The sequence below is a fragment of the Anguilla rostrata genome, chromosome 15 (genome assembly GCF_018555375.3).
Source record: "Anguilla rostrata isolate EN2019 chromosome 15, ASM1855537v3, whole genome shotgun sequence".
In the NCBI taxonomy this organism is placed as follows: domain Eukaryota; kingdom Metazoa; phylum Chordata; class Actinopteri; order Anguilliformes; family Anguillidae; genus Anguilla; species Anguilla rostrata.
In genome coordinates this window covers 16,591,724-16,663,812 of record NC_057947.1, presented here as the reverse complement: position 1 = coordinate 16,663,812, position 72,089 = coordinate 16,591,724, and positions in this window count along the sequence as shown.

Genomic DNA, 72,089 nt, shown 5'->3' with positions numbered 1-72,089 from the left:
TGAATTATTGCTTTATGCAGTGTATGGTAACAAGGTGAACCTGTCACAGGTACAGGTCAGTCCTCTGTAAAACACTGAAATGCACTATGTATCATATAATGGTGTGAGAGAGAGAGATGGGGGGGGGGGGGAGCGAGAGAAAGAGAAAGAAAGAGAGAGAGAGAAACAGGGTAATGGTGGTTCCCTGCTGGCCTTTGACACATGCTCCCAGCTGGAGTACAATAAAAACCTGCTTTGGCTGCTGTTCAAAGGTGCCTGCAATGTCTGTTTAACCGAAAGTTTAACTCAAATTTTATTTACTCATCAGACATCCTTATCCAGTTGAATTTCTTAATCTGCATACTGCTCTATTTTCCAGCTACCTGTTTATTGTTTGCAATTCAGAAAACTGCTAACTCTGCACATTCTAACCAAACATCTCTGCACCAGTGCCCATGCCAGACAGCATACAGATGACCGGAATCTGGAACATGTGACTCAACCTCCAGTCCAACCAGCAACAACATTAATGTAATTAACACAAGGACTGTGATGACTACAATTATAATTCAGTGGATTCATTTCCTATCCACTTTTTATATCAATAGAAGTCATTTATATTCATGTTATAAATGCACAAAAATATTTTGTCAAAGAAATAAGATGAACTATAATTCAGCATGTCAATATTTTCCGTTAAAACTTACTTTCTGTGAAGTCTAATGATAGCTAAAGGTACAGCCAGCAGCTCAACTTTAAGGTATTTTATTTAAATGCATTTTCAACCTTCCTCCTCTCAACAGCAGTACGTTTGTCTGTCTAAAAGGACGTGTCAGATTGTCTGATGGTGAAAAGGATGGCAGGACGGAGTTGCACTCAGATTGGCAGAAACCTGTGAGAAAACTGACTTTGGGGGAAAGGGGCGGATGATTAGATTCTGGCAAGCTGAGGCACCTGCTAAGTGAGCCTAGAGGAAGGAAGAGCTGCTGGATGTAAATACACTGTCTGCCGTGTGCTAGTTTGGGACATTTAAGGTCACATACTGTATACTATATATATATATACTACTGTGATTACATTTTATAAGAGAGCCATAAAGAAACAAAAATGATAATAAAAATAATTAAATAAAATAAAATAAAAAAGTATAAAATACTGTATTCATAGTAATTGCATTGATTGTAACATTCCATTGATTACAAATGCAATGTGTGTATATTACTCATTTACCACAAAGGAATTTAGTCTTAGCACTGAACACTGCTGTCGCTTCTCAGCGCGTTTGCATAATTTACAGAAAAGACTGCAGTGTCGTACTCTAGAGGGCTTTCGTTCCTGTTTCCATGCGACTTCATCTCAATATGAATAGTATGGTGTCAGGCACAATTTCTTTTAGAATTTATTCTACTAATTCTAATCAAATAATTAGCAGAGCTAACTAGTTACAAATTCCCTAGTTCAGCTTGTTCCAATAATGGACATGAGCTGCATTTCTGAATGCATAACTGCAACACTAACTAACAGTTTAATATCCTATTAAAGCAGAGGGTGCAAACACAAGCATAAGATCAGTGACAGCCAGAAATTTAGTTTGGAGAGGGGGAGCGGAAGTGGGTGGGGTGGGGTGGGGTGGTCGGCTCAGCATGCTTAATCCCCCCATAGCAAAACACACACAAAATGTCCCAACTCCTGTCTATCACAATATCAAATCAAATTTACTACAGAACGAGAACAGTAATACCTCACAAAACCGAGCCCAGCTATCTCGTCTTTGCACAGAAGACATCCACTTCCTCAGCTGTCACCTCAATGTCTCTGTGCTCTGATAGCAAAGTCACTGCACCCAGCCTGTACTCTGTCATTCCAGAGAGCAGCTTTCCCTTTAATTCTCTTCAGCCTTGAAAAACCTCTTCCTACGTGGGCTGGTGTGGCAGGAAGCATAAAAAATGCGAAGTTTTAGAACACTCGGGAAGAATTCTTTATTGCAGGCATAATGCATCGATTGGAATACTGCGGGGTTTCAAATGTTTTCAAATATTTCACGCACAGCAGGCTTCTAAGAAAGGGAACTGTTAGACACCCTTGTCCTAAACGGACATAATTCAGTCCTCCATAGAATATGGTGCAATTGTCTCATCTTTCTCCCTTTAAAAAAAACGTGTGTATTTCAGGAGTTTGGCACGCAGTGACGGTCACCTTTTCCCAAAATCCCCCGCGTACCGTTTGTCCATTTAATTTAGGAAAATATGTGGGCTTTAAATGTGACAGATGGCCATTTCTCCATTGTGTGTGTGTTGCTGGCATTTGGCTCTTATTTCAAAAGCAGGCCCGATGACAGGGCCCACTCCCCCTGATTACCACAGCAGCCGTCCCGGGCCCACACTAATGGACTAATTGACCTTATGACGAGAGGGAAGGAGAGAGGAAGGATGTTCGCCGTCTGAAAAAAAAAAAAAAAAAAGACAAACAAAAAAACAATCTGTCAATTAGATGCAATCCCACAAATCAAGGGCTGTGTGAGCAGGCTGCACCATTTAGGAAAACTTTCCAGAGTGCCTCCTCTTGCGGCAGAACTGGAGCGGTTTAGGATACTGGGAAAATACCCCCAGTGTTTAAATGGCAGGCTCCATGTCATGCGGCTTCACTGTGCCACATAACATGGGCTAGGCACCAGTGCTGATGGAGGCTTGGCTGGACCAGTTTCCTTTCGAGCACTTAATGGCATAATGGGATCCAGTATTACCTCTATTTCAATGAGGTTGATAATTTGTGCAGCATATGAAGCACCTTCCAAACAGCTGCCATCCTGTTCTGTAGCCTCCTCAAGCTGAACTGGGTGGAGGGGTGCGTGGGCTTGGAGCATAAATGGAGTCTGTGGAAAAAAAAAACGGTTTTATGTGCTGCAGGTAAGAAGGAGGCTGTCTGAGCCTTTGTACACCAATGGCACTGTGGGGTGACGGGGACACTGTACTGCAGGAGATGCCATTTTTCATATACAATATTAAACCATAACCACATTTTGTCATGTTTGTTGTGCTCAGCATGTGTTTCTGCAGGGTGTGGGGGTTAGGCTAAAAGAGAACATTTTGTGAAATATGTTTTGTAAATAAATTTAAATTGATTTCATCTGATTGATTTAAACCACAGTCATGACTCACTGTAGCTATTATTGATTGTGTGGCTCTTGTCCAAGGAGAAGGAGTTTTCCCCTGTGTGCTAGGCAAATTCCCAGTCTGATACATCTAATCCTCCCGCAGTAATTGGCTTCATAATCCATCCCCGTCGCTTAGGTGATGGGTGGTGCCAGGAGAAGCTGCATAGTACTGTAGTTGAGGCGTTTCCCCCGACACAATGGTTTGCTTTGAGATGAATTGTTATGATCATTACTTTTATTGTAATTTATTATTAACCCCCTCTTTCTCTTGAGTTTTGAATGCCCAATCATACGCATGCTGTGACGCTCGTCGCAACCCGTGTTGTCAATTTGGGGGAGTGCAGACAAGCATTTGCTCTCCACTGATCTATTATTGTACCATGCTGTTACAGCTACATGAAACCAGTAAGGGACATGGAATTCTTAATTACAAATACTGTGCAGCAATGGCACACTTGTTTTCTAAATAAAGGAAAACACAGAAGAACAGTGCGAAAAAATAGTACATCATAATACAAATAAGGACATAATTAGATAAATAAATAAATGTGTTGCATATTCCATTTAAATTTAATTTACGGTCATTTTTACATCGCTTCTGATTGAAAAAAAGAACAAAAAAAAAAAAAACAAGCTACAATCTTTAGCTGCTCATAAAATGCAGATGTATTGAAACATCCAATAATTCCAAACATATATGCATATCTGCATGCAATGTGAAAATACACATATGGGATGAAGTGATTATGTTATAATATTCAGCTTTAACACCAAAAGTTATATCGTTAAGGTTTTGCTGCAGTCTGAACGGATGCCATTTTTCTTTCTGTGTAGGTTTATAGGTTGGAAGGGTTGTATACAGAGCCACTGGAGTTTGCTGCAGACATTTTAGCCTATAGGGCTTTCTCTCTTCCAGGTCACAGAATGGACCCGATTTTGACAAAGTCAGGCATCCCCTGTGATTTCCCTCCAATTAGACCTGACCTTTCTTTGTTTTCTCTGAGCCTGTGCTGCTTTGTGACCACTGAGAAGAAAATATACAGATATACGCTTTATCATGTTAGTCTTCTTTCTCTCAGTCTCTGTGTGTGTGTGTGTTTGTATGTGTGTGTGTGTGTTGGCACGTGTGCATACGTGCACCCGTGTGTGTGTCTGTGTGTGTGTGGATACTGATTTTAAAAAAGAACATTTATTTTGAAATGTGATATGGTACATGCTTTATTTCTAAGAAGAGTGTTTATCAGACCCACCGGAAGTAATACTGTGAAAGCAAGCTTTTGTTACTGCTGAGTCCTGAAGTGCTCGGTTGGAAAATTAATCAAGCCATAATTGTCTAATTGAACTGTTTTAATTATTGATGCCTGTGGAACTGCAGCTTGTTTAGGAAAGAATTTGATTAACACAACTGGAACAAAAACAAAGAGGTGCAGAGCTACCCAAGGATAGGCTATCCACCGACCAATCACATTACAAACGGCCATGATTGAATTGACTGATTACGATGTTGACAGTTAATATCTGCAAACTGCCTGACAGCCGGTGTAAGAATCATGTATGACCCACTTTTTAAACGAGGTTTTACATGACCTAAGCATGGGTCATGACACAGCAGTAAAAAATAAAAATAAATCATTTTATGTTATCAAGGGGACACATTATTTTTGGTACGGTGTTTATTTTGTGAAATTTCTTTCCAGACACATTCTCCATTCACGCTTTAATGTTGGGATATATCAGAATGAAATTCCAACATGGCTGACATCCCACATATTTTACTGGTAGACCGATGAGTTTGACCTCTTGGCTTTGTTTCCCTCTTGCTTTTGTTTTGTGCCCTGATTAGGAATCTCAGATTTTGTTCCCGCTATGCACACCCGCCCCGGTACTCCAGGAGCCCTGCGGCTGCAGCCTGCACACTGCTCTGACGCACCCTCCTGCAAGCCTGTGGGGTTACAGCTGACCCATCTGGATAAAAAGGTCAAATAAAATGAAGGAATGCATTAATGAATGAACAAATCAACGAATAAATAAATAAATAAAGTTTACCCACAATGCTACCGGAGAGAGAGAGTTATCACCAATCAGAGCAGAGGTGCATCTGGTGGCCTGTGGGTGCCCAGTGTGTCCTCGGTGTCATTGGTGTGACCAAACCTGTTGTGTCCTGACTCTGTGAATCCTAAATGAGAGTCGGCCGATGGCCCAGCCATCGCCCAGGCTCAAATCCAAAGCTGCTCTTCACGGCCTGCACTTGTGCTGAGTAGCCACTCTCTGGCTACAACGCAAGCGTAGTTGCCAAGTGGAAATTAAAAAAAAGATGTGAATTACTACTTATCAATTCAAATGAAAAGAAACTGCAGTCTGAAATATATTAAATGCCATGGAATTCACCTTACACTTACAGTAATAGAGCACTGCACAATGGCCAGGCAATGAAACTGTCACTTTCAGTGTGTTGCCGTTTGCCCAAAGTAGCCATAAACCTTAACATAAAAATACCATTTATGTTATTCACTTCCAAATTACAGTCTGTAATTAGTCCATTACTTTCTGTCCACTGGACTGGTAATTTGTTTTGGCTAACCAGACTGGTTATGAACATGTGGGAAAATGACCATACTTAAGGGTAAACCAGTAATGCCCTGCCGAGTAACACAACCTGCCGCAGTAAGTTGTGTGTGGCTTCCAAGCAGCCCTAAAAAAATAACTAAAAACGAAAAAATTTGGTGGATATTTCAGCATGCAATTCATAATAAGTCACACGAGTATAGTCTAACAAGGATACAACTGCAGCCCCTTGGCAGGATCCCAAATCTTTTTTTATTCCCACACCAAAATGCACTGAAAATACTGAAGAAGGGAAGAGAGAAAAGCAAGGTTATTATGACATATTTCACTACCCATTTATATATTATAAGGAGGATGAGCACGGAAACTATTATGACAATCAGAACGAGGATAAGGACAAGACAGAGGATGAAGACACAAATAAGAACATTAAAATAAGAATATCTATTGGAACATGAGGACAGTACATCATGGTCTTGAGTGTGTGTCTAAATTAGGGGCCACTGCGTGTTTGCAGATGGTGACAGTGTTGATTATTGTGCGAAGGGCATGTTGAGAGGAGTAAACTGCATATTATTCAGAGTAGGGAAATTTGCTGTAGCATAAAAAACAGATTGTAAACTCAAGGGGAACAGGTGGAACATCTAATATGGTTTGCAAATGAGTCAAAGAGCCCTGTTCAAAGTGAGCATCGCGGACACATGACATCTTCCCCCGAGGACAGAGCGTACAGTGACAGGAAAGGTTATTTTAAGGTTATTTCCTCATTTGCATGATAAAGTTTCGGATTTTTACCAATAATTACGCGCTGATACAAGGTCAGATTTATTCTTGCCTGTTGTAAAACACCAGGCCTCTTGGTACTCCACAGATGCTTTGAAGCCAGTTGATAAAATATTGTCCATATTGTCATCATGACAACAATCCAAGCCTGCTTAGTGAATTCTAAAATGAACTGTCCATCTGTGGAAGAGAATAGATATTCCCCTTAGCCATGTTTCTCACAGCCTAGGGGGGGAAAGGATAGATGACTGGACCATGCTGAGTGAGAGTCCTGATTTGATACCTGACATTGATTCTCACCTTCATATGTATGATGTCATCACACTTATCACATTTTCCAAGTTGGTTTTTCATTTATTTGAAATGTAAATGTGATTGGATTATCGGAGGGACCTTGGCTTTGTTCTGTCACCTTGGCAATTGACATATTTGATTGTTGTCATTTGATTGTTGTCATAGTAACAGGTCTGTAATTATGAGTACGAGTCAAACATTTTGAGTTGAGCCCCTTATAAATGGACTGGGTGCATTTTGTTCTGGGGAGCAGTTGAGGCAAAAACACAATATTCCCCCAACTCTCCCATTCAAAACAGTGGCCCTAGTCAGGTGACTGAGGACATACAGTATGGTGGAAATGGGCCATGTAGTGTCATCATGGCCATACTCAGGGTTTCACTAAACTAGAAGGGGCCCCTATCGCAGACCAAAGCATTCAGATACTTTAGAGCAACACAAGCTAAATAAACAAATAAATGAATAAATAAATAAAAATGCAGGCTGGTGTGTGTGGGGTGTTGGGTTATGTTTGTTCTGTGACCACTCACACTTACCCTCCTCCAGAAAGTTAGGAAAGCACAGGATAAAACAAAAACCTGTTTTACTGTGAAAAAATAGAGAGAGACAACGGCAGTTTTCCCTTTTTTAAAGAAATACAAAAAAAATAAAAATCATCCACACCATTTACAGCAAGGCTGGGCCCTGTGCAATCCACATTCATTTTCGAAGGTCAGGAATCATAACGAATTTTCGAGCCTTTCATTCTAACACAATGTTGTAAAATTGGTAAGTAATGCACGGTGGCTTGCATTGGGAAAGTAATATCCTCAGTGATTAGCTAGTCCTGTTTCTTGCTGAGACAAAAGGGTAACTTCATCATCATCTAAATGTCAGCATGCAGAGTTCCCCATGAAATGCACAGACATTAAGAATGGGTCACCATATAACTTATGCTCTCGTATTTACTGTTGGAGCAAAAACATTCTTATGCTGTGGATGTCCTCCAAAGTGCAATGGCTCTGAGAACAAACGCTCCTTTTTACGATGAAACACAAAATCTTATTTTTTTTATGTAAAGGAAGAACAAACTGTCATAACAGAAAAGCGACAAGTTTTTTTTTTTCCCCCAAAGCGGGTGAATTGGATTTTTTTAACGACCACTAGCTACAACAGCAGTGTGCCATCTGTCAGTATCGTAATCTTTTGGAGAGGATTCTCCCTTCGACTATGATCAGCTGTGAATCTTATTAAAGCATCTTTCTGTGCTTCTTCACACACGTCAACTCATCATTATAATTTCTTAATTTTGAGTTTTCAGTACCTTTTCAGCAAATTATGCCTCTGTGGTCCAATCTGCAGTGAATTCAGGCATGATACGCATGTTGAAGCTCAAAATGAAAAAAAATAAAAAAACTGAAAAACCGAACTTTGACAGATAAATATTTTCCATCACAAAGTAGAAATGTTTTCCTAATATGACTGCACAGTTAGCTTCAAAATCAACATCATTTGGGAACCTCTTAAAATGCCCACACATCTTAGATATGCACACGCATGCACATGCATGCACACACACATATCCCAAAAGCAATCAAAACAGCATAGATAATTTGCAGGATTAGCATGTCTTCAATAAGTGTATTTATTTATTTAATTATTTATTTATTTATGACATGTATTTAATTGGCAGAGGTCCTTTCCTTAGGGCAGTTACACAGACGTCTCTGTAAATACAGCACAGAGCACAAATAGCACATAAGCAAGCATTTCTCAAGCCTGCGCTCGAGGCCTCCGGAAAGGCAATACAAAGCAATCTCAGCCAATTAAAACTCAATTCCCCAAGTGCAACAACTGCAATATAAATCTTAATCATAATTACTTGCAGGAAGCAGGAGAACTGAGCAGTCAGGTGTGTCTGGGGTCTCAGTCCAAGCTGAAGATTAAAGGAAAGGACGAATCAGACATATACCGACAATAATGTTATGATGGATAACAATGCTTCAGCAATGGTTTACAATGCTTTCCAGCTGTGTCAGTGGTGGGCAAAGATGGCTGAATCTGAACCCAGTCATGATATTTTAGCTGCATTTATTGATAAGCTCGAGAAGGACAGCTGATGCCTGCTTTGTGAATGGATATAAAATGCTTTACTGTAATCTAATCTAATACTGAAATGGCATTGGTGTATGGCGCTAATTGTCTAGCTGAGCCAGGGTAACCGGTGGAAACCAAAAGCAGCATACGCACTAGCACTTCAGGAATGTAAATGCTACTGCTGAGCTAAGATCCATACCACATGTGTTTGCTACCTGATGTAATAGCAACAACAGCAACGGCAACAACGACAACATAATAATAATAATAATAATAATAATAATAATAATAATAATAATAATAATAATAATAATAATGTTTAATTTATTAGTGTTTTCACCACAATCTTTCAGCAGCATTGTGAACAGCTAGGCTGTCTGTTCATATTTGACCACAGAGAGGAACATTGGAGGACAGGCTTGTGATCCCCTTGGTAAGAATACAAAGGCAGCGATGCAGTATTACGGTTAGGGATTGCACATCCGTCCCGGAGTTTGCCAGCTAAAATCCTAAGTGATGCTCTGCGGTTGTACCCAAGGGCGAGACACTTAACTGAATCATTTCAGTAAGTACACAGCTGTATGAATGCACAGAAAGCTTCAACTAATGTAAGCTGTATACGTTTCCCTGGATAGTGATGTCTCCAAGGCCATTAAATAATGCAAATGTAACACACAAGAGAAGCCCATTTCTAGAGCCCTTTTTCTTTTTCTTATGCACCCACATCCCCCCAGTGTTGAACAGCTTATCAAGCAATAAACATAGCCACTGGTAATAAACAGGAGTGATCACAGACTTCAAATGAATGAATGAATAAATAAATAAATGTGTGCAACATGCTGAGCCAGGATGAGTGGAAGACAAATGGCTGCTCTTCCAGTGTCAGTAACGAGGGCCCAGATCTGAGTGAGACTGCCCTTTAGCTTTCATTAACCTCGGAGTTCGCCTGCCGCACGCCGGAATAACTCCCTGAAGACGTCTCTGGTGCAGGAGAGGCTGCAATTTAAACTGCGGGCGTGCAAGAGGATCTAACACGTCAGCCAATTAACCGCTTACATTTCAAAGGGCTGTCCGGGTTTTTTTTTTTTTTTTTCCTCCTTGTGCTCCTATGATGAAGTTATGTTTACCGAGTGCAGCCCCTCCCCTCGAGTTATTAGTAGAATGTCATAATATCAACGGTCGTTTTTTTAGGAGGTTTTTTTCTCTGTTCTTTTATCATGTGACCTTTTTGTACAATGCATAATGTAATATGCTGTGTGTGTGTGTCACATCTTAGCAGTGAATCTCCAAAATAAAATAAAAAAGGTTTACATATTTTGAATGTGTGTGTGCTTTCATGAAGGGTTGAATTTGGATTGTGTAATGTTTAATTTTATGCTGAGAACATGAGTAAGATTCTGGTATCTGGTTTTGTAATTACTGACTAGCTGATGGTCCTTTTGAGGGCCAAAAGCTGGGTTCAGATCCTGTTCTCTGAGCCTGAAACCACAGAAGAAGAAAATCTAGCAGAAATTCCTGTAATGGTTCCTTTAGTATCAACCGAATATACATTCTCACTCCAATTTTTGTGGAATATGAAAAACAAGCTTAAAAGAAACCTATTTTGAGATTAGAAAAAGTTGGATCAGACCATTGCAAATTTCTGAATTTCTTCATGTCGATGAGACCTGATAATCCAGTGCTTTGGCCCCGTCCCTACAGCCTCTGCGATTTACAGCCAAACTGCCTTTGGGCTCCTCTGACTCATATGTGGCTGTTTCGTGATGACATTCTGGGTATCCATCTCCCTGTGGCTGTCTGTATTCTTTCAGCAACACTGCAACCATTTTGTCTCTATCTTTTTTCTTTCTTTTGAACCAAACATACGTTCCTTTAGTTACTGTGATGTATTCCTCTCAACTCTCTGAGCTAGCCTGATTAAAAATAATGAAATAAAAAATATATAAAAGGTCACAGTTATTTATAAATTTTGCAGTGTTTTTTTTTCTTACAGTGTGTGAGTAATGACAATTTCTATGTGACTCCAAGTTTAGTATAGTAGTATAGTCGTATTCCTTCAGTTGCAAAATAAACAAGTAAATAAATAAATAAACAAAATACGTCAAACACTGATATCACTGCCAACAAAGCCTGAATGCGATTATTGTTTTGGGACCATTGCCATGGGAACATAGTGCTACCTTTATTTAAGTGACAACTGATGTGCAGGCAGTCTACTGTGGCCCGAGGTGAAAGTGCACAGTCATCACCTTCCTGGGAGCTGTGACTGTTCATCAACACTGTTTGAACACCAGATGAAAAACTGAATCTGGCTGAAAAACTGAAAAAAAAGCAATGCAAATGATGCTACACTTGTCATCATTCAGGCGGGCAAATATTTTCTTTTTTTTTGTACTTTAGCTTTCCTTTTTATTTTTTTGCGCTGCAGGTGTTAAAGAGCGTGTGCTGACATGTAAGGGTCGTTTAAGTTCAAAGCTTAAACCCAGACACCTGGCTCTCCGAGATAAATAAATAAATAAAGATAAAAATCGCTGTTTTAATACCGACAAAAAAGAGAGAAAAGCCTGGCCATGGTGAGGTCAGCCAGGACACCAAAGCAGAAACCAGGCTCAGTGCTTCACTCATATCGCAGACATTAAAAAAGCTCTGGAGAAATAAAAAAATAATAATACAAAAAATAAATAAATAAGTTTTTGAAAAGTGAGTGACTCCTTTTCAGTCTGTCAGGGGATTTAACAGATAACAGAATTTGGCCAGATTTGTTGGCCCCCCTGTAGGGGTCAGGGAGCATGTGATTGTCAGAGTTCAGAAATATCCAGAAGTGTACTTTTGGAACTATGTGAAAAATTACTAAAAGGTTCACTTCATGAATGACCCTTCAAAAGGGTATATACAACTCCAATAACCACAAATAGCTCTATGATGTGTGTCAGCTGATTTGTCATAGTAATTTCTGCATCATTGGTGACATGACACACCCTGTGCCTATTTGTGGATATTAAGATAAGCACAACATAAACTTTACTAAACACTTATGAATTGCTGCTATACGTCTGTTATGAAGGATGGGTCTTTGGGTCTCTAATGCTATGAGGTGGCAGCTTTTACGTTGCCTCAGTTCTCAGGCTAGTAACCTTACAGTGAGTCTGGCCAGGTTGATTGAGAAGAGAATGTGCTTTGCTAATATATCAATGGTCATTTTCTTCTTCTGATGCATCACACTCTTGTAGATGGAGTTCCAATTGGAGGCAGGGATTCACTCCAGCATTGAAATGTAGTATAAAATAAGATGCTGATCAGAACAACTCAGTTAACTGAAAGCCAATCTCACTAATTCTTGAACTCACCCTTTCCATATGCTCTCGAAGCAGTGAAGCATCAAGAATAACTTCCATGAAAAATAGCTCAAATTCTGTCACTCCAGTTGACATGGAACAGAGTTGGCTCGGGGCACAGGCAAAGTTGTGGTGACAGAGACTTCTGAAAAACCTTTCCCCTTTCTGCTCACTTAATAAAATAGATAACCCCTAACCCCTAACCCCTAACTGCTCTGGCGAATGAGAGGCATCAATTGTAAAGCGCTTTGGACAAAAGCGCTATATAAATGCAGTCCATTTACCATTTAGATAATGTATTGGTTTTGAATGAAATATTCACAAATTTCCCTTGTTGTACAGGGCCATACAAATTGTGCGACACTGACCAAGTTGAAAGGTCAGTGTCGCATCTTTCATTCAAGGATCACTATACATTCTAGCAACAGAACACAAACTGCTCATGGCCATATGTTGTCAAAAACCTTGATACCAAGGAAGCAAAAACACTTTGGTGCCCTTCTATATGTATACCATTTTTCTTTCTTTAATTTGATATTCACACAGTATGTTCCTAAATGTCACAGTCCTAGTTCATTGTTAGTACTTTTCTTCGACCCTGTCATACTGCAGTGAATATTGCCTGTCTTTTCCCAAGCCCAGTATCATGGCCAAGTGTGAAATAGACCCATTAGTGTTAAACAGAAAAGTTTCTTGTATGTATTACACTTGACACAGGGCTTCAGAAGGTCTGAACGGAATTTTTAACAACCAGTATCATCTTTCCCTAAAATTATTATCACCATTCCCCAATCTTTCCTATGTGTTAAAGTACAGAAAAATGCACCACAAACAGTTATCAGCGACATAAAGCAAGGGCATCTTGGTATTACTGGGTGAAACATAACACATAAAACTAAAAGAAAGTCTGTACATGTCACAAAGAAACACAGTATATTGCGAAACTGACACACTTTTCTGTTTGGACCCAAATGGGTCAATGTCACACTTGAGCAAGTTACTGGATTGGTTTTGCCCTCGTTGTTTCTACTTTCATATTCTTCTTGTAAAATGTCAGGTCCATGGAAGGCAGACTAATGCACTTTTAAATTATCTTTCAGTAATCCACCTTAATTTAGCATACAAAATGTCCTCAATTTGAAGACAGAACTGCTTTTCTGTGAATCTTTATGTCAAAGGTCAGAACGGTAATATCATTTATGCATTGCAGGGGTGAATCTTAAAGGGTTCAAACCTTATTTCAGTTACATTTTCAGGTTTTAAAAAAAATTGAAACTAAACTTTCTTTACACAATTTTGTGTAAATTTCTGTGAGTTAATTAATTTGATTGAAATTTCACAGTTGAGTTCCATCCAAATTTTATTTAAAGCAAATTGGCAGCGTCCCACTAACCAAAATAAATCATGTGATCTCCTGTGGCATCTTCAGCATTCCAAAGGTTAGCCTTATTGACATGCATGTCTTTAGAATATGTGACCAAACACATACCTTGGATACATGTTTCAAAATTAGACTAAGGCTTTATAACTCCAGCTGTGAGCATCACAGGGACTTGGTTTAAATGAAGTAAGACACATGTACCATTTACAATACGGAGTTTCTATTGACAATTTAGGTATAAATAGGCAGCTAGGGTACAATCCAAACAAAATCTGATGGGTGCCAGGGAAAAGCGAGCGGGAGCGCTAATGAGACGTTCTTGAAGCGACTCTCGTTCTGAGGGTGCTGAGGACACAATCTAGATTGCCACGGTCTCATGCAGAGTCACAGGATCCAATCACAAGCCTGTAATGGAGGTGAGGAGGCTGGCACAGAGGGGCCCCGCTGCTAATCACTGTCATGTTTAATCCCTCGCATCGGACGATCCGAGTTTCACTTTTGCACACGGAGATATCACGCATCGGCTGAACAGCTGTGTGGAGGTTCCTCGGTGCAACCGGGTCAAAGATGAGTATGTTTCTTTTCTTTTTTTTTTATATACTTAAGATTATTTTCTCCCCTAAAAGCAGTAAAAAGAAAAAAGGAGAAATGAAAAAAAAAAAACTAAATAAAAACACACACCATCATGAATGCACCTTTGTTGTTTGGCAGTTACCATAAAACCATTCAGTATTCCCTGGAGCCCTCCACGCAAGTGCAATAAATGTCCGCAGTGTAATAAATTGACACAGTTTACCAGAAGCTCTTTGTAAAAAAAAAAAAAAGAAAAAAAAAATGTTGGCTGAAAGGCCACTGGCAAGTAATGGAGGGAAACATAAATACGTTTTCACCATATTAGGGCAGCCAGTTCAAATGAGCTTTCAGTACAGCACCTTTATGTTTTTTTTTTTTTTTCCTCTGAGCTCAAGTACAAGGGGGACAAATGAGATATTCTCCATTTTTGTGCAGTGTTTCGATTCAGTGTTCCATTTTTTAATACCGCAGTTGTATTTATACATCCGCTCTACCTGCTCAGCAGTATATTTTGCCTTAAACGGTGTGAGAACATTATAGCTACCTTCAGACTGCACAGCTTGTTATTGCTCAGAATAAATGTTTTTTTTTTTTGACTGCCTGTACATATTCATTTTTGAAAGCAACCCAGAAGTACTGCATATGCAGAATAATGACAAGATGAACCTGCCGCATGGAGAATGATATAAAAATCACTTTGCTGTACCATTTCTTTGGTGTACCATTTTGCCAGTTGACGGAGAAAACAATCTGTACAAATGCTTAATTGAGACAGCAAATGCTGTCTTTCATTGAGGGCCTGTCCTAACACAACTGGTGTAGACTGGTAACACATGCATCAACTAAACAAATCTGATTTCAGCATCCACACATAAGCCACATGGCTATGTATCTGATTTCTGATTTATTGTTAATCATATAGATCAAAAATATATACAACTTGATTTTCAGACAAGCCAGAACTGCAGGCACTGAGACTTTACATATTAGCAAGACAGAAGGACATTTACATAAAAATTGTTTGGAAACGTTATGGCATCATACTACTCAAGCCAAGTTGCAAATATATCTCAGATCCCACAGCTGATTTTAAATAGGCCTGCAATTAGACACACCTGGAAACATTCCAATCAATCAGTTACCTGCGCAACACCATGCACACTAATCCAACAGTCAATTTATGACAGATTTTTTATGCAGACATTTTTAAAAGAAAATTGCTGGAGAAAAAACAAACTCACATCCTGAAGGCTACTTATCCACAATATAGGTTAGGAATAATCTACAATGAGCTGCGCCTTCCTTACAAGCACACATACTGTACAGCCTTATAGGGAATATTACTGTGATGTCACAATGGCAACCAAACAACACACAGGGGTGTCCTAGAGGGCTGCAGTCTCTGCTGGTTTTTGATGTGGTTCAGCATTTAAGTGATTAATTAAGCCACTGACTGGCTAAAGAGTCTGCACGCCTTGCTTACTCTGAAAGGAAACCACAAAAATATTGCGCTCCAGAATCTCAGTTCAGGTCCAGGTCATGTAGTAGTGGCAGAAAGTCTGGGGGTTTTCAAGACCAGGCTTGATACGGTGTTAGAAAAACACACTGAAAGGGAGTTTGTGTTCAATATGCCCTCTGCTAAATCGGTGCTAAGTGATCATATAAAAGGAGAAAATAACAACATACACTGATTTTTTTCATTTTTTTACTGAAAGATAAAACAAATACAGCTATTCAATCAACTGAATACATTTAATTAGATACAATTAGTAAGCATATTTGCACAAAATTACATGCATCTCAATCGACATACACTTGCCAAGTGGACATACACTGTAATACATTGCTGACCTATTTTGAATAAAAAGACTGCATTGACTGAATTCTGTCATTGTTTTTCACTTTGTCTGAATTTTCCATTGTGATTCAGTCGGCAAGATAATTTGTTGTCCTATAACGATTGGTCTCTCTTTATCCAATTCATCACCCTGTTAATGACAGCCAATTACCTTGCTGTGTTTCTTACTGTGGTAGCCACAGAGAATGCATAGTGAATTTCAGCTGAACTGAATTGCTGAGTGTAAAATGAGGTTCCTGAAAACACTGGCTGATCAGAGCTATTGTCCAGGGTTAGGTTCTGCAGTAAATGGTGGATAGAACTGGTAATAAAAGCCAAAGGAGAAAAGGCTAGGGAGGCTTCTTAGAGGTATTAAAGGTCACAATGCAGCATCGTTCACAAATCCTTTTAACAATGATTTTGATTTAAGGCGACTTCTCTGTCAACATATTAGCAATGCTCAGCAAAGAGCCAACCCCATGCCATATTACATTCTACTCAGTGAACACAAAATTCCTTTCAATATGCAATATTATTAAAAAATGAATAAGCCGAAAATAAATATAAATAGTAATCCTGCATTAACAGGAGATGTAGCGTTGAACAGGCCATAGATTTACACTGAATAAAAATATGTATGCAACACTTTTATTTTTGCAGCCATTTGTAATGCGTTTAAATTAGGGCTGTCAAATTAACACATTAATTTTGATTAATTAATTATAAAATAATGTGTAAAAAAATAACACAAATTAAAGCATATAATATTATTTAATGTTTATGTTAATGAATTGCTGTACCAATGTTACTGTAAGTTGCTGCGTGTTGAATAACACTACCTATATTGCCAAATAACCCAACCGTCGCATTTTGCCACACTGTCAGCCATTATGGGGTTCAGACACTCAGACAAACCGGGCCTTCAGCTGGAGCGGTCGGTGTGGCTCTGAGCCTCTGAGAGCAGCACTAATTTCTAAACGACGACAGCCCTATTTTAAATAATACCTCAAAGATTTGTTCTATGTGCACAAAAATATTTTTTCTCTCAAATCTTTCCCACAAATTTGTTTATATCACTGTTAGCTAGCATTTCTCCTTTGTCAAGATAATCCATCTCCTGCCCAGGTGGCATATCAAGATGCTGATTAAAAGCCATGGTCACTAAACAGGTGTTCCTTATGATGGGGTCAATAAAAGGCCACCCTAAAATGTTGAGTTTTTTTGTTGTTCAACACCATGTCACAGATGCCTCAAGAGTTAAGAGAGCATGCAATTGGCATACTGACTGTAGGAATGTCCTGTAGAGCTGTTGCCATAGCAATGGGTGTTCATTTCTCCACCATAAGCCGCCTCCAACGTTGTGTCAGAGATTTTGGAAGTTTGTCCAACCATGCCAGCCCAGGACTGCCACATCCGACTTTTTCACCTGCGGGATCGTCTGAGGCCAGCCACACGGACAGCTGATGAAACAGTTGGTTTACACAACCGTAGAATTTCTGCACAAACTGACAGAAATCGCCCCAGGGAAGCTCATCTGCGTGCTCGACATCCTCACCGGGGTCTTGATTTGTCTGCAGTTCAGCATCACAATCGAAGTGAGTGGACAAGAGCTCACCTTCGATGGCCAATTGCATGTTCTCCCAGTTCTCCCATGGCCTGCATACTCACCAGACATGTCACCCATTGAGCATGCTTGAGATGCTCTGGACCTGCGCATATGACAGTTTGATTGGTATTCTGTTCATTTCATGGTATCATCTTTTTTGGGGAATCTGTGACTAACAAATGCATATCTGTATCCCCGATTACACAATCAATAGATAGGTGCTTAATGAATCTATTTCAGTTGACTGATTTACGTTTATTACCTTTGAACTCAATAAAATCTTTGAAATTGATAAGTGTTGCATTTATATTTTTGTTCAGTACATATTTTTTTCAGTAGCTGTGAAAGTCCTACATGCAACGAAATGAAACAAAGTATAATGAATATCCTTTTCCAGGTGTTCATTATATTCAGACTATTTATCCTAGAGTAAATAAAGAATAGAAGTTCTCGACTGCATTTTTTCGTGAATTGTCTGCTCAGAATATAAACAGCAATATAGATGTTGTCTATCAAAATAGACTAGCACAGTGGTACACAGAAATACTTCTGAAAACTCTACAATTCCCAATTAGTCTTGTTTTCCCCCTTATTGTTTCATACTTGAGAAATGTCAAGCTGGAGGCTTGACTTTAAATTGAAAACTTTGTGCCTTTTGTGCGATTTCATCAAGAGCGGTTGATTTTGATGTATACTCATGCTTCTGCAGTGCCAAAAAGAGAATAGATCTGAAATAATATTTACAGTCCACTCAAATAAACCTTTTGGTTTGACCTGGCATTGAACGGTATCAATGCCATTTACCTTTCAAATCCACTGTAAATGCTCAGGCTCACTCATTTGGAGGAGATACAGAAGAAATATGCGGGCGGACAACTCACTTCTGTTGTGCCAACGGAATCAGTAAATTTTGATTGGTTAAGCTGGCAATTTGTCCAATTTCCAATGACTCTCCCTATCATACAGTGATGAAGGGTATAACAGCAATGGCAAACTGTGTGCTTTGGTGATTGACCTGTAGCGATCAATCATTAGAACTTTGAACTTTTGTTGCTGCTCTACTGTATCTATTTTTTTAAGCATTTAAAAAAAAAATTACTCAATTACTTTCTGAAAATTTGGAACAGAACTTCAAATGCATTCCCCTTTATGGTTTTTGGAAAACATTGTCAGCAAAACAGTAAAATGCCATCAAAGCTAAATTGCATCTGAGTGCATTAAAAAAATGTTTACAATTCACTCTCAGTCCAATCTTTCATTCCTTCCTCCCACACAAATACAGATGTGATTGGGAGGAGGGGAGACTGTTCCAACTACCATGCAGAGTCTAAAAATGAAATGAAAGACAAAACGAATTTGTCATTTGTGTCTGTCTACGTTTTTTTCATTAATCTAAAAATATGATCGCTACCAGGCCTTTCATACGCAACAAAACAAATATTGTTAAATCAACAACAGCGTATTCATCATTCCAACAGAGACTATATGTACACTGTCAGAGTAAAAATTTTTTATTTTAATTGTACGAAACTGATTGGTGATGGGGGTTTCAACATCCGATGCCATTTCCTATCAAATATTATCATAGGTTGTGCTGCCCTGTCATCAGTGCAATACCTTTACATGATTTCCTGGCACTGTCAAATGAGTGCCAAACACTGAAGTGCCATACCTGTTAGAAATACATGTATCTCTCTCCCAATTATCTTTTGAATTCAAAGGAATCTGCTATGCTCTCTCACCTCCTTGCTACAGAACAGTAATGCTGTGAGTTCACGCTATGTGCCCACACCTGTAGTTTCAAGACACTGCAGTCTTTATCTTGGTCAACATCTGCACCCTTTGCTCACAATGAGGGCTAATTGCCTCAGCTGTTGCTGAAAGGTAACTGGGTGTACAATCTCAGTATTTCTGAATGCAAAAGCCTTTCTTTAAAACTAAATATTTGTAAAGCGTTTTCACCTGTTCTTCAGAGGTAATGAAGTAGCAGGATGTAAACGGTATGGCATGTCACTGTGAAGCCTGGCTAAATTTTTCGATGGGAACCTTTTTCCCCTCATATCATTTTTTTATTTTATTTTGTCCACACTGAGTCTTCCTCAGTGTGACATATAATATAGTCTGAAATTGAAGCTGCAGGCTCAGAAGACTCCCCATTTGCGCGGAGGATTCACCTGCCTTTTCCACCAGGCTGGAAGGTCTGCATGAATAGCTTTTTTCCTGGAGCAACAATGGCTAGCCTTAGCTAGCCCAGGTGGTGCGCTGCCTTTTTGGATGCAATCCTAAATTTTAAATTTCATTGCTGCCATTTCCCTCTGGCCATCAGTTCATATCAGGAATACTCCTCCTTTCCATCCACAACTTCGGCTTAGCGTACGGGAGTTCGCTAGCATACAGAATCATGAGTGAGCCTGTGAACATCTGCGAAATATTGTGCCATCGCCCCTGGAGAAGCCAGAGGAGTCTGATTAGTTCCCTGTGTGGGAATTTTCCTTGGTCTGCAAATCAATTTCAGGAGAGGGCTAATACTGGAGGGAAGCCAAATGGTTGGGTTGGGGTGTGTGAGGGTCGGTTTTATTTCCACCCCCTACCCCACCATCACGGTAGTCACTGCCATTGTGAGTAATGAGAAAAATTCACCAGATTCAAAGAAAATAAAGGTGAACAAAGTCCATTACAACACACTTAGATGGTGCCAGAAAGCAATTCGCCTGAAACTGTCAAGGAAATAAAAAATTAAATAAATAAATATTCCAGTGATTAAATGTGTTTACACTATGACACAACGTGTGTGTGTGTGTGTGTGTGTGTATGTGTGTTTGGATTTGAAATGCCTTTCTAGGCTCACTGAAAAGCATGATTTAAAACTGTTTTTTGGGAGATTTTGTGCTGAAAAACACAGACTCTCAGTCGATCATTAAAGGATTCACCATTTTGACAAGTCTGCCTCCATCGCTCTAATTAGCAAATTTTATTTTTCAGGGCAAACAGTGTTGCACTACTGAGATGGAGGGGAAAAACACCATTTTGTTTTTTGAAAGACCCCCCTCTCTCCATCAGGGTAAGGAATTAACACCCGCCACTTGCCTTATCTGAGTTTGCTTTGGTGGGTACATTTAGCAAGGCATCAACCACAGTGGCGGCTAGCTTTTAATAGGGTTCTATAACTAAAATATCCCCATCGCTAAATAGTGAAAACAATGGCACTGACAGCTTAGCTACATACATAGTACAAAATCACTCTCCATAAGCTCTCCGCTTCAGCGCAGCATAGAAGTACAACTCAAATTAACGTCCAAAGATGGGCTTAGTAAGAACGATGCCTCCCCGTGGCTTTGAACGAACACACTCCGAGATAAAATGTCCCAAAGAGGAGCCAAGTTTAGCGCTCTGTAGTAAAGTTACTGAGAAAAGATGTGGCAGCATATTTTTGGTGTTAAAAGGCTCATGCCAGTGAATTACTGTAAGTAGGTGAAAACAATTCAAGGGCTTACTAAATTTTCATTGAGCCTGAACCTTGACCCTTGTAACCTCTCAGGGTCAGATTTACTAAAGCATTGCAACTGCTTTTCCGACACAAAAGCACTCGCTACGAGGTATATACGTAGGATTCACACTGGGTCAAAACGCTATTAAGTTGTCATTTGCAAGGGTCACGTCACTCAGCGCTTTTGATGCATACTTAAATGTGTTCATACACATGTACACCTGGGGTGAACGTGCTTATGTAGATTAAGTAAATAAGGCCATTTAAGTATTCTGGCTAATTAACTAAAAGATGCATTAATTGCAGCTTCCCTCTTTGCATGAGAACTTTTAGCACTCTGGGCGGTAATTTGTCTGCGTGGATATAACCTATAGGATGCTGGAGGAGGGTATCGGGCTGAATATGCACATCTTCTGCAGTCAAATCACTGTCCATTCTGGGCTAAATGGGGTGAAGATGAACGAATGCATCCTATGATGCATAACATTCTGGAATGGAGACAGGATTTAAAATTTGTTTCATGCATGTTTCTACTTATCACTTCAAATTATTCCTCTACAAACCGCTCGGTCTTTGCCCACCTTCCGCCGTGGTCTGAAGACGCATCTCTTCAGCCTGGACTAACTATCACTACTTCGCAGGGCACTCCCAATCTAAGATCACTCTTATCGCTTGAATCCTTCGGTCTTGTTCCTCTAGAACTTTCACATGACACGTGTATCTCCTTGTGTATTGCCCTTGATGTTGTAGCGCATTGTTATGCCTCCTAGTTTGACTTACCATAACTTTCTGACCGAGCCTTACTGTGTGAACTGGGCTTAATGTGTTCATGGCTATGGATAACTATTACATAATGAATATTGTACCTTATCGGACCTTTGTTTTGTAGTTGTTCCAATGACTTTCGGTATGCACATGTCGCTTTGGATGAAAGCATCTGCCAAATAAATGGAATTTATTTTCAGATATAATATGAAATTATATTTGTAAGGATGCAATACTTATAGTGAAGTCATCAGCTAGTAGTTAGAAGCCTATAAAAACACAGTTCTGAATTTAAACTATTTGAATGCCTGCCTCTTTCACCCTCATTGCAATTTTATTTGTATAATTCCTAACATCATGGCATCTTTTCTTTCCTTCCTATACTGTTTGTTTTATTATAATACATTTTTCCATGAGATGTCACTCCAAAACTTTTGTCCTCCTCATCCTTTCTGGTGTTGTATTCCTATGCTGTAATACGGCATGTAGTTGTAGCTACTGTATTTTGTTGACCATTACCCATATTTCCTGATCTGTAAATTTAAGCATCTTTTTCGTGTGGTTCCCAAGCTGCTTGTTTCTGGTTGTTCTGTCCTCATTTCTTAGTGCCTTGTAACCTGGATGTGTAAGCATGCCAATATTGTTTATGACCATCTTTATGGGTGTCTCCTACCGCAGAATTGCAAATGAGGGCGTTTAACTGTGTACATAGAAACAGTCTTTGTAAATCGGTCGTTAACGTGTTGGTATCTATGACTGCAACAATGCAATTTTTGCTGCTGATCAAACATTGACAGTTTATGATGGTTAGCTTGCACTCATTTATAACGTAAATACAGCTAGATGGACTGGCTCACAACAGAAAAGTTACAAAAAAGTTGAAATACGACTTTTAACACCGTACATTTTCTATAGCTTTGCAAAGACGAAAATGAAATAAAAGAACCAGAAAGACCAGATGCACTCAGTATATTAAATTGATCAAGTCCGCCACATTGTGATGGCCTACCACTTTTTTCCCCAGGGTTACCGGAGCATCCTCTTTTGTTTCCAAACATGAAGTGTGTCTATTATCCAGCTGGGCCAGTGATAACTACTGCTTCCGTGGCGATTTCACTGGATGTCTGCAAGACCTGCCTAGAATAACAGTGAACAATGTGCACAGGATAATCCATTCTATGACTAGTGCCCCCACTAGTAAAAAGGAGAAGGTGTAACCTCTGACAAACTCTGCTGACAGCAATGAATCAAATTATTTGTCTTTTTTGGTAAAACTAATAAATAAGTGACTAAGTAAAACGGGGGGGGATGGTAATTCTGGGGCAGCAGTGGAACCCCCTGGAGCCTATGGCTACATGCCCGAGTATTTGTGGTACAACTACAAAAAGGCAGCAGTTCTGCAGTTTTGGGAACAGGCCATCATGGATATATAAAATAAATTAGATTCCCTTGGAGTTTGAGTGGGAGAGGGGGAGCTTTCATTCCAACTGCCTCAAATGTTTTTTGCTTAAGTTGGAGAAATGAATCACACACCATGAGAATTTTTGAATTGTCTTGAAATCAGAATATAACAAAACGTATATACATAATTATTAGAAAAGTAAAGTATCTCATCATGGTCATTTAAAATAAAATCACAAACTGATATGTTGAGTCCTTTCATGAGTTAAATACAAGTTTAACATCTAGGAGTGTAGCCCATTGCTGCTTATGAATCTCTGTGTTACGTCTTCTGAATTTTTATCATGGTTAAAGTGATGGTGTGCAACCACTGTGAAGTATCGCAGTAAATGAAGTATTATGAGAAAGGAAAAAAAGACATGATTCTGATTGCTTGAAAAGCAGGCTTTATTCCAGTAATGGTATTGGCAGAGTACATGATTATTTAGAGTGACAAAAATCAAGATTACACGACATGAAGACATGATTGGCCGATTATTTCTGATTATGCTCAAGTCTGGCACTGCTGACAAATGGGCTGCAAGCAGCAAAATCTCAGTAAAAGACAATAGGAGAAATTCAGGTATTGGTTGTTTGCACAGAAACTAAATAAAATATCTAAAATAAAACCTAATCAACCCTAAATAATCCCAGTGCAAAACCAACCAAAAAAAAAGGATTCATGTAATTGCTCAAGTGTTAAATGGTTTTGTTCCGGAAGTTGATTTTATGACATTATTTTGAAAATTCTAATAGAGAGAATATAACTGTATGGCAATACATAAATTGAAGCCTCGCAAAATTGCTAAACTGGAAGCCTTGCTAAATTATTATCCTTCCAATTAAGTTTGAAGTGTTTCAACTGACAATGAAAAGAATAGCAAAACATATCCCTTGGTTCAAATCTCATTCATGCTTTGTGCTCAGATGGCCTTAGAGCTCATATTAATTTTGTTTTGTAATGAAAAATCAAGTAACATGTCAAATTTTCTTTCCCACATTAAACATCTCACTGTTGTGTAAATTAAACATTGCATTCTGTAGCCTGACCTGGAAAAATGTGATGTTTCAGCGTTACATCTAATGTAGTGAAAAATATCAAATTGGACACCAACATTAAAGTATTAATATCAGTGGTTAGCTTTAATTGGCTTTGACCAGCATGGTCAGCATGTTTGTGGAGAGAGCGCGGATTAATACATTAGCAGAAGAAAAAATATATATTTAAAAAACTCTGATGTTTCTGTCATGTTGAAGCTTTTTAAAGAATTCAGAACATCAAAAAAATGATGGAGCAGTGCTATTACTCCCCGTCATCCTCTGGCTTGTTTCAACCAATGAGAGAAATTTGCTGTCCACAGCAACACAGAATGATTGGTCCACGTCACTAAGCATATGATAGCTCAACCAATGTTATACTCTTGTTGCATCATTAGATTCACGTCTCGAGCCCATTTCAGGGCACAGCTGCTGGGCTGTACCAATGAGTAAGGTTTGTGAATCTGATGCAAGTATTACAGTACATATCCAAACAAAAACTATGCAGGTCACATGGATCTACTAAGTCTGCTAAGAATATTAATTATGCCATTCACTTTAGAAATAGAAAGCATGTCCTTAGAATTTTATATTGATAGAGATTTATATTTAAAAAATATATAATCATGTATCTTGGCCAAATTCAGGTCTGAAGTTTTATTACTGATGTTTTTATTTCCAAATGAGTTACACTCCCGTAGCTGAAAATACATTTACCTGGGTAAGACGTGAGCAGTACATGTACAGTATATTACTGCATATCACACCCACAACCACACACACACACCATCAGGACAAATATTGTAGAATATAACCAATTTTAATAAAACAGGAATAAGAGATGAAGAGATGTCGTGCATATTTCGCTTTGCGAATAATGTAAAATATTCACAACTTATATGCATGAATTCTTATATTAGATTCAGAGATTAATATTTCAAATACACAAGTATTTAATATTTAATCAATGAATCACTCTGTTCTTAAAAAAAAAAAAACCTTTAAGTTTTAGAACTTAAAAATCCTTTTAGTTTTTAGCACCCAGTGCATAAAATGCAATAGTTGAACCACTGAACATGAAAATTCATTTTTCCATGGTTCTACCATGCGTATAACCCTTGTGTAGGGATGGCTAAGTGTGCATGTACACTTTTTTTGGACTGTACACATTGGGCTTCATTCACAAAACATGCGTACAATCACATTTGATCGTAAACTGTATGTAACACAATTCCAAGGACATTCATCATTTTTTGTTCTTATCTGTATTTGTTCATGGCTGTTTCCTTATGCTAATCACATGAACAGGATTGCACGTAAAATTAACAGTCAGCATTCATGATCTCATACACCTGGGATACGCACAAAAACAAAGGTGTGCACATCCGTCATGAATCCCATATTGTTTTTTTGTTGGAACATTTTTAAGAACAAAAATTAAAAAAAAGAAAAGTTTTGTGAATGAGGCCCATTATGTACAGTCTCACATTCACATCACTTAAATACAATTTCAAGAATTCTGCTGAACGCACATGCTGGGATAAGCTCCAGCACCCCCCGCGACCCTGACCAGGATAAGTGGGTATAGATAATGGATGGATGGATGGATGGATGCTGAATGCACTCATCCCATGTCATGTGATTACCATCCAACTTTCAAATTTTACCATTTGACAGTAGTAATAATGCCATAGCTCTACTGGGCATTGGATGGAAGTCAATGTAAACCAAAATAATCTATAGTGAACCACATTACCGGATTACACAGCAATAAGGTGAAAATCAAATCCCAAGTTTATTTCACACACCAACTTCCAATCTAATTACCAGTCACTTCAAATAAGATTGTGGTAAACCATTGAAGATATTTACATTTAAGATATGCTTATATAAATAATTCAACGTAATGGTAAAAAAATTTAATTTAAGCACACTGAATGAGCATCGACAAGAAAATTCAGATTTATAATGATGTTGTTAATAATGATAATTATGATTTTTTGGGGAAGAATTTCTCACGTAAGTACTCAACACAGATTCAATACATAAGTTCTCAATACAGATTCATGTGCTTATTGTGTGTGTGTGTGTGTGTGTGTGTGTGTGCTTGCATGCAGTGCATGCACTCTTGTTTGTAAATGTAGGTGTGTGCGTATAAAGAAAATCCAAGCAATATCCACAGAATCTCACATCAAAAAATGACACGTAAAGCCCAGACCTTCAAGTCTTACAGGTTCTGACAAAAAGCACAGCCATAAAGAATAAGAAAATGACCTGATACAGGAGATAAAAGTATTTTATGGGGTATTTTCCACAGGAGATATAATATGTTACCCAGAACTGCCTTGTTTGTGCAGTTCGAAACAAAGTATGATCCTTAAAGTTTTATTAAACCCCTCGCAGGAAAAATAATAAATAAATAAACAAAAAGGATGTGACAGTACATACTGAAGAAAAAATTTCTTGATTTGACATTTTTAAGGAACTGATAAGTACATTCATTAGCTTTCATTGTCTTTTATGGAACTTTTTTGCTCCTTAAATATTATCCTCTTACTGTCTCAGCAACCATTTCCTAGGTTCTTCTCAAATCCACAAAAATAAAAAATCTGGATTTTTCTGTTCATTAAAAAAAGGCTTCTGGAATAATGTGTCCCCACAATACTGTGAGAATTTGTCAGAATATAATTGCAAACTGTGACAACGTACTCTGACAAATACAATTGTATAGATAGATTGATTGATTTAATGATTGATGGTGAAGAGGTGTACGTGCAGTGTTAAGACACATGCTGGCTTCGCAGAGCCTGACATACTGTGCCTCCCCCCAACCCCCCGGTCTTCTCCCTTCCCCCCAGGTTTACATAATCTCACGTGGGTGGATTTGTCCCTGTTTGCTGCACAGAGCAACTATACGTTCTTCAAATACCGAGAGGCAGAATCTCAGCAATCTGACAACCAGATGAGTCACTAGCACTTCACATCGGATAATGGCTCTCTATTAATTTTGACATTAATGGGTTTAGACATTCGAGAACAACCTACTGTCCGGCGCTCTTAATTTTAGAGTAGATTAGAGACTGCAGAAGGAGCTGGATAGTGGCTCATCATTCAAGACATTACGTTCATGTCGAAGCAGACTGGGACGGTCGACTTTCAACCCAGTAAAGGACACTGTGGGGGAAAAACACGCTTCCACTAACGATGTTAGCTGAAACCATGAAAATCTTCTCAAGCCTCTAAACAGAACAAAACTTGCGTTGGATAAAATCTCCATAGAGAGGATGGTGGCCAGAACACAGTAGCTGTACACTGCTAAAGAAAAAAAAAAAGAAATAAAATCAAGAAATAAAGAAATAAATAATGATGGTACCAAAAAAAAAAAAAAAAAAAAAAATATATATATATATATATATATATACCTTATGAGAGCAATCGTTTTGCCATGTGATTATAACAGCCTGGTAGAAGCCACCATAGCATTTTGACTAATGGGTGATTTCTAACTGTTTATTGATGATAGTGCCAGAGGAAATAATGAATGAATGAACAAATGAAGGACTGATAGTGGCTTCAAATCATTTTCATAAGGTATATTCCCTTATTTTGTGTTACATTTTAAATTTTGGTTTAACTTCTGGAAAGAAATATGTGTTATATTCATGTATAAATGTGCCATTTAAATATGCCTATTATTATTGGTTCCAAAGACAAACTGTGGATTATGGAGTAGGGTAGGGCTATATGTGGCTGTTGAACATGGGCAGGGGGATTTTATGAAAGGTTCTGGAAGGCATTGTGACTCATCACTGCAAATCAGAAGGTTTGAAGCAACGCAGTACACATCAACGGATGATATTGATGCTTTAGCACCTTCTTCCCACAACCTCAGAACTGGTTTATTTTAATTTTATTGTACTGCAATTACTTTTCTCTTTGTACAGGAATAATTTTTTTTAAAAATGTCAATATAACCCGCACTGTATCGGCAGTGGTGATACTGGAAACATTTTTTCAGTTTATAAATTGCAGTGATATTAACCAAATTTTGTACATTGAACAAACTGGATAAACAGCTTTGCGGTCAGGAACCTATATTTACAGTCTTAACACAATCAGTTTTCAAAGCATATGTGTTGTGAAGATATAAAAAGAAACCATTTAAGCAGCTAGAAGCTTATTGAAATATGCCACATGCCCTCCAGCTCTCAGATAATTGCATGTTTCCATGGATACCTGCAGCAGGAAAACCCAATGCGGGAGAGAAGAAAAGGGGGTCATTAGCATGCATTTCTTTCCAAACGTTGATGCAAATTCAAGCCTTGTTCAAGTGCAGTTACAGCAGAGCTAAGCCTCATTTCCTAAATCCAAGCTAGAAAGTTACCCTGGTTACTAAAGAGGAAAGGAAAGAAAGGAAACAATTAAAGTAGCTTTGTACCATATTAACTACATGATGGATATGTGGTATAACACTGGAAATAATTTGAGGAATCTTTATAGTGAAATAGTATGTGTATAAAAAGTACACATGAGTATGTGGCAATAGTTCACATACAGAATTAGGATGTGTGTTAAGCTTTGTGGTTTTTCAAACACACAATGGTTGTTTCCTTTCAACCATGAAGACATGATAATCAGAAATAATAATAATAAATGTAGCTGCAAGCAGTGATGCTGGGGACCAAGCACCATAAGCATGAGTTATGCCACAGTGGGAGATACTTTGTCATGGACTGCAAACCTAATCCAAATACCTTGCATGATAATTTTTGTGTATATTCGATGTAAGGGTACAACATCTGTAATAATTATTTTCATTGAAATTTTTAAGTGGTGATGTTGCGCCACCTAGAGTAGTAGTGGCTTGAAATTTGATATAAGTTCCCTATATGGGTCCATGTTCAGAATTTTGAATAGAGACTGGATTTAAATGTGTGGTCAAATATCTTTTGCACATTTTTTACATATTTGCTTATCTTTAAGAATCTCAGCTTGAAAAGGACACACTGGTCAGGAGAGATGGTTTCTGATGGTTCCTGTCAAATGTCATACAATTTGGCCTCATGGAGCCTATGAAAATGAGTATTTAACAAAATGCAACTCCTACGGGCCATTTTGCACTATAGCACTGCATGCCCAGGCATGCCGATCCACACTCAGGCATACACTGAAGTAGCATTACAATCTGTAAATGTGTTGCCATATGCATATTTTAGGCATGGACAGCCATTTTTGCTGAACTGAAAATGCAGCCCTGCAGCCAACTTCAGACAAATCTAAATTGTCTGCACAATTTAACACAGGGACATGCTATAGATCGTGCATGACCAATTTGGTGAAAACTGGGGAAACATTGCAGGAGAAGTATGAGAAAGTTTGTTTTGCAAAAAAAAGGGCAAAAAATCCAATATGGTAGACTGAGTTTGTATGAGCAAATTTGCTCGGGATGAGCAGGTATACATGCGGAAGAAATCTGGTGCATGTAAGTAAAAGGGATTGGTGTAATATTTTTTCATTGTTGCAATTATGTAGGTGGTGCTGTAGCGCCACCTAGAGTTTTGGTTGCATGCGTGTCATGCATAATGCATTTGCAGTCAGACTGGAATTGCTTGCCAAATGTCTTGAGTTTTTGAGCATGAGAAAGGGGTGAAAATGTAACAAAAGGCATAAAAAACCAATAAGAATAAATAATAATCCTAGAAAAAACAATAGTAGTCCTATGCACCGTTGGTGCTTGGCCCCCAAATATGAATTCATTGCAAGTGTGCTGCAAGTGTGGGCAAGTGTGGAATCCAATTTGAAGTGGAACCAAAAAGACCTGAAAAAAAGCCAAGCACTGAAAGGAACTGCAATAACTGATGCATTTTTGGAGTGGCACAACCTTCATGACGATTCGAACATCAGTCATTGCCACAGTTGCATTTTCATTTAGTAATTTAGATGATGCTCTTATCAGACACATAAAGTGCACACTAAAAGGTTAGGCACACAGCACTGATGATGCTGAGCTATTAGTGTCACCATCGATTAAACTGATGTGCAACATGATGCTAAGTGCCATAGTTGGAGCAAAGGGTAATTTTAGCAGATCTGGAAGTAAAATAATGGATCTGAAGGCATTGTTTAAAATTTAGTACACACATGCGCACAGCCACCTGCAGCATTAAAACCATAAAAGAGAAACTGATAAATTGAATTAATGAAAGACGAATACAAACACCCACCTTCTTCTTCTCTCAATTTTTTCTCTTTATTTTTTAACCAATATTGCCACAATATTTAAGGTCCCGCAATCATTAAACACAGCTAATCTGTTGAAGATGTTTTGTTCTACTTCATGCCAACTGTAACTGAACACTGAACAGACTCTCTCAGACTCATAAACCCATCATAAAGCCATTCAGCTTGAAACTCTCATACCTGTAATGCTAATAGATTTAATGTAATCATGAAAGAGCCATTAATTTGATTCAGTGAATCAAATGTATTATTAATGTTGTTATTATTATTATTATTATTATTATTATTATTATGCCTTTATTTAACTAGGTAAGTATTGAGATTCAAGAGAGACTTTGCTGACTGACAATTAGGCTATGATTAACAGACATGTTCCAGCTGACAAAATGGTTTTCTCTCTTTGTATAAAGTTGCATGATGTGGGCACAGCATATTCATCAGTTTATTACTCATCTCAAACCCATATAAACATTTGAGATGGTATATAACATGATCTTGGGAATGCAGACTATATCTGTTATTTCTATGTTTGGTCAGGAAGGCAGAAGTGAGATTTTTCTAAATTGCCTTGTAAATAAAAATGGACCAATTACTTGCCTGGGAGATCTTGGGCCTTATTTCTCATATAGCTAATGGACATTGACGGGTTCTAAAGTTTGCGTGGTTGGTTAATCAAAGAACACAGACATAGTTTGAAGAATATTCGCCCTTGACAGCATTTGTAGAGCAAACAAGCAACTGTTTTTCAACTTTTCAAAACTTTTGTTTTCTCAGAGTCATTTATCAATGGTCAGAATTCTGTACAGAATCAGTAATGAAATCACATCACAACCACTCAAAATATTCTGAAGAACAGGAACCCTCAGAGACTGCACTTTGCCTGAAGAATCACATTTCACAATATTATGCCTATTTTATTCAGCTGTGATTTGTTTTCATTCTGAAATATTCTAAAATAACTACTGCCTGTTATAAGAGTCACAGTCGGTCTTTTGGATATAGGGCCCTATTTTTGTGACAACGTAAGTGTCTCCCATAAATGTAATATTTGTTGCCTGCACCTGTTTTGTGATGTGCAGGACACCTGTTTGCATCACAAAAGGATGAATGCCAAAAAAGGGAGCATATTAATAGAAACATTCGGGGCTGTTCAGGTTTGGTGGTCAATAATGCATCAAAACGTGTAAGATACATGTTTGTTAAATGCATGTAGGGGCACTGGTTGTTATGTTATTGTGTTGTTAGAGGAGCACATTTTCAGTTGCTGTTAGGGGACATTGGCTATCCATTATCCAATCATGGCTACTTAGCTCCATACATTGAGCTCACATTGAACACAATGACAGCTTTCTTTTATCTGTGCATTTGGCAGGGCTAGGTCAGTTATTGAGTGAAGCCTTTGGAATGTTAAAAATGCGCTGCAGATGCCAGATGTGCTACGTTACATTATAGCCCTCAGAGAGTCAGTACGTTGTTTGTGGCATGCTGTATTCTGCTAAATATACAGTAGCAGCAGACATGTATGGTTAGAGGAGTGGGCTGGTAATCCAAGCTCAACTCCCAGGTAGGATGCTGCTGTTGAACCCCTGATCAAGGTACTTAAAAATTGCTTTAGTATATATATCATATATATATATATATATATATATATATATATATATATAAATGGATGTAAGAATATAAAAGCTATGATTAAATGGATGCAAAAATGCATGAGACAGGAGGGACTGGTTGGCTGTGGGGTTTCAATAGTTTGCATATAGGAGTGTACAGTCATCTTATCAAGTGCAGTTTGAAATGAATAAAACTGATCTTTTTTCGTTTATTCTAAATAGTGGTATTAAACAAAAAATTGACAGCAAAGAAACAGGCACTGACACATAAATGGAAAATATATTTAGCTTGAGGAGAAAAAAAAAAGTATGAAAATTAAAACTATTCAGTCTCACTGTGGCTTTGATATCATGAATAAAGGTTTGTGGAGAGGCTGGTAATGAAGGCTGTCATAATGGGCTTGCTGTTTGGCCATGGCGCAGTTAGCAGTTGGCTGTGGCCCTAATGCAATGTTTTTAAAGTAAAATAAATGGGGTGATGTGACTGGTAATAATGAAACCAAACCCCTACCACACTCACAGTTAATTTATTCCTATTGAACGAGCCTCTTCTACAACTGCGACATAGTTGCGCTAAAGCCCGGTCTCTCAAAATAACTTAAATTGAGTTGGAAATGCCCCAATTCACCAGTAACTTCAGTTAACACTAGCGTTTGACAGTTGTACCTCGACTGTTAAAATAGGGCCATGGTATTGCTTATTTAAGTAGCATGGAAATTTACATTTCCATTTAAGACAATCCATGGTGCACCTGATTAGTGAGTCGACAATCAGAAGTAAACTTGCTGTGGAAGAATGTGTTTAGCAATTATATGCTTAAACTCAAAAGTAAACTTATTTTCTCAGGGTCGTTAATATAGTTAAGGACACAACAGCCCATATCAGGCTAATCACAGCCAGGAAGGAAAAACAATAAGCAAACAAAAAATTGCAATTCTCTCTAACTGATGGCATTGGAACATTAGCTGAAATAGGATGAGCATGCTACCTTTTGAAAACAAGGATAGCCAACTGGAAAGCTGTTTTAGACAAATGGGGTAGCTAAACAAATGTCTAATACCATTAGCTAGGAGACTCAATCCTAACCACCTATAGATAGTTCGCTAGCTTTCTTTAATGTAACACATTGCTGGATCAGCTAGATATCTCATCTGCAAAAAACTGAGGATGAACGTGAGATAATTTTCCAGCAGGCTGTGTTTTCAGTTGATGTTGCCAGATATCAGTCTTCCTCCATGATTTGACAGGTGTGGGAAGGAGGTCTAAAGTTCTAATAATTTTAGTTACCCCATACAGAGAATTGATAAATGGAAATATGAGACCTATACATATTTCTTATGGATTTATTACACATTTAATGTTTTAAGCAGGTACTAGTGCTGCTGATGAAACAGGCAAAGTTTTATGAACGCTGCATAACAAAAAAAGAAAATTATCCTGCATTCAGGAATAAGAGAGTTATTTGACAGAGATTAAAGGAAGTGCTTTATGACACCAATTAGCGTCATCCGGTTTCAAGAGTTAAATATAGTACTTCTCTGTATGAAACCTTACTGGGAAGCTTTACAGTATAAGAGGGTATGTGGCACTTTCTGAACTTTCTGCCATTTGGTAGACTAAACTGGAATGTTGCCTTGCATTTTGCAATGACCTGTGGGATTATAATGCCAGCTGCCATTTTTGGCTTTCTCATTATTTTTCCTTCAAAACTTAAAAATGTGCATGTTTTTGTTTAAATGGTATGGAATTTTCCTGAGCAGATGTACTGTATTTACTTCTCCCTGGTGTCTAGTTTCTCTAAGTAGTCATTTGGTAGTTAGTATTTTAGTAATTTAGCATTGTCTCCTAAAATAAGGATTGTTGAGAGCACAAGCTTTTGTTTTGGTTGTGTAATGCCATATATTTGGTGTCTTTGGCAGGCAGACTCACATTGGCTTGAAATTTTGAAATAAGCCTTCTTTATTGATACATTCAAATAAATTATATGCTTGTCAAATGAAGCTTGTTGATGCATAAAATTTTATTTGTTAGACTTAAAATGAATGTGGAGAACCTGCCAGCTCTATTGTGACGAAGGGGTAAATACTGGAAGTATTTCGATCCAACATCCAAGTGGAAAAGTGGGCCTTAAACAACCCTTTACACTGGAGTTGTGCCATTACCCTGAAAACCAAAGAGAACAAAAGTCCTGATCTAATCCTCTCACTGGATTAGAGGTACAGTATGTGCTTGGATGCCCCTCCAATACCACGGGCCAGTCAGGATCCAAAAGGATTTGCAATCAAATGCTGCTTTGTGCACACTATTTGAAACACAATATGTGTCACTCTCATTGACCTTTAACACTACGGGACCCTCATTTTCAGGACAATATCAGCACAAATATGCCTGTGCACAAGTGGAACTTGGTTGAAGTAGTGATATAGTGGTATTAGTGGTATTAAACACTGACAGCAGAATCACAGAAATAATTAAAAAAAGATTTTGCTAGATGGGAATATAAATATGAAAATTAAAACAATTCAGTCTTTCCTTTATTTTGATATCACAAGTAATGTTTCATAGAGAAGATTTTACTGGAACCTCTGCTTTTCGGCCATGACAAAATTAGCAGTTGACCGTAGTGGTATCACCCTGTTTTGAAGGGGAAATAAATAGGACAATCTGATTGCCACTAGTGAAACCAAATCTCCATCATGCCTACAGTTAATAATTTATTCCTATCGAACCAGTCTCTTGTACAGCTGTGCAGTAGTTACACTGGTGTCACAAAATGACTAAAATTGAGTTGTACACGCCCTAATTTGCTAGAGCCTTGAGTTACCACTAGCATTTGTATCTTGACTGTTGAAATAGGGCCCTGTGGCTTTAAGGTCATTTGTCACCTTCGACTACGTGCAGATCTAAATATTATACAATATTTATCTTATATGTCTGGTGTGAGAAGTCCTTATCTCATCTTTACGGTTTTAATTTGGGGATTATCGCTCTGCCTTACAGCCTGTGTATTACCAGAGTACACATGTCAAAAACACTTTTGGGGGAAGAACTAAACCAAAAAAAAGTGGCAGTGAAAATCCCATTCCTCTTGATTAGTTACAGTATCTGCTCCTCTAGCCTAATTACTTTACCTCGGCCTCAAAATCAAAAGATTTCTCCCTAATCAGATTCCTCGAGTTGCACTGATGTTCAGCATGCAAAAGAGCACACTGCTTTATTGGAATGAGCGGAACTTAAAATGACATTCTACCCTCGCTGCTTTAAATTAATATCAAAGTTTCATTCAGGGATCAGCACAGGCTTACTTGTCCGTGTGTGTACAGTAGATATTATGAATTTATCTATTTCATCAATAAATAGCAATTCGGAAGCTGAAGTTCATGTTAATTATCATGTCAGTGACGTTAAACCCTTACCGGGGTACAATATCTAGCAATTCAATCAGTAAAGACTTTATATTTAATGTAAATCATCTTGCCATTCAAAACCATTTGAAATATAGGTGAAATGGAGTTGGAATTGTTCTACTGCAAAAACACTTCAAAACACACTGCGGAGGACTGGTGTGCAACAGGCTGTCCAACACTTCAGCATCACAGTAATAGCAAGGCTCTCTGGTGTGATTCCCCATTGGATACCTGAGCAGCAGGATGCACATGTAACCTACATGTACAAGGATAAAAAGGCTTCCAATGTGCAGTGCTCCAAATGCAGAGGCTTTAGAGAAATAAAAAAGAAGAAAACTGGTGAGATTGAAGGTGGTCCTTGTTTTGTTTTTTCGACACAGTGGCATGATTGGACTGGATTCTCCCTGATGAAAACATTTTGAGGGATATTTTACATGTGTTAGCATTTTGATTGAACCGGTGGGTTAGAGTACAATTCTAAGACAAAGAAGTAAAAAGGAGAAGGAGGGACTGTGATATTTACAGCAATAGAATTCTGAGCCAATATTGTTTCTAACATATTATCCCATTATCATAGCAGGAACAGTAGCGATGCCTGTGCATTGGAGACAAAGAAATGCATGCTTTATGTTAAGCTTATAGTATTTAAAAGTTTCCCAAAACAAAATACATTTACACAATCCCCTTTGCATTATTGCCAACCTATTGTATATATGAAGCCCAAATTTGCTAACAAATTTGAATATGCCTTATTTCAGGTGACAAAAGCCAATCCTAAATTTGATCTTTTTTAACAGTGCTCTTAAGGAAACAGGAAGCAGTAATCATAAATATAAAATATAGCTACAAGCAGCAACTATGGGTGCCAAGCACAACAGCCAGGGGCCAAGTTCTGCTGGTGCCAGACCTTGCATGAGGCGGCAGTGATGCATTAGCGAAGGTTTCACGGCCGTAGAGGTAAAAGGTATGAGCGGTTCCATGTCTTTAAATGTGGCTAGACGGTGGCGCTAATGGAAGGGCCCAAAAGAGCATAGTGAAATGTGTTTCACACATATCAGAAGTCTTGTTGCAGTCAGACAAAGCGTTAAGGAGATTTTGTTATTTCTTGTTTGGACATAAAGTTGCAAAAAAGACATAACCATTCAGACTGCAGAAGTAAATTGTGTTCATCTCGATGTAGCATTTGAGAGATAAACCAGACGTGTAGCTCTTGTTGACACACTCCCATGTGACCGTTGGCTTCCGGCAGCCAGGTTGTTTTCATTTTTCCAGAATATGGTAGAGGTAGGGACCTGAGCTCAATGCGGAACACATACATCACGTTTCATCGCAAAGCTTTCTGAGGGCAACCTCACATTCATAAACATGGTAACACAGTTTTATAATTGCACACTATGTTCAGTTTATTTTTCTAAAACATTGAGTACATTCTGTTTCAGGTCAAAGCTCATTTCCTGTTTGGACAGGAAATTGCAAAAAACAGGATGACCACTCAAGAACTATTGTATCATTCAATAACACTGTGGTCAAGTTTGAACAAAATATTTCATTTTGCCTACGCAGATATTCACGGCTGGCATTGACCTCTAGTGACCTAAATGTCTTTGATAATTTGTGATCAGCAGCATCCAAAATGTCAGAAACATTGGTTCAGATGGTAAACTCCTGTCGGAAGATGTGCCTGTCATGCGTCAATTCTTGCACAGCCTTTGACCTCTGACAGCCACATGACTTTCTTCCAAAAAACTTCCTAGAAAATTGTATCCCGTGTCCAATAAAGCAAGTTTGGTCTCAAGTGGGCATAGCTTTGGGACCATGCATAGAAACATTTATCCATACGTATGGACATTTCATGAATCGTTCATACAAACATTTTAGGAAACAAACGTATGCTCACATTTAGGATTAATTCCATGATGATTTTATTTTAAATGAGGCCCCGGGTTGTTTTATTCTCAGCAAGGGCAGAAGGACGAGGAGCAGAAAAAAAACATGAATTGAAAACCATGACTCCTCTTCAGCTGGGTCTCATAAACAGCTTTTCAGTTAATGAAAGCCACGGTCACCATAAATATCACCAAGGCCTCCGCGCTCACTCCAACGTCAGATAATACGGGAAACAAACCACAGCTCACCCTGTGAATCATAGCTTTGTGAAAATGTCCCATATAGGGAAGAACACAGCTCTGACAGAATTTATCAGCCCCTGTTATTCATTCTAATGGCCATATTCACTAAGACAAATAACATTCATCCATATTTCCCAAGGTACGGCACTGGAGATTTCACTGGTAAAATGGGAGAAAAGCAGCATCCCTAAAATGTACGTGTTTGGGTTAATGCATATGTATTTTTGGGTGCTCTGATGTTGGACGACAAAAATATGGGAGGAGAGAATGGAAATTATTTTAAGCATATCACCTGCTAAAGCTGATGTATCTCGGGTGGTGGCTGTTGCAGCAAAGGTAATTGCGTCTGTTGTTTAACGTCTGGGAAAAGCAAGTGATAACTTCTTTCCGGCACAAACTCGGCATGGCCATTCTTAGGAGGAGACATCATCAGTGTGGTAAAGTGCATTTTAGAGAGAGTCTTTCTGAATCGAGTATGGCTTTTTGGCATATCAGAGGGGAGTGCGCAAATAAGCTACAGGCTCCCAAGTCATGCCAAGCTGCAGTTGCTTTCTGAGCTTGCAGATGATCTGGAGCCAATGACAAAACGAAGCCACGCCATCCCTGCAGTGACCAAAGTCCTCTCCACGCTGCATTTCCAGGCCTGTGGCTCATTCCAGCGCACAATCATGACATCAGCTGGCATTTCGCAGGCCGCGTTTTCAAACGCGCTGTTGCTGGTGCCGAGAGGCACGCTGTGTCGAATGTCCCCGTTACATCACGTTTCTGAACATCTGAAGGGGGACTGACTGGACACATGTTCAACTGATACACCAGCAAATGAGCATGTGTGCAGAAACAAAAATCGCACACATTCTATCAATGTCCAAGTTGTGAGTGACTACTGGAATGTCATCACAAATGTGGTTTCAAAATACCTGGGGCGCACACATGACACATGTTGCGCCCCATTGGCCATTTGAGAACTTGAGAGACGGTATCTGTGGAGATGGTTGGCAATTGGGTACAGAATTAAGCAACTTTAAGTATTAAAACTGTGTTAAGTTTTTATTAATGAGATGTGTCAACATTCTCTCGACACATTTAAAGGTAACAGTGGCTATCCAGTGCATCCATGGATCCTGACAACTGTCCAAATCCTGACTTCACCAGAGATGGAGCAGTACAGCAATGTTGCTTTCTTGCCATGAGGAAGATGCATCTTAAAAACCGCCGGTGCATTTAATTGAACTTGTTGTGGCTGTGCTTATTTAAGCAGTCTTAGTAAATGGCCCAAAATGGAAAACATGTAAAGACACAGAATTCTGCGGCCCCGATGGTAATTTGTGGCATGCTTAGTAAATATGGCCCTTAGGCTCTGTTTGGACAGCAGGCCTTAATGCACGAAATGAGATTTGTTTTTAAAATCTGTTATTTTTGGGTGACTGTCCACACAGTAATTTTTACGATCAGTCAAACTGGTTTGTGTGTTTAGATGAGCAACTTTTTTTTTTCTTTGTTTGTTCCTGTCCTGAAATGATGATGCAAGTGAAGATGGTTTCGCATAAGGAGTGATGAAAAAAGAACTTAATACATATTTCATGTGAGAAAAAAAAAAACAAAAAAACAATATTTGCGTTACTTCAAACTGGCTGTCAAACAAAGACAGGTCCCTCCCCTTCCTTTTGCCGTCAGCGTTGCAGAATTGCAAATTGTGCTTCTCGAGCCATGGTGGCTCCTGAGCCGGAAAAGGAGGATGGTGAAATCTTCTCCTGAAACCTGCCTTTGTTCATTTCATGCTCATGCGGCACCACTGAACTTGGGTCACCTCCGCACCCACCCGGGCCTGCGCAAGCAGAAGTGCATGCGTTCACCCGAGAACTGCCAGGTATTCTCCACACTGTGGACCCCTATGGCACAGCAACACTTACTGTCCCCTCATCCACTCTCATATAACTGTCAGTGGGGGACCGCACCCTTGTAGAAGCCAATGACTTCAATATTCCTCGCTTTGGAAAAGCCCTCATAAGGACCACACGCACACACAAATTTAATCTAAACATCTAACTCCACACTATCGCGCACCCGTCGTAACTGCCGTCGTTAATGTAGCCAGTTGCAAAAAGACACACACACACACATATAAATAGAGTATATCTTTTGTAAATAAGTGCATTTCACTCTGTCCACCGGGGATGTCCAAATAGACTTCTTCGGCTTCATGTTTTATACATTATTAGGTAAACAGGTGATTTTATTTATCCCCTTTATTTTGTTATTTCATCTGTAAGCTAATTTACATGTGTAGTCTTTTGGCAGTTAGCAGCTCAAACACAAGCAGCCACACAATAGAGCATACAACATTAAATACATGTAGTATTAAATACAAGTACAAAATGCACCTAGAGACTGGCAATACATATCCAGCAGAGCCATCACTGTTACAAAGCCTGAGTGGATTTCAGATAAGAATTAATGATAAAATACCCAAGATTTGCTTTGGAGGATGATGAAAACAGGTACTCTGTACTCATCAGGACAAAGTAAAAAAATGGGTTAAAGTCTATCTGTTTAAAAGATTACAAGAATGGAGAAAGGTCTGGCAGTCTTAGGTAGTGTCCTATCATGTCAGCATTGAAAAATTACCCAATACACAGGCTTATTCTGTGCATCCTTTACTCTTGGCATAAAATTGATAAAGGACATTGCAAGCTTTAATAGTAAACTCCAACAGTGCCTTACAGGATGCTTGTAACGGAAATACAATCTGTCAATCCCGACTGCTGGAAATCTATTACTCTAAAAAAAAGTAATAAACTGCAGTATATGTAGAGCTACACTGTTAGCAACAGGATAACTTCTTTGCAAATTGTCAGTAAACTTTAATGTGCTTTTTTCTTCTTTTTTTTAACGTTTTGTGTTCCTTGCTTTTACAATTTCACCCCTTCCCCCCTCCACGGTCTTGTAGAAGGATAATACTGATGTGCACTTCCCACATGAGCAAAAAATCTGACTATACAACTGCAAAGATAAAACATTTCAAGAAAAGTTCAACTGAATGTATAAAACAGAATGGGCTATAGTTATGGCTGCCAGCAGATTACATTGGAAGCTTTGCAGTGTCAGAGCTGGGGCTTGGCAAAATCTGATTCTGTTTTTGTGTAGGCCTACTTTTAAATTGTAACTTAATGTTGGAGGTGTAACATAAGCAAAACAATGCAAGTCTATTACCATAACAAAGCTTGTGCTGGCTATTCAGCTTTGTTTGCCTAACTTTTTAAATCTGTATACTGAAAACTTTTTTGATTCATAAAATGGTTTGTGTGCATGTGTGTGTGTGTGAAATGATTATTTTTTCTACTGAACCCACTGGATAGATTAATGTGCTTGTGTTTTTAATAGGAACAAAGTTACTGTAGGACCTGATGCTGTAGGAGCAACTGCAAGAGTCAGTCAATCTGGTGACTGCAAGAAGTAAGAATCCATTTACTTTAAAAATATGACACAACTAAGAAGTAAGAAAAATTTCCTTTGAACGAATATATGGTCAGAAGTCAATAATATAATTTATTATTCATAGTGTTTTCTCTGCTAAAACAAACACAAAGCTTTAACAAATTTAAAAAAATCCATTCACTCAACAGCTCTTTGAAGACACAAATTTCACTGCCCAGCTCTGGCATCCACTTTTATGAAACTACCTGCTTTCCTGAGCATTTTGTGAATCTGTGGAGTCATAGCCTGCCACAGTAAAAATTTAAAGTTGGCACATTTGAACTGGCACAACTAGGGACAGATCAAAGATAAATGCTGCATAATATTAGGAACCAAATGGCAGACAACAATATGCTTTTATGTTCTCAAGACTGTGCAGATAATCTGCTGCCTCATTGTCTGTTTGACTGGGCCTGGTGGTGGGAGGCACTTGTCAGGGACTGCTCCATGAAATGAAGAAAGAAAATGAATGCTTGACAAGGACAACACAGTCAGCTTTTTAGTGTGCAGTCCTGGGTTATGGTACCCAAGAGCAGACTGAAGATTCCAATAGTGGGAAGAGTGCCTATAAAAGTACAAAAGCCATTTCTTTTTCAATTTCATTTTATAGATTAAAAAAAAAAAAAAAACTATATTTTTGTTATATTGAATTACTTAGAAAGGTACTTTATATTATTCAGTGCAATGCATGTTTTGTATAAATGACAGTTTGCTATGTTTAATTACAAACTGTCATTTATTCAAAACTATTTAGTACAACATCGGCTCAAGGTCTGCCAGCCTGGGAATTAGAACCTTTAACCTTGAAACCACAAGCCAATTCTTTTAACCTTATTAAGTTAGTTATTGGGAGTTTTATAGTGAACAGGGATGCCAGGTCCATTCCAAAGCAACGTGGCATACTCTATCAAAAAAAGACAGGTTTCATTGACTTATTTACTCCTTGACAGGGGAATAGACTCTTGCAGTCATATAGGTATGTGTATTAATTATTCTTATTAGTTATAATAATAATAATAATAATAATGAGGAGCAGCTGCATTCCCAGGACATGAAGTAGTAAGTAATAGCAGTAGGCGTAGTGGTAGTAGTATAGATATTTATAATTTTATTCAATTGTTCATGTGCGCCCTTTCAACAAAATGATATTAAAACAAACAAGAGTAAACAAATTACTTTTAATTTAATGATTAATTAATCAATTAACTTTATGGCCTAGAAAAGAATTATGAAACAACTGATTAGGCAAGCTAATTAAGCCACAGCCACAGCTGCTCTGAATTTCAAGTTTAAGTTAAGGTGAAAGAATGCAAAAAAAAAAAAAGTTCAATAAGCTGCTTCACCACAGTCCATTTACGGGCACAAATGCATGCCAAATAACATTTCATTCAATGGGTCTCCTAATACAGTGGTACATTGACTGCCAGGAGATGTTATAGATGTTACTTACAGATAAGCATTAAACTGGCAGCTTGATAAATCAAATGTATTACACTGGGAATGACTACTGTTGGAGTCTGTGATGGCTGATGAAGGAAACTGAGGGTTTTTAAGGGCTTTGCACTCTAGTATCTGCCCTGGTCTTATCCTAGTGCTGCCCTTAATGCCCTCAGGCTGTCAGTGAGCAATCTCGCCACACAGCACACAGCGCGCCTATGACATCAAGTAATCTTTCCAGGGTTCAAGAAGGCCAGGGAGAAGGAACCATTATGACTGGGGGTTTTGAACAATAATGGGTCACATTTGAAGTCATAATGAATTACATTTCTAAAGCAACATTTCATCTTGGGTTCTCAAAGTGGCTAACAGTGAAAGGGGGAGAGATCACCTCAGCCATCAGCCACCAATTGCTCTCACTTTGGTGATGCATGGCAGCCATTTTGTGCTGGAATGCTCACCATACATCAGCTGGAGTTGGAAAGGAAAGGAATAATTCTGTACCTTTCTGACTCTAAGTGGAGCAGATTGCGAGAACCATATTTAAAATTTGGCCAAGAATCTGGGGAACTCCCTAATTGTAATGATAAAATCCATGATATGGAAATATCAATCAACATCCACCTGTGATTTGCTCTGGTAAATTTTATAAATACTACAAGGTTGCCAAGTGTGGAATACCCTATTGCTAAACATCAAAGTACCACATTACTGATTTCATAATACTTTGTGTTTTCTGTCTTGTTTTTACATTTTACTTTTTAACAGACAGTTAAACATAATCAGTTTAAATAAAACACATGCCCATTACAATCTGCTGCTTTGTTCAATGTGTTTCAACAGCAAATAAAAGCCATTCACAGAAACCATTAAAATGAACCTTTCAATCCATAAAAAATAAATAAATACATAAATGCTGAATAAATGCTCCATAACTTGCAGCTCGTTCTAAGATTATGTGTTTCTGCTGCCGCAGCAGAGCTTTGCCTGCACACACATTCAGTTCTGCACCACACAAAGGCCTGCACCGCAGATCACCACTGGGTCATCGTTCCGCACTTCACACCTGACCAAGAATTACCTGGTTTGAATGCTGAACCGATAATAAATGGGCCTGGGACTCTTTTGGTCTGGAATTAACAAGCTTGTAACTTTGCACAAAGGTCAGCCATCAGCAACTGACTCAATTTAAAATAATTTTATAGTCTGCTAGCCATAACCTTGCATGGTTCACATTGAATGAAGAGATCACCCCAAATAAAATGACTGGGTGACCCTTTGTGTCATTTACCATGCTTTAAAAAAAATAGCATGCATATATAAAATAAACATTGCCTCAGGACACTTATTAAATAAAGGTTCACAATGAACAGACTACACCAAAAGATATTACATGAATCATTTATTTGTTCAATAAAAGTATGTACAAAAGAGTCAATTTTTATTGCGGTTGGAGATCCCTGTGATCACTGTCTAGAGTCCTGGACTATCATTTATCAAAGTTACTGTGACAAACACGCCTGCCACAGGCCACCGAAGTGGCTTTCTTTGGGGCCCTCCAGCACAGAGACACAGGGAGAAGATGTTAAAACAGTCCACATTTATTCCACGAGGGTTTGGCAAGACGTTACAGCCAAGTGAGCAGATCTCAAACACTGTCATGACAGAGAAGCTCCTGATGTGGGTGGGGATGGCAGATTTAACCTGTGCGCAGTGATTACCTCACTACGCACAGGTGCAGCCACTCCTGTTCCTGGGTCCAATTAGCCTGGCCAATTATCTAATTATTAACCAATTATCCAACTGGCCAGGTCTAATTAGCTTGACCCAGGGCAGGTGTGGCTGCTTAAACCAGCCATCCCCACACCACATACCCCAACGCCAAACTGAGGCCAGGGAGAATCCCTGGCCGAAGCCTACTCCCCCCACCCCCCACCCCCCACCCCCACACTCCCAACAAAGCCAAAGACAACAAACAAAAAACACTCCAAACACGCCAAAAAATTTAAAAAAAGTCAGGGTGGGTGGCCCCGGAACAGTCCAGTACATGCGGTGACCCTCCTTCGTACGACAAGGCAGCCCTTCTTCCTCCTCCCTCCTGGAGCACGGGAAGTCCTGGGCTGCTCTGCTGGCTGGTGGGGGCGTCACCGGCTTGGGCTGTTCCAGGGGCTGTGGTGGGGTGGCTGGGCTGGTGGGCTGGTGGACTGGCCTTGTGGTGCTGGGGCCCAGGAACCCTCGTGGCTGTGGTGGCCGCCAGTCGGCTCTGCTGGCAGGCGGCTGCAGGCTTATCCCCTCATGGGCTCCGGGCAAACCAACCAGGCCAAAACAAAGAACGAAAAACAACCAAACGGACGAGAAAGGAAGCAAAACGGCGCGGCCACCGCTCGTGCGCCGCCCGTGGCTGACCCGCCTTCCCGGCCAAGTCCAGCTCACGGCGCGACCACCTCTCGTGCACCGCCCGTCGCTGACCTGCCTCCTCGGCCAGGTGCAGCTCCTCAGCGTCCCAGCTGAGGATTGCCTCCTTCCCTCCCTGGTCATCTTCCGCTCCCCATTCTCGGCCCGGAGGATCCGCCCGAAGCCCTGTCGGGAACACCTCAGCCGCCCCTCGTCCAGTGTGCTTCCTGGCTGGCCCTCCTGTGCCTCTTTGCTGTGCCGGAGGAGCCCCACGTTGGGCGCCACTGTGACAAACACGCCTGCCACAGGCCACCGAAGTGGCTTTCTTTGGGGCCCTCCAGCACAGAGACACAGGGAGAAGATGTTAAAACAGTCCACATTTATTCCACGAGGGTTTGGCAAGACGTTACAGCCAAGTGAGCAGATCTCAAACACTGTCATGACAGAGAAGCTCCTGATGTGGGTGGGGATGGCAGATTTAACCTGTGCGCAGTGATTACCTCACTACGCACAGGTGCAGCCACTCCTGTTCCTGGGTCCAATTAGCCTGGCCAATTATCTAATTATTAACCAATTATCCAACTGGCCAGGTCTAATTAGCTTGACCCAGGGCAGGTGTGGCTGCTTAAACCAGCCATCCCCACACCACAGTTACATATGCACATGTAGGCATGGTTTCAGTGACAGAGAGCATTTCAGTGAAAAAAAGCATGTTCCAAGACACAGCGGACTCCTGCCCGCATGTTGACAAATGGCTCAAGAATGGCCTTCCATGTAAAGCTGATTAAGGGCATTCAATGGGCATAGCACCTTAGCTTATGCACATGTGCACATTTATAGGAGAAACGGTCCCTCTTATCCAGTATCCCACAGGGTTCAGTGCTCAGGCCTTTCGTCTTCCCTCGTTACACTAAATCACTTGGTCCAGCTATCTCCGCTCACGGCATGTGTCATTTCAGTGCTACGCTGATGACCACTAAACTCTTTTTTCTCATTTCTCCCTCTGACACCCACATTCGGGGATGTATCTCTGCCTGCCTGGTTGACAGGGGTGCACACCCGCGACCTGACACTCAACCTGGGGAAGGCAGAACTCCTCTTCTTTCCAAGCAAAGGGTGGATTGATGCTTCAATCACTGTCGATAGCTCCACGGTGTCTCCCCTCCTGCTCAGCAAGCTTCTCAGGACACACAGCAGCAACCACCCTGCCCTGAAGGTTCTTCCAGCACAACATCAGGAGGATCCACCCATTCCTCACCCAGGAGGCCACCAGCCTACTTGCACAAGTAACCCCTCATCTGGAACGTAGTAACCCCTCATCTGGAACGTAGTTACCCCTCATCTGGAACATAGATACCCCTCATCTGGAACGTAGTAATCCCTCATCTGGAACGTAGTAATCCCTCATCTGGAACGTAGTAATCCCTCATCTGGAATAGTAGTAATGTCTTGATGGTGTGCTTACGGGCCTGTGCCATCAGGCCACAGCGCCTGCGCTACAATGTTTCTGCCAGCCTGGTCTTTAACGTGCCCAAATTCCCACACGCCCGCCACTTTTTGAACATGCTTCACTGGCTCCTGGTGGCTGCCTGCATTGGTTTCAAAGCACTCGCGCAGGCAGGCCGAGCTGCAAACGATACTGCCCCTTCCCATCTTCAGACAATGATCACGCGGTCCATTCCAACAAAACCTGCCCATCCTGCGTCCTCTTGCCAAATGGCCGCCCGTCTCTCCGAACCCTTGGCAGCTGCTCCTTGCAGCTCCGATGGCGGAACGATCCTATATCAGTCAGGAAGGCAGACTTCCCACAGTCATCTACAAACTCACCTTTCCAACTACATCCCACTGTTTATGTATATTTAAAAAAAACCTGTAGTACTTTATCTCACATGGCATGAGGCATGAATCATAACAGTGGCATTTATGTGATTGTAACTTCACCAAATCTCTATCAGTCTCTAGCTCAAATGGTGTTTATTTTATTGTAAATGCACATGAAATGGCTGAAAACGTCTGCCAAATGACTAAATAGTAAATTGCAAATGCTCATATTGTCTATTTTCTCTCTATAAAGGCTACACTTAGACTGTTATGGTTATGATATAGGTCAGATTTATGTTTGTGAGACAAAACCTTTTCCCCCCACCAATGTATAAAATACATAAATAAATAAATAAATAAACAGAACACATGTAAACAGGCTGTTCATAGCAATTAGCTCTGATTCAGCTCCCATTTTCTCAATGTGACCTATGTGAATGTGCAGATGAGAATTCTTTTCAGTTAAGTGCATTTTTCTACATCATACGTCACTCTCCCAGTAACACGCTTAGTGTGATATTCTGCTATAGTTTGGTGATCAATAAAAATGCTTGATAATTGAGGGTTCTATTTCCTCAGGGAAATTTAAGTCAGTGGGGTCAAGACAAAACATTATTGTCTAATTCAGGATATATAAGACATGGCTGAAAGGTTGCATACGAGGCATGCGATTATTATTATTTTTTTTACATTCCATTCATTAAGCAGATGCTCTTAATCGCCAGCTCTTGTAATGAAGGAGAAACATAAGTGCATTAACCTGATTTATGAGTACTATGAGTGCTATGGATAGCAAAATAACCAGCGAGTAAAGAGAAAACATTGCTAAAGCTGCAATGCAAGGTATTTATGCTAACTAAGAACCAAAATACACATTGTTAATATACACACACACTACACCCAGAACAAATATAATATTTTGTGCAGGTGTGGCATTCAGAGTGTCTGAACAGACAGGGCCACGAGCAAGTCACATGGAGAGCTAGACTGTGTGGACATCCAGACACCCAGCAGTTCAGATTTTAAATAAATACATAAATGGTCCAGATATGTGGATTCTAATCATAGCCTAAGAGTGCCAGTGTCAAAATACACCTCTTATGCCAATTAGACAAGAATCGATGAGTTGATAAAATTATCAAATCGTGTTCATTTGGTGTGTTCGTCACGTTATTCGTTTGATTTCTTCTCCACATCTTCATTTTAGCCTAATATTTTTCAAATGCTTGCGCTGATCAATTTATCTCATAGGATGCATTATACTCTTTTACCACTCGCTCTCAGTATAATGTTTGATTTGTGAATTCTGATTAGTTTTTTCCTACTGCAAATAATTTCTATTTAAACTGAAGATTAGGTTACATACAGCCTCCCATTTACTGACTGGACATCATTTTCCTGCTGTTTGTGGAAGTACACAGGCACTGTAGTGTCCTTGGAATGAGTATGGCACACACACACAAAATAAAAGAAAACGTATGTCTGAGGCTTGTATCATGACTCTTCCATTAATTGTGCGTATGAATGGTGTGAACCTTGCACTACGATACATTTACAATACAAGGTTACGTGATAAATCACGAAGTTGGGATGGAAATGACAATACACAGAGCTTACAATCATAAATATTAATGTATGGACACTTGATGAATGAATCCCACGGACCAATGATTAGCAGAAACATAACTACTAAGCTTTCATATAAATGACATATAAATGACACTCTGATTGGAGTGCTACATTTTGCAACACCCTCAAGGAAATGGTTTGTGCATGTTTAGTGGGGAGCGGGAATGCTGACTTCACTAGGTTGATAAAGCATTTCAACAAGTTAAAGTACTGTATGTAACTGGGCACAGGACACTTGCCAAAAAAAAAAAAAAAAAAAGGTACAAAAAAAGTTCCTATAAAAGGAACAGATGCTTGTCACTGGGGTGGTACCCTATTAGGTACTTAAAATTGTACCCCTAGCCAGCAATCCATAATTAATTTGTACCTTTTTCGCTTGTGAAAGGTACTCGTTAGTATCCAGATAGAACAGCATTGTACTTTCAGGCTACTTTTGGGAAATGTATTATTTAAAGAACCAAAATGTACGTCCACTACACCTCTATTCTCAGAATGTATAAAATCTGTAATGTAGCACCCTCTGCTGCTATATCAGTAATGTTCTGAAACATAGCTGGATGTCCAGGTCAGTTTAGCACAGTCACAGTCACTCACTCTGGAATACACACAATGACTCCTAGAATAGAAAGAGCTTTTATATTGGTTTGCTTAAAGAGCTAAGTGGAATTGGATGTGATCGACCTTCCCAAAAATCAGTTAAATGACTCCAAAAAGTCTTCTGACTTTGTATTTAGTAGCTTGTAGTATGTCACCGCGGGGTATGGAAAGAAGAAGACAGCCCTTACTCCCAGAATTGACTTCCATAGTTAGAAATCAGGTAGAGTTGAATGCCACTATGTGAGCCTTCAAATGAGCAAAACACATAATGAAAAACATTTTTAAAAACACTGACTTTCCTATTCAAATCACTTTGAACCTTTGTTCCAGTACCTTATTCGCATATTGATCCCCCTTGCCTGTAAAATAAAACAAAAACTAAAACAAGTGAGCCATGTTTAAAACTGAGATAGCATTTTATAATGACAGTCAGGAAGCAAAAATAGAATGGGGCAAGCTATGGTAATTAAATAGATTCTGAGCATGACAGTCAATCCGTTAAACAGTTCTAGGTGAGAATGCACTGCCACAGCTTAATTGGTCTTGGAGTGGGATGGTATCAGAAACTCACTGGCCTTCAAAAATCCACAGGTGCAGATTAAACCTATTTTAAATTTGAGTGAGTGGATGAGTCCTGCTGAAACGATATTGAGAGCCATATTTACTAAGGTACCAGTCTGGAGGTTTGCACCAAGAGAAATGCTGCATTCCCAAAATCTGCATGTTTTGGTTAACACCTTGAGGAGCCTGGATGGTGATTTTGATGTTTTCTTTCACTACCCACAGTTTTTTTTTTTTTTTTTGCAGATTAAGCAGGTTTATTCAATAGATCAATTAATCACATTTTATTAGTATAGCGTATTTTACAGCAGTTGTCACAATACGCTTTACAGACAACCCTGGCCTAAACGCCCACAGGAGCAAGCCTAAGGCAACAGTGGCAAGGAAAAACTCCCTGTGGCAAATGGGAAGAAACCTTGGAAGGAACCAGGCTCAAGGGGGAAACCCGTCCTCCTCTGGTCGGCTCAGGGTGCCGACTAGTGACCAACATGTCAGTCAGTTTTATAAGGTTTATGAAGTGGCTCAGATGATGGGTGGGGCCGGGTGGCGGTGATGGGGAACAGCAGGTGGCGACAGATGCGGGCAGGGTGGAGGCAATGACGAAAGAGGGGCTGGACCGCAGAGGTGGGGGAGACCAGACCTCAATCCCTCTTGCAACCCATTATTTTTTTCAAAAGACTTGTTCCTGTCTGGAAATACCAAGTTTAGGCCTGGGAATGATATGGATTTGTTGGTAAGGCTGTATTTTAAGAGGAAAAATCAGTTTGGCTTAATAAAAATTGTGTTCACAAGTATATCTCCAAAACCAAAAGCTCAGGTATAGCATATCATATTGCAAGGATGTTTTATATTAATCTAATGTCTTTGTCTTCAGAAAAGAAATGTTCGCACTGCAGCTGGACATTGCTGTGTGCACGTGAGTACAGTCATGGAAAAGGAACATGCACTGTTACAACTGATACAGTATGTTGTCACAAACACTCTCTAACTACAGTAAGTTACAAAGTATTTCATAGTCATAGCATTTACTGTAGGCAGGGCATTACCTGCAGCAGAAATTAAGTTAGGACTAAAATGTGACTAAAATACTTTGTTCTTTTTGTTTACTAAAATAAGATTTTAGTCATTTTTGTCTTGATTAAAATGAATGAAGAATGCATGAATAAATGATGACTTAAACTAAAATGCATTTTGGTCAAAAGACTAAGACCATGACTAAATAGAAAACTGGTGGAAAACACTGCGCACAAGCAACATTGTAACTTTCGATGGCATAAGTTGTGGTAACGTCCAAACAGATGAGGAAAGCTGCTTTTGTTTATTTCTTAGCACCAAGGTAAGCTTTTACAAAGAAAATGGCTGACCATATGGTCCAATCTGCTGTGTGATTATTATAAATGCCTGTGGCCAGGTAGCAGTTCCTTTTCCATTAATCTCTTGGAGCATGCAGTAGATGAGGCTATGTCAACACAGCAAGCAAATTAGCTGAAGACATTTAACATTAAACACTGAACTAACTTAAGTCAAACACGCTGAGTAAAATTAGTTTCTTTAATAAATATTAAACACCCTTTAAAACTTTCCCCAAAAGCACACTACATGTACCAGAGATGGTACAACACCATTTCATGTACCTAATCTCCAAATCTGAAGCTCTCTAATACCTCCCTGGGTACCAACCCTCTCGTTTTCTCTCTAGATGACATTCTGTATACATTAAACATTTTTGTTATAGCAAGAGGCTGCTTAACTATAGCAGGGGTTACATTTATACAAAAGGGGGCATCACGGTCACCTAGCATCTAATTCTTGCTAGAATACACTGAAAACTTTACAAGGTCAGAGAAGTTTTTTTTAAATGATGTATGATTTAATTTATTGCAAATTTAAAAAAGCCATACACCAGAAAATGACCTTATACTGAAAAATCTGTTCCGAAAAATTATTTTTGGAACAGATTTTTACTTACAGCTCACTCAAAGACAGTTTTTTGAAAGTTTTTCCCGCAAAGGCTCTCACATTGCTCCATTCCTTTGGGAGGCGGTTGAAGACTGAATTTGTCATGTACAAACCTGAAATGGTTACAACAGCCACATTGTACATCAAGTTATTGACCGTGTTACAGTTATGAAGCGTTACATTTATGGCAAATACACATGACTCCTTCATCGTTAGGAACAGTTGCCTGTTAGAGAAGTTGAGAGACGGTGACTCTAGAGATGACGGTACAGAATTGAACTATTTGAGATAGTAAAACTGTGTTTTTACTAATGAGACACAGTAATTAGCATTCAAGTTAGCATAGTTAGCACTTAAATGTGATAGTGCCTATCCATCGATCCTGACACCTGTCCAAAGCCTGACTTCACCAGAGATGAAGCCGTACACCGTTGCTTTCCTGCCATGCACAGGACATCCTAAATACCGGCAGTGCATTTGAATGAACTCGCTGCGGCTGCACTCATTTACATAGCCAGTCTCAATATATGCCCCGCTAAATTGAAAACAGTGACGCAGAATTTTGTGGCACTGATGGTAATTTGCGGTATTAAGTCTGAATGGTTTACATAGACATGGCTCTAGTTAAGAACTATTATTGATGCCCGACATAGCAAATTTCTCTTTATATGTTATTTGTTTTTTCCTCATATGTATACAATATTTTTAGTCCTTTATTATAAATTGTGCGTACAGAATATGTGCTTGGATACTGGATTTGCGTGTGTGTGTGTGTGTATGTGTGTCTGTGTATGTTTATGTGCTTTGCATGTACATGTTTGAGTGTATGTTCAAGTGTGTGTGTGTGTGTGGGGGGGGGGGGGTAAATGCATCATATATTGTGCAGTATGACATCTCCCCTGGGTGACGGGAGTGCGCCCAGAGTTGTTGGAGGGAACAGATTGTTAATGATCTGTTTGGGGAGTTAAACAGGGTTTCTGGGAGCCGTAGCACACCACCCCTGCACATTCACCACAGCTGGAGACAGCTGCTGCAAGGCGATGTGATATTTACACTGGCTCATTTCAGCTCACTATCCCAGCGTGTGTGTGTGTGTGTGTGTGTGTGTGTGTGAATAAGTGAGTGAGTGAGTGAGTGAGTGAGTGAGGGGAAAAAGAGGGGGTGGAAAGCTTGCACTTCAGAGTGTTGTTGGCTGTTGGATCAGAAGCGTTGGTGAGGGATGTAGAGAAGAGGAGCTGTGTTTGCCACACGCTGTGGATGGAGCACACTGCTCTGAGCACCAGCGTCTGCTAACATCCCCCGAATGTCCCACATACCAGCGAGCTCCCGTTTAATTGTCCCTGTGGTTAACAACGGCAATAGCGACAACACCAGCACAAATTCAATCAATGCTCTGGACAAAATAAGTAAATGGATAAATAAAACTGTCTATGTGGCTTTTAAACGCCTCTGAACTCAATGCTTATCTGTTCTGGGATCTGCCCCTTGGCATCTCAATGCGAATACAGTTACACAAATCAAATATCATTCATTAGTCTGCACTCCGCAGTTCCTCAAAGACCGGAGCCCGGTTTCGGGGAAGATGCTCTGCAGATTCCCTTTGGATGAGCGCGTTCAGGAATGAGACCATGCATGGGCGGAATCTAAATGAAAACTCGGTGCACCGTGTCACACAAATGAGGCCTGCCTCTTCCCTGCGCCTGCACTGTTATTTATGGCTATATCTCCCCACTCTTTATTAATCACCGCCGTACTTCAGACGTCATGTTCTGGTGTCTTAATAACCTGGGTCCTTTGGATACTTTCTTTACTGATTGAGGTTTAGCATTAACATAAGAGTACTTGTAAACTGACACCTTGATTTAAATACTTCACTTTGCCTCTGCAAATGGAAACCATAATGGGATCCAGTTAGATGTCATACATTCTGAGAGATGAGTGATGGTGAATGTTACTGGTTAGTCCATAAAGCCCAAATATAAAAGTCATTCAGTGCATAATAAATTAACAATAACGTGGTGCAGTTACACTTTGTTGCTGATATGTGTGCGGTGCCATTTTTTGTGTGCCCCAATAGACCCATCATCATCACCATCATCATCATCTTCAAAATTACATTTCATGTTAGCCACTACAGATTGTATTCAGTGCAGAGTACAAGAGACACACTGGGTACTTTGTGATTTGATTAATCACACATGCACTGAGGATACAACATATTTAACCATGTGCAGTACACAATATGGTGTTGTATGACTGTTACCAGAGACATGTTTGCTAATAGCTTTTTGTCATGCAGTTCCCATCATTACTAATAATGAGTGTCACATCTCCTTTAAACTAGCAGTTTTGTCTGTCACAGAGGCAGTGTGTGATCTCAATTTAAACCCAATAAAGCTCATTTTATCCAATTGGTCTTTATACAACAGACCTCCTGTTGGCCTTTAAGTCAATTTACCATGGCAACAAATGATGGTTTTATCATGCAGCTCTTTCCATGAATGATAAAAGCTGTTTTATAGCAATAGGTACTTAATTTTGACACTGATTGGAAACATCTGTTTGATGAATGGCTTGAGTTGAATTCTCTGTGAAGGAGCAACGTGTGAAGAAGTACACTGTGATGTCTATGCTGGTAACAATGACATGCTGAAAAATTTGCTTAAAAAACAGTTAGGATGGTTATAGGAGGAAAATTAAACAACAAGGGAAGATGTCCTTGTAATGACTAAGTGGCTGTGTGTCAACCTTGTAAGGACCATCCACTCATGGGTGTACAGTGCTGTGTCCCCCTTTGCTTTACATATGAATTCACAATCCAACAGCTCTTCACACAGCTACATGGTCACCTATCCAAGTACTAATCAAGCTGAGAGATACTTTTTAGCCACAAGAGTTAGGCTAAGAGGTGGTATGATTTCTAACCATTTTTAGGGTCCAGCCTACCAGCCAATACTGCCTGCAAAACCTGAAATGTACAGTATGGCTCATTTACATATTTACCTTCAGGAAACACAAATATTCATTTTAAAGATCTTGCTTCATAACAATTCATTTTTATGCAGTGGCCAAAAATGAAAGGTTCCCCTTTTAGAATATGTTTTTAAGATATGGCTCAAATATTTCAAAGTATTTTTTGTTTGATTCATTTGACTATTAAAAAAAATAATAAAATAAAAAATACGAACACAGATAAAAACTTTAAATAAATACAAAAACTTTTGGAAAGCCCAATGAAATCACCATTCATAACTGCACCCCTGGCTAGTGAATCATGGGATTTCAGGCTCTGATTCTTAAATCACACTGCAGGTTTTAAATCAGGCTTGCACAGAGATGTGCTGGAGGATGCCGGTTCATCTTAACAGTTTAACAAGGGGACTTGCTCAACCAGCAGGGGTCACGTGAGAACGATGAGATTTGGATTCCTGCCCACTGAATCCTCCCTAACCCTGTGTGATGCTACAGCCAAGTATAGTTCACCCCACTGGGTTACTGTGGGATGGACCATGGGGGTCACCCATGTGCTAGAACGAGAAAGGTGCCTTAATCGGATGAGCTACCCAGCAGCTCTCAGTTGGTCCCCTTTAACGCTTTTAAGCCGAACGTGTCAGTGCCAACATGTTTGTGTATGCTCTGTTTATCATACCGTATCTCCACAATCATACGAGCTATCGACAAGCTTTAAAAATTATCTTAAAGCAAGTTTTTCTTTTTTTTCTTTTTTAAAAAGGGTAATACCTACTGTAGGTTTAACATTATAATCTCTTCTAGTGTGGTTGTGTTTATTTGCCTCTGGTCATGCTGATAGTACTTTTTCTGTTCACCTTTTTCTGTTCAAAGAAAATACCCAAAATAAGTGAATCGTTTTTTTCGCTCTTCATGTTCAATCTTTGATAACAGCCACTCTGCTCTGGCAGCCCGCTGTAAGTTTGCCTTTACTGAGGCAGCGTGCACCCATTCTGTGGAGTTTAAGAAATGAGAGGGCCAGATCTGAGGACACAGAAGTATGTGAAACTGCAGAACAATCTGATTCTCCAGCTAGCGCCCTATCTCCTGTTTACCCCCCAAGCTGTGGAATGCACGCTGAGCTATCTCCGACACTCTCTTTTCTCCCGGCCAGCTCACCGCTCCGATGCTCACCGCTGCTCGCAAACATGTTGGCCGCAGAGGAGTGGGGGGGCCTCTTTGACTGAAACATTATCGGCTCTGACAGTGGGCCACAGGATGTATTTTTTCTATATTTTATATATTTATATTTAATGTGTATTATATTTCCCCCCCATATATTCATTCTGGAGTTTGAATGTTCTCCATGTGTCTACCTGGGTTTCCTCAAGGTAAGAGTAAGTGGAGACTAAATTGCCTGTAGGCATGAGTGTGTAAACAAATTGTGTGTGGGCCATGTGATGGATTGGTAACCTGTCCAGGATGTATTCCTGACCAATGCATTTTTTTGGCGCACTGCATGCTGGGATTGACTCCCCTCGATCCTGACCAGGAATAAGCGGTTTAAGAAAATCGATGGATGGATGGAAATGTGTATCATTTTTCATGTGCAAAATCACAAAGGTTCTTTGACATTATTTAAAATAATGTGTATGAGAAGCTTTCTTAAGATGCATGTTTTTCTCTTTTTAAAAATTATTGAATATCAATTAATCAATCAAGTCTTAATAGTTGTCTTAATAACACTGGACGAGAGAACACAAACCGTTAGTCTTCCTGTTTGATGTAATCAGTCCGGGTGTTGTCAGAGTTTTTCTTGAATGTTTAGAAAACCCCCAATTTGCATGACAAGCACAGACCATACAGCCCATCCATCCAACAGGGTAGCATCCCTTTGAGTCAAACACTGTAGTAGGTAAAAGTGAAAGCACTATGTCAGATTACAGTGCCTGAATTGGGAGAAATAAGTGCAGAATCTGTGGTGACGATGACAAGGGAATAAAACCCAGACAACCATGAGATACAAGCAGTTTGCAAAGTCTTGGGGAAAAAAAAAAAAAAAAAAACTGTATAGGTTAGCCAAGGATGACAATATATATTTATATACAGTCAGCTCCAAGATGTTTGGGACAAAGACATTTATTTTTTTATTATTTGGCTCTGCACTACACAATTTTATATGTATAAGGAAACAATTCACATGTGGTTAACGTGTAGATACTCAGCTTTTATTAAAGGGTATTTTTCATACATTTTGGCCCTTTTTATACACTGTCCACCCATTTGTGGGCACCATAATGTGTGGGCCAAATGGATTCACATGTGTTTTGGATTAATCAGTTATGTCCAATTGCTTCCTTAGTGCAGGTGTAAGAGAGCTTTCAGTGTCTAGTCTTGATTCTAGGCTTTTGATTGCCTTTGGATTTCGTCAACATGAGGACCAGAGTTGTGCAAAGTGAAAGTCAAGGAAGCCATTATGAGACTGAGAAATAAGAGTAAAATAAAAAAGAAAGAAAAAAAAACAGTCAGAGACATCAGCCAAACCTTAGACTTATCAAAATCAACTGTTTGGAACATCTTTAAGAACAAAGGAAGCACTGGAAAGCTCAGTAATTGCAAAGAGAGCCTGGTAAACCAACACAGATCAGACACACTTCAGGAGGCAGGGAGGAATATGTCAGTGACTGTGGTCTGTAGAATACTTCACAAACAGAACTACAGAGGCTACACTGCAAGATGGAAACCACTAGCCACAAAAACAGGATGGCCAGGTTACAGTTTCCTAAGTACCACCTAAAAATGCCTGCAGAGTTTTGGAAAAAGGTCTTGTGGACAGATGTGACTAAGATTCACTTGCATCAGTGTGATCGCAAGAGCAAGGTATGGAGGCCAAAATTAATTGCCCAAGTTCCAAACAAACCCTACTCCCTCATGTGTTTTTTTTTCTTTTTTTTTAAATGCCTCCAAACTCATTGGACGGCACTTCATTCTATAGCAAGACAATGAACTCAAAGATGCTGTTAAAGTAACATAGGAGTTTTTCAAAAACTGGATAATTTTTTAATTTTGTCATTCACCTGATCTGAATCCAATTGAACATCCCTTCATATGCTGAAGAAACATGGAGCAACTAGCGCCTGAAACAAGCAGGAGCTGAAGATGGCTGCAGTACAGGCCTGCCAGAGCATCACCAGAGAACATTCTCAGCACCTGGTGATATCTGTGGGTCACAGACTTCAAGCAGCCATTCCATGAAAATGATACGCAACAAAGTACTAAACATGACTACTTTCATTAATATAACATTAATACGTTACAAACATTATGGTGCCTTAAAATGGGGGAGCTGTGTATAAAAAAATGCTGTAATTTCTGCATAGTGAATTCAAAGCGTATAAAAATACCCTTAAATAAAATCTTTAACCACACATGCATTATTTGATTACAAACCTAAAATTGTAGAATATAGAGCTAAATCAATAAATAAATGTCTTTGTCCCAAACATTACGAAAAATTGAAAATTGAAATGGAACAATGGAAACGAGGTTAAAGTACATACTGTCACATTCAATTCAAGGCTATTTACGTGCACATCCAGTAATCCGTGTAGGAATTACAGCCATTTGTGTACATGGTCCCCCCTTTTTGGGGGACCAATAGTAATTTTGGTTCCCTAAAATGGGAAATTGGCTGCTCAGCTGGTGCAGTCTCCTCCCCTGCATAAACTCCCTGAATTATAATATGGTTCATAGACTAACTGAGGTACAGATAAAATATGTACATTTACTGTGTCTAATGAATGTCAAGGCACTGAAAGGAAGCAGCAAGCATTTGTATGGTTGTTCAATTAATCTTCAGATGGTATTTTTATTTATGTATATATATAGGATGCACCCGCAGTTATTACATCCACTTTGATGGATGTAATTGTGAGGTAAAGTGAATGTCAGGAAGGTTAACTAGGCAATCATGTTTGTGGAAATTTGATTTGTAAGCAAATTTACTATCGATTCTGCCCAGTTGGAGGGGACTGCCACCCAGGCAGAAGCAGTCATTTATTTTCTGGGGGGGGGAGGGGGTTGCATTTTAAACCACCCAAGGCTCCCTGTGCATTCAGTGTTCATAATGTCTTTTGCTTTCAGATATCCCGCGTGCTCAATGGCAACACTGCCTAACAAATTAAGTTTCTAAATATTTTTCAGTCCAAGTGACAAATCGAAAAAGCCCTCAATGCACCCTTAAGTATTTTGTTAAGATTCATCCTGGAAAATGAGCTGAATACAAGCAAGAACTTATGCCTTACACATCTTTGCATCATTAACAAAGATCTTGAGTCATTAATACTTAAAGTAATGGAATCTGTAAACCTCTGAGTGGGGCAACATAATCACTAACAATTCAATGTGAAACATTTTAAGAGTAAAGCAATCTCACCAATTGCAAAGCTCAGCTAATTTGACCATCACTTGAGAAGGGTCTAGAGCTCCCTCCAAAATAATTTCAGTTTGTTTCAGTGGACATTTTAAGAGATAAGGTTCATACACGTTTCATGTCCTGAATTTGACTTGTTGGTTGTCACACACCGTAACACACCCCTTTTCCGAACAGAAGGGTTGGACTCAGGGAGATATGAGAATCCGGGAATATTCCGGTCTTTATTAAGCAATTGAGAGAGCGAGAGAATCCAGTCACTACAAAACAAACAAAACAGCTTCACCCTTCACCCTCACAGGATCCGGGTAAAAATAATAAAGCAACCCAAACTGAAATAACAAAGACAATATAACCGAAACTACAAAAACACTTTACAGCCTTTTTCGTGCTCGTACGTTTCTCTCTCGCTCTCAGTTTGTCTTTCTCGGACATAGAACCATACTGGGAAGAAAGCACATTTTAAATACCTGGATTAATTACTGATGCACTCCAGGGGCCTACTTAACCAGTAGGCGTGGTCTTTAGATTGCCCGTAACCTCTCTCACAAAACGAGCTCTGCCACAATAGTATATACAGGTAATTGCTAAACATGCAAATAGTAAAACTGCTTCATTTTTTTGTGCAAGCATCCATGCTTTGGCTTTTAGTTTTTGGAGAGGAGAGCAAACACAATTTCACAGATGCACTATTATACACTATGGTAGACTATCTGTTCCTTTGTACAGGCCGACTTTGTACAGACAGTACCACTTTTGGGTTCATTATGTGGACTGGTCCTGTAACAATCACACCATTGTGCCCATGGAATGGACCCTTAATGGGGAATGACAAGCTTGTTAGAGAATCGAGACCTCTTTCACGCAGTTCAGAAATATCACATTGACCTCTGGATTCTCCAAATCAGACAAGTTTAACTCTGAGGAAGAAAAGCTGGTATTGACAGAGGCTAAAAGACTGCGCCTCCATTTTCTGAGTCAGACCCTGGTGGCTTCTCAGTCTATGCACAGACATTTTCAGATTAATCACTGACAGACAGCACATATGGTGTATTTTGTGGCTGATTTAGGGTTTAAAGCAATCCTTGCTAATGCCTGTTCTGTTAGATGGGCTTTACCTGCCCTCCCCCTAAAAGCACTACTTTTAAATTGCTATCGTTCTTTAATTGTACTTTTGCACTTCCCAGGAGAAGACTGAAGCATGTACACACATGCCCTCAATCAATGTCTCAAAATAAACTAAAAAAAAAAAAAAGCTTTGAAAACTGTGATTATAAATGAGTGTCATGTTCCCAGTTTCCAACTGAGAACACATTCCAAAGTTGTCTATTAACTGGCTAAAGAGATTTCTAAACAGGAGAACCACACTGACAATGGCTTTTATCAAACCTCCAGACAACCTTTCTACACAAAGACAAAGCAAGCAGTGCCTTTAAAAACTGCCTGACGTAGACAACGGGCAACACCTGGGTTGATTATCAATCACTCTCAGCTGTGCATTCCTGGAGACAAGGGCTCTGCTGTGCATAGTGCTGATAGTTTCCAAGGCTTGTGGAGGCTGCAGAAAGCTGAGAGTCGTGAAAACTGAGAAGTAACCCTCCCCCCACTCTTTCTAGCATCACAACAGGGTCAGGAGACAACAAACAAAATGTGATGCATGATGGTCTTACATTAAAATATTCTATACATCATTAGGTATCAGAAAAGGAACCAAAATCATTCTCATGCTTTCCTCATGACATGTCATTGCTGGATATCACCTATAACTGAATGATTTACAGTGTGCAGGGCTAATGCAATATTTTAAATAATATTGAAATATGGTACTGCCTATGTTCAATAAAATTAGTTTTTTAAATATATATATACATTTAAACGTCAAAGATTTTCACTGGTCATTCAAATTAATTAATTTTAATGAGACGCACAACATTGTTTGACAGTTACAGAAACAGCACTCTCATGAATAGGCTATGTGAATATATGAAAATAAACAGTGAAAATACTACCACACAACACATGAAACAGTGACAGGTCATTATCTCTTTTTATTTTTGAGGATGAGAATAATGGATAGGACAAATGTCCTCTTGGTGCAGTAAGTCTTAAAAAGTGCAACCAGATGGCAGCAGCCTGTGGTAGCTCTGGGGGGTGTCTCTTGTGCTTGTCATCATCAGTATACAGAGCTGGCAGTAATATTCCATATATCACCTTCTCTCAATAAAGTTTTGTGCTGTTTTGGCAGTGGCATCAGCTTTTATTATTATTATTTTTTTTTAACAGAGTCAGAGTGACCCAACGCTTGACTCCATCAATTCCACACGCAGGAGCTGATTCCAAAAAAAAAGTTTTCAATCATGCATCACTACCAACCTCTCTGTACGCAGGGTGATCATTGTTGGTTGGCAGTTGGAGATAGACTAATGCATTCCTCATAAACATTATAAAGAAATGCTGAGAAATATGATGGCTTAGCCTGACACATTCAGATCGAGGTTTCTGAATTATTGAATTCTATTTAATATTAAAAATCCCAAGTACCCAATAACAAGACTTGTGGTAGCAAATAAATAAATAAATACACGGTAGATAGATAGATAGAGATAATGCCCAGGATGTTTTCAAATGTGTAAAAGACAACCTTTAAAATTGCATGCATTGTATATCAGGCTCAGACTTTAAATACAGTCAGAGCTTGTGCACAGTGGTTTGTGTGAGTAATGTACTTAGCATTATACACACGCCAATGCATGTCTATATGGTGCTGCCTTTACAGCAAATATCCTGTGAGAAATAAACTCTTCTCACTTAGATTGTTCCATTGAGAGGCACATAAATCATGGAGATTGAAGAGATTCCCAGGCAATCAAAACAAGGCTGGCAACTTTATAATGTATTGAAAAGAGAGGAAGGTGATGTGGAATCTCCTTATAATGTCTGGCATATGGATTTGAAAATTTACTGTAGGCTGTAAAGAGCTCAGAGTGAAGAAGGCACTGTTGGGCCTCACAGTTTGAGTTATTGCCAGTATCCCAAACTGCCCCATTCACCCCGTAACCTTGACATGATTGGCTAATCGCAGAGCAGAGTTTAAGGATAAGGGGATCAATAATATATTTTACATTTTTGGAATGCACTTGAACTTTCAATCTCCCAATTCTAGCACCTTGAAACTTTCTTTGCTTATTTAACACCCCTGTGGATGTAGTTATCAGATTCAGCTAACCAAATCATAAGACCAGGGGCAAATAAATAAATAAATAAATAAATAAAACATTCATGGCAGTTATTTATGGATGTGGAATTGTGTTGGGGTTAAGCTGGCCCGGGTTCACTGCGTTACAGCTTCATTAGCTCCAGATACCTGCAGTTTTTAAAGCAAACCTCTCCTTCTTCAGTAGTGCTGTAGGTACGGTGGCCGACAAGGGCAAACGCGCTACACCGGCCCATTTCCATTAGGAGAAACGTGCTGCAGCTTCAGAAACGATGCCAATTCAAAAACACATACGAAAATCCCAAACAAATACAACAACAGAAACGTGCTGCAAATGAAAAAAAGGTACTGCAGAAAGCCAAAACAAATACATTAACAGCAAACACACTGCAGATACAGAAACGATGCAAAATGAAAAACACACAAACACCGAAAACAAATGCAACAGAAAAATGCTGCAGATTTGACAAGCAAAGCCGGTAATATCCACCATAATTTAATGATTTTAGATGGAATAAATATAAACATGAATAAACAAAGCCATTTTCTATAAACATATATTTGCTACAAGGCAAACATACGTGATAAAAATAAGTAAATAATTAAATAAATTCAGAAAAAAATATGAGCTTTTGTTTGAGCTATTTAATACTAGCAGTGGCCAACTGTGACTGTGATTAACCTCTTAGTGCAAAGCCCCTAGTGGTCGGCATGCCAGCATGCCTAGATTGCTCAATTCAGATACTCAGTGCTCCTGCAACCAAATTATGAGTTGAAAACACAAACTCGGTGTTCTAGCTTTATTAGTAGACAATTCAAGCACCCCCTCCCTGTAGTCTCATCTGTAACTTGGGGGGGGTGGGGGTAAGTGATTGCACAGTTGGTAATTGGGCACCTTCTACCATAGAATGCATTTAAAAGAAAATAAATTCATTTTTAAAATACCTTCCCCCCCCACTGTCTATGCGTATGGTGCATGTGTTATTCTGTGCATGTGTATCCACAGGCAGAGCTGAGCTGTCTGTGAACTGCCAAGAAAAGAAAAAAGGAGGGGGGGGGGCAGTTGAGGCATAATGAGCTAGATTTCCCTCCCCAGACAATCAGCTGACTAATTATGAGTGGTCAAGCAAATAGAATTCCTCTACATACATACACTTAGTAGTCAATTAACACTTTTAGATACATGCAGCTGTATGCCTATAATGAGGTCCCTGGTGCTTAATTATTGTGGTACAGTATTTTAGGCAGCTAAGTCACCTCTATCAGAGCAATAGAAAAACAAGTGTAAGGATAATCACCCCATACTACCATCACTAGAGTGACCAAGGACAACCAACCTGAATTCTCAAGCACTGTAGAAACAGTGTGCATGTTTCTTTTTAATATGCATGTGAATTCACCTGCAAACAAGGTGGAAGAACATTTAAATAAAAAGAGAGCAATGTGAGAAATCATGCAGAGGATATTGTTCAAAGCATCTTTCTTAATCATCTATTCTCCCACTTTGGTTTTGACAAGTTCATGCCCAACCTCACTCAGCTTTGGTCTACTGCTGTGCTCATATAGTGGTTACTGGTTTCATTTGGCGCTTCTGCCCTGAGACATCTTCTCGGCAGAGGCAAATTTGCATATATTTTCTTTGTATTTCCACAGGAACTACTTTTGTTCGCAAAACCACCACCAGGTGTAGGGGTGTACATATAATAGCACAGCCCAAACTGGAGTGATGAGTCTAGGATGTAAGAACGACCATTACAAGCCTAGACCCACAGGATCCTAAAATACACAAAGTATATTTTCTGGTTATATTTGTAAAAAAATATGCATTACAAAGCGATATTGGTCCTTGCCTGATATCATTACAATTGCAAAAGAGTTCCGGGCACATAATTAATCTGCATATGATAAAAGCACTTTACGCTTACACTTTTGAGAATTCTGTATTTGGGCGGGCCTTGAAATACATCAATAAGCAAAAAAAAAAGGACGGCGTTAACACTAGTAATATAAAACAGTTTGTTAAAGCAAGGTTGCCGCAATTTTAAATACAAAAAATAAATAAATAGGTCCGTAGAATCTTAAGACTGCAAAAAGGCAGGCCTCATAATTAACCAAGGTTAATACTGACCATCAGTTGTGCCTTAGCTTTAAAAGATTATGTGCAAACAGCCGTGTACAATGACGCGTATGGTCTTGATACACATTGTGTCACTGGCCTCTCTGAGAGGTTTTTGGCTCAGCTCGTTCCAACTGAGCGATAACAATCCAGTTCAATTGGGTGGCATTCTGCAACAATGCAATTACAGAATTTGTTTCAATCAATAAACTGATACTGTACAGTTGCATTTCACAAACTAAAGAAACAGTACATTTTTATGACTGTGTGTGCACCCAAGTAATTTTTAGCTCTCTAAAGTTCTTTTTTAGTATGAAATGAAGCTCTGCTAAAGTATATGATGTGTGACATGCTGGTGCGTGATCAAGAGAGATAAGTCAGACAGTCTCTGGCACAATACAGAGGGACTACTCTGTTCTGACAATCGACATGGACATCTGACATTGCCCAGTGCCTTCTATGTCATTCTGTTTATAGTGTCTTCTGTCTATTCAAATCACCAGTTGATAAAGAGACCGAATTGATTTCAGACAAAATGTCAACGCCGGTATTAAATAAAGCCACCGAATCCAAAGTAGACAGAATTTCCCCAGTATTACATGTTTGGAAGCAAAAGCAGCAGCACAAGGGTCTGCAGCCCTGGCCCTGCATAGACATTAAGTCAGTAATCAAATCAGAGCCAATAAACCAGTTGAGATGAATTAAGTCGTAATTTGTAAATTAACTGCTGCATTAATGCAAGAACTGGCAGACCCTGCAACTCTCCGTGGTTACGGGCACTCAAAGCGCTGCAGGGTACGACCTGGACGTTCTGCTTCGAGAGGAAGTGATCCGTCCCTGTGCACCCTTATGTAAAAATCACATGTTCAAAAACCACACGTGAACACCCATCATGTGAAGAGAACTATGAAGCAATCCCACTTATAAGATGAGAGCAGAAAAAGTTAGCATTTGCTGTTTGAAGTCACACGTTTTGTTTTCACAGGTGAAAATTCCAGTTCAAATTTTAAAAAGCCAATCACAAGAGAAAATGCCCAGTTCACACGTGACATTTTGTTTTCACATGTGAGTATTTTAATTTGCAGGTGAAAATCGTGATTTTATGTGATTTTTATAAATTTCACGTGATATCTCACACACACACACACACAATGCTGTGTAATGGATTTCAATACGCAGCAAGATGAAAGTTAGAGGGGAGGTGTGTGTGTGCTGTTTCGCCTGGGGAGAGGGTGTCAGGGGGGTTTGTACTCCTTCATTTCACAGAGATCAGTGACCAAGGCTGAGCGCATCGTTTGCGTCTCCACAAATTCCATCCAGAGGGGAAACACTGCCTGACAGCAAAGTCTTGATGAGTATTGCAGTGGAGGGGAATTTTAGAAACAAAGGAAAAGCCTGATTACATGGCGACAGACAGCCCCCCCACACCCCCTCTCGTTAATCTTGCAGGGTGTCCTGAATCCAGCCCTCACAGCACTCTTCAATATTCTCTCAGAGTGGCAATGAGAAGTGTGCTTCTCATGCTCCCTACTGTCAATCTACAAATACGAGGCAGCCCAGCACACCACACACATGCACACACGCACACGTATGCATACACCGCACACACACACACACACACACACATATGCATATACCGCACACACACACACACACCCAAACACATAGACACACACACGCACACGTATGCATACACCGCACACACACACACATGCACACGTATGCATACACCGCACACACACACACACACCTAAACACACACACACACACACACACATGCATACACCGCACACACACACACACACACACACACGCATACGTATGCATACACCGCACACACACACACACACACACACATGCATACACTGCACACACACACACACACCTAAACACACACACACACACACACAGACCTAAACCCACAGACACACACACACCGCACCCTGTGGGCCTGCAGATGCCCAGAGTGCTGCCGGCGTACTGTGGAGAGATTGCCCGGCAACCTTGTGAGAATAAAACAGCAACCAAAGAAGCCAGGAGTGAGGGAGAAGAAGAAAGCAGGCTACACGAATGCAGCCCAGACTTCAAAGCTTTGCCCCTTCACAATGCAGGACAAAACAGACTCACCGCACAACCCCACAAAAAGAAAAAATGAAGAAAAAATAAATGTCAAAATCCCAAGATCAGAGTTGGATACAAGATTGAACAAAAGCCACTTTGGGATGTCATCTTGGGAACAGCTAGCGTCTCTGTTCACCAGGACTCTTATTGCAATCCTGACTCAGTCTGAACTTCCTTCCTTGACCCAGGTTTTCAAGAGCCATTTTCAAGGACAGGGTTTGCTGCACTGTGAGTCATGGCACAATGTTCATTTTTGTTCTATTATGTGTGTAACCTTTTTATTTATTTATTTAGTTTTCATGACAAGCATGTATAAACCATTCTGAATGCTACTGTGCTACAGCCTCAGCTTTCTACAAGCCCAAAAAACAATGTAAGAATTGTTATCCCCTTTAAATATTATCCATTTACACATTAACATATGCAAAATCAGTTTCAGCACATTTCTCAAAGATTATGACGCCTATGCTCAATTTGGGACTGGAACTGGCAACTCTCTGATTAAAACCTCATCTCCCTTAGCCACGATGCTGCCAGTCTGTGGTCCTGGCACAAGCTGGCACCTCCTCCGGCTCATGTGCTAATGTACCATGCTGTTTCCCCCCACAGATACCAGGAGGAGCTCCAAAACACGTGAGCCACCTTGGCTTAAGCACATTTTCCATTAATGTCCTTTTCAGGTTAATTATCCATGGACACCGGGCTTTTGGATGTCTGTAGCTCTCGGCACAGTGTGCAGAGATGTGCAGAGATGTCCAATAAATTAAAAATCTCCTGGATAGGGTTGATTTTTGAATAAATTTTCTCTCTGCATCCAATATGTCCTTACTTTTTTCTTTGTTGTACATAGGGAGATGTATTTAAAATCTAAATATATGTCTAAATGAAGTCAGATATCTTAGGGAGAGCTTTTAAAACTCGGTGGCTCCACTGTAAAATTCATTTGTGGGGAAGTAGTCATATTTCACCGTCTGGGTGTTTAATCCTGGAAAGCTTTTTGAAAGATTCCATATGCAATTTCGATTGTAGAGTCCCCATTAATGTCAGGGGAATAATGGAATAAAGAAATCTTATGGCTTGACCTTAAGATATCCTCTTTCGTGATCAAAGACCAAATGGATGTGGTAAGAATTTGTTTTACCATTCATCACCATTTCACATATGAAAGACAAAGAATTAAAAAAAAAAGAATTCTCCAAAAAATATTGAAGCAGATAAAAGATTGAATAATTGCAAGGATTACGGCTTGCGGCACGAATAGGCATCTAAAGCTCCTGCGCGAATTAATCTGTGAAATAATGAGCCGGGATTACACGCTGGGTTCCTAAACCGGATTCTGTCCAATAAGATTTGTTTTGAAATGCAGAGGAGGTGAGCTGGCAGAGGACCCCTGGTGTTGACTCGTATACGGTAATGAGCATCCAGCCGGAGAGGCCATGTTCCCGCTATAGGGATGGGATCTGAAACGTGGGCCGAATGGATGAGGCGGGGAGGGGGGGGGGGGCGACGACATGCCCGTCATTACAGCCCAGACATCCACGCTGAAGACGGCCCAAATCGCAGGACGTGAGAATAAACAACTGCAGACAGGAGAAGAGGAGATGTCAAGATTAATCCGACGTTCCAGAAGACCAGAAAGGAGCGGAGCCAAGAAATAAATAAAAAAAGAGGATCAGCATTTTCAGCAGACGCGTGAGTGGAAAAGAAGGAGAAAAAAGCTAACCGAGAAAAATTGTGCCATTAGAGAAAATACCCAGCAGAGGTAGAGCTGATGCCATGGAAATGCATATGGACACGAGTAAATGAACAATTTCCCACTGAAAGTAAGTCACCTGTTTAGCTGACAGGGTCTGCACAATTAACAAGAAATACAGTATGTACTGTAGATGAAGCTAAAGGAATGTGCACCCCCGTGACCAAACCCAGAAAAAAATTTTGGATTATTTTTCATTTATTTACATATTCATTCACTGAGTCATTTTCCTATGGAAGTTTTTGTTCTTCTCTGAGAGAACTGGACTGCATCAGTGGAACACTAATGCGATAGTACTTACTGTCGTGCTTATCACATCTATTTATTTTTGGTTCTTTTCTTGCCCCAAGAGGTTGTTTCAACTGCAGACACAAATTTGGTCAAAGCCCAAGGTGCTTAGTCCTCAGCCAACAGAAAAAAATAAATATATAAATAAATGTATCAACAAATGCATAAACTAAAGCCAATGAAAAAGTGCTACTGGTTTGTAATGCTTTTGGTTGATATTAAGAATGAAGAATTATGCAGAAGAGGAGCACTTGTTGTGAAACAAACGTCTCAGCAAGAAATACGTGGCAAAAATAGAACACAAAACAAAATGTATGAAAAGGGGATAAAAGGTTAGGGCTCCTTAGAGACAGATCTTCCCAAATTCATTTTTCACATTGCGGGTGTCCTGGAGAGCTGCAGCGTCTGCAGGTTTTTAGGCCTTGGAAACAAAGTGTGTGGACTCTTTAGTAAATCAATGACTAAAATGAATCACTTAAGTGCTGAAACGCAGCAGCAGGTGAAAATCAGCAGGTACTGTGGTCCTCCAGGACTGGAGTCTGACACCCCTGTTTTAACCCCTGCTTTAACAGCCACCAGTGGCCTTCAGAAGTGAGGTGACAGGGTAGCAATTATAAGTCAGTGAAAATAGATCAAGTCACTTGACTACACCTTAAAATTACCAGATTTTACCGAAAACTATCTTACATAAAGAAAGGAGTTTGAAATTGCTGGAGGGGGGGGGTCAACGTAATAGTCGTGGACCTAGGTGGAATGACTGAGGGCCTTTTTGATAAGCTTACTCTGCACCTAGATGTTTTAACAAACAAAAAGGATAAATAAGTATTTGTGTTTTGTGTTCCCTCCACAGGTAATGACATCCCCAATGTAGGTGCTGTTGCTGTCATACTTCATATACATTTGAACTTAATTTTCAGTGAGGTGAGTGCTGGGGGACTGTGTCCTAGTTGAGCTCTACATCTAGCAATGCCTCTGGTAGAGAATATCACAAAATGGTTCCCTGATTAGTGACCAGATATGTACATGTGTTTGGTTGAGAAACCTAGCCTGTGCACATATACTGTACAGCCGTACAAGCTACAGCCTTACATTTTCTGTACTTAAGTAGTTGAACAGAAGAATATGCTGTATGAACCAACTCCCTTTCTGTCACACCAGTTTCCCTAATAACATAGCTGCACTTCCGTTGCCAATATGCGCATGCATGTTTTTGATGACGTAACCCATTAAGGGGTCTATAGTCAGCTATTTATATAGTCAGACACTTATCACAAAGCCTACAAAGTGTCTAGAGTCAGATATTTATCACAAAAATCTACAAAGAAACATGGCTTTGGGTTGGCATGATTGGCCAGCCAGTAAATAAGCATCACTGGCTTTGGTTCTGCTACAGCAATGAAGTTTGCTGAAAAGCAGCGCTGTTATTTCATTATTATCATTACTAATTATACCATATATACTTTAAGAAGCAGTGATAATAATATCATGTTTTGTTGTTTCAGCTAGCTTACATGCATTTATTTTCAATGCACATGTAACTATACCATGCATGGCTGGGAATAATAATTCAGGGGTTATACTCGAGCTGGTGTGAGCGGAGTTTGCAATGCCTTGAACAATGGGATGTTTTATCCCCCCTGACTGTCATTAAGTTAATAAAAGGAATGATTACAGTCATGCTGAGAAATGTCATGCTGTGTTATCACTGTTCACTACCGTCACATTCTGTTATCGCAATTTTGCTTATTATGATTGCATGTTTGTAATGGAAAAAACCGGGAGTTTTTATTTCAATTAATTACATCCCTGATTTTTTTTTTTCCCTCTCAAATTAAAATCGGTAATTCGGTATTCACGGAGTCTTCCCATTGCTAAGTCTTCTGCATCAACAGAGAGCAGGCGAGTGCAAGCTCTCCTCCTAAGCTTGTGTTGCCAGGCAATGATTCTTTTCAGCTTCCATTTTCAACCTGCAGTCCACCGGCTGAGCTTCCCAGATTTTCCATCCGGGGAGCCGCTTTCCACGCAGCTGGCAGTCTGCGTTCATTCTTGTGCAACGACACAGTGATAATCCCGCCGACAGAAGCCCCATCTTCCTGGTCGGCGCTGTGGATAATGGTGTACTGCCCTGCCACGCTGCTGGCTGGCACTGGCAGGAATCAGTTACACACGAACAGAATGAAACCTAGCGTCTCTGCAGGATGGGATACCTGGCAACCCCTGAATCTAGTGTTCAAAAGCATTCGGGGGATTATGTTGGGGAGCATTAAATCTGGCCACCATGATACTTTTTCCTCAGTTCTATGCGAGTGAGTATACGCAATTATCCTCCCACTGATTCGAGTACAGGGTTCATAATAAATGCTCACGTTGCTGTGTACATTATGGCTGTCTGCACGTAAACAGTAACCTGTAATACATGGATTTAAATTTGTCTGCTTGTTATGACAATTTGTGTTTTCTGTGGAGAGGAAATAAACTGTTTCGATTTATTTCATGTTATGTTATTATATTTATTTATCGTTGGCAAAGCCTACTTGACCTTGAGTTGCTGGCTATCATCTTCACCACGTTCCCCTTTAGGGGATTGTTTATTGAGGGGAGCTATGTGAAAATCTGCGATGCTGTGATTTATCGAGGTTCATGCCATCCCTACTGTGAAAGGCATTACCTCCCCTCAGCCGAGTGACTCTCAGTCCCCACGACAACCAGGCGACTCAAACGACTCACCGCCTACGGGCGAGTGACCTAAGGGAGTGAGGTGTCAGTCAGTCTGCCCGCTGGAGCGGTGTGTCGGCCTAACCGCAAGTAGGGCTAGAGTCTAACTACACTTACTCTGACATGGAGACCACACCACCATCTCAACGTGATCCAACGTGGCTGTCTTATCAGACAGCTCTGTACTGCAGGTAGGAACAGCACTAAGGTGTGGTATTGTGTAGTTAAAGGGTGTGTCATTTGGGCATGTATTTACAGAAAAACAGAGTTTACACCCAGGTCAGGTGTGAGTTTCAAACCCTTGAGGAATCTATTTTTTTTCCTGTCAATTTCTAGCTGTATGACTAACACGTGAAATGGGACTGATGTAAGATGCACTTAATAAGGGCAACTGAGCAGGAAAAGCAGAACAAAAATAGAAAATAAAAATAACAATAGAGACAGAAGAAGAAAATAAATTATTTTTAAAAAAGTTGTGTAAGCCACTCTGGATAGGAGTGTGTGCTAAATGCTGATAATGTAATATAAATTTTAAAATAAGACAAAAAAAAACTAAACATAAAACAAAACAACCTTAACAAATCGGCCTCCTACACCCTCTTTAGTCAGAACTGAACTCTAAAATAGTCACTGTGTCATTCATCAGGGCTGGGTGTCCAAGGAGGCCACCTTCCAGAGGCCAGAATCACTGATAATGAGATATGATGATGAATCTCTGCCTATTCGGAGTCATTTAACTGCAGCCTTGTCTCGCCTTCTCTCTACATGACATAACAGGGCCTGTTCCAACAGCAGCCGCGCTGATTTAATCGGACTGACCTTCCTCATGAGGCCCTGGCAGAATCACGGCAAAGAGATTCATTACCATCTTCATGGTGCACGCAAATTAGGTTCCAATGACTTCACATTCCCGCCCGGTGGAGAAAA